The 72,089-nt window shown below is 37.4% G+C and overlaps 4 protein-coding genes across 6 annotated transcripts; 1 reads left to right on the top strand and 3 right to left on the bottom strand.

Annotated features, from left to right (window-relative positions):
* Positions 1 to 28,277: 28,277 nt before the first annotated feature.
* LOC108981455 (serine/threonine-protein kinase STY13-like) lies at positions 28,278 to 33,843 on the bottom strand. The gene is made up of 6 exons (XM_018952634.2): positions 32,881 to 33,843; positions 32,221 to 32,353; positions 31,949 to 32,144; positions 29,305 to 29,429; positions 29,039 to 29,197; positions 28,278 to 28,934 (listed from the first exon to the last, which is right to left on the bottom strand). The coding sequence occupies exons 1-6, from the start codon at positions 33,009 to 33,011 to the stop codon at positions 28,620 to 28,622; spliced, it is 1,059 nt and encodes a 352-aa protein (XP_018808179.1). The 5' UTR covers positions 33,012 to 33,843; the 3' UTR covers positions 28,278 to 28,619.
* An 11,206-nt stretch (positions 33,844 to 45,049) lies between these two features.
* LOC108981449 (BTB/POZ and TAZ domain-containing protein 1-like) lies at positions 45,050 to 47,937 on the top strand. 2 transcript variants are annotated; one of them, XM_018952629.2, is made up of 4 exons: positions 45,050 to 45,275; positions 46,281 to 46,849; positions 47,058 to 47,136; positions 47,493 to 47,582. In XM_018952629.2, the coding sequence occupies exons 1-3, from the start codon at positions 45,258 to 45,260 to the stop codon at positions 47,092 to 47,094; spliced, it is 624 nt and encodes a 207-aa protein (XP_018808174.1). In that variant the 5' UTR covers positions 45,050 to 45,257; the 3' UTR covers positions 47,095 to 47,136; positions 47,493 to 47,582. The 2 variants fall into 2 exon arrangements, with proteins under 2 accessions (XP_018808174.1, XP_018808173.1); XM_018952628.2 differs by lacking the exon at positions 47,058 to 47,136 and having other exon boundaries at positions 47,493 to 47,937.
* Positions 47,938 to 52,688: 4,751 nt separating this feature from the next.
* On the bottom strand, positions 52,689 to 55,917 carry LOC108981458 (plant intracellular Ras-group-related LRR protein 9-like). 2 transcript variants are annotated; one of them, XR_001994562.2, is made up of 4 exons: positions 54,926 to 55,917; positions 53,901 to 54,067; positions 52,944 to 53,800; positions 52,689 to 52,834 (listed from the first exon to the last, which is right to left on the bottom strand). XR_001994562.2 is itself a non-coding variant. In XM_018952638.2 (3 exons), exons 1-3 carry the CDS (start codon positions 55,694 to 55,696, stop codon positions 53,164 to 53,166), a joined length of 1,575 nt encoding a protein of 524 aa, XP_018808183.1. In that variant the 5' UTR covers positions 55,697 to 55,917; the 3' UTR covers positions 52,689 to 53,163. The 2 variants fall into 2 exon arrangements, 1 of the variants encoding a protein (XP_018808183.1); XM_018952638.2 differs by having other exon boundaries at positions 52,689 to 53,800.
* Positions 55,918 to 64,087: 8,170 nt separating this feature from the next.
* On the bottom strand, positions 64,088 to 65,052 carry LOC108981452. The gene is made up of 2 exons (XM_018952632.2): positions 64,807 to 65,052; positions 64,088 to 64,698 (listed from the first exon to the last, which is right to left on the bottom strand). The coding sequence occupies exons 1-2, from the start codon at positions 64,985 to 64,987 to the stop codon at positions 64,253 to 64,255; spliced, it is 627 nt and encodes a 208-aa protein (XP_018808177.1). The 5' UTR covers positions 64,988 to 65,052; the 3' UTR covers positions 64,088 to 64,252.
* Positions 65,053 to 72,089: the final 7,037 nt, after the last annotated feature.

Genomic DNA, 72,089 nt, shown 5'->3' with positions numbered 1-72,089 from the left:
TATCACTTTGTAGCACTCTAATGAATTCTGCAGCCTTCACTGCCTCGAGGACGAAATTTACTCAAAATTCTAGAACAGCCAACTTATATCGGAGGTCAAGGATCACAGTCACAAATAATAATCTATTTATCTTCTCAATATTCCCCCAATATTTATCATATTTGGTCTTAATCCCCGTAGCCATAGCAGATAATAATCCACTAGAGTCAAAACAACTATTTTTCAAGTGAAAGTGAAGCTCTGAGAGTTCGCTGAAGTACAAGTTCGCAGTCGTATATTTGGATCGAAATATCCGCATGGTTATATCATAAAAAATTCTTAAAAATTCAACAAAGTACCTCACACTAGTCCAATCATGTGTGTCCGGCGCACCGAGCCCCTATCCTGCTGGCTCCAACAAAGCATACCTCAGGCCTCCATCCTTGACCTCCATCCGCTCGAATGCTTTTTGGTACTTCTATGCCACATCCAACATCATGTATGTAGAGTTCCATCGAGTCGGAACTTCCAAGCACAACATACTAGAACATTCAATTTTAAGATCTTCTGCTATTGCCTTAAACTTGGCAAGCCTTCGAGGGAAACCCCTTACATATCGCACAATACTGCAGACTCAAGTAATGGAATCATCAACCTCTTTTAACCCATCAACAACTATGAGGTTGATGATATGAGCACAACATTAAACATGAATAAACTCGTGGGCCCGAATGACATCATCTTTCACCGTCATGTTTCGCTTAAACCAATCAATTGTTGTTTCATTGACACTGGCATTGTCAACTGTAATACACAGCACTTTTCAAATTCCCCAGTCCTTTAAACATTCATCCATTTTTGCCCCAATGGATGCACTTTTATAATCCACAATTTCTTTAAAGCCAATAATTATTTTATACAAAATTCACTCACTGTCAATGTAGTGTACTGTGATACACATGTAGCAAACGTTCTGTATGGACATCCATGTGTCAGTCATAAACGACACTCTCTGGCCAGTGGTAATAAATATCTTCCTCATCTCCACCTTGTCTTTCGCATGCGTCTTCATACAATCTCACAAAACTGTATACCGTGATGGAATGAGAAATCGTGGCTGAACAAAGTTTAGAAACTTTCGAAAGCCTCTTTTCTCGATTGTGATAAATGGCATCTCATCAGTAATTATCATCTCTGCCAGCATGTCCCTCAACATCTTCTCACTGTATTGAAGGTGACCAATTTCTTAGTCTGTGTACCATCAGTGGCTGTAGAAGTTTGGTAACTAAGGTTGGTCTGATTAGTGGCCGCCAATCCCTTGGCGATCTTATATCGTTGGCAACTATTTAGATGCTATTAACATATTGGTGCCTCGCTTCTTCGAATGACATCCACAAAATTGCCCACAGTGATGACATCTTGCTACCGGGTTTGCAATATCACCAGGAATTTTAATGAAATGCTCTCATGTCCACGACCTCTTTTTAGAAGGCCGTGGTAGTTGATCTTGCTCAATGGGCATCTCCTACTCTCTGCTGAACATATCCTCATCCTCTATATCTACTGGGAGTGAGAGTCGACTACTCGCACAAAATGTAGTTACTCTAGATGTAGCTGCCCTAGATGTGGCTCTAGGGGTGGAAATACCCATCGGTGTAGGAGTTGTAGCATATCTTGACTAGGTCTAGGATCCATATCACTGACAAAGAAGCTGAAAAAATAAATTAGAAGTAAAAAATTAGTTTAAAAAATAACTAGACTATATTAAACATTTAAATTAACGCAAAGATATATATGATCTTCCAACATAGACTCTACTGGAAAATTTATAAAAGAGTAATGCATAGCCCTAGTGCAATAAAAAATGGGCTACAAATTTACATCTCTTACACATAAAAAGAACAACAGAAAAAGAATTAAGAATAACAGAGCAAACTGGTGCACGACAATGCAGTTCCTCAAGCTAGATGTTTTAACGATGCACTTGGAAAGCAATTCATATAGGAAATGGTTAAGTTATTTTTTTTAACACATTAGGCTGGGGAAACTTCAAATGACAAAGATGGGAGCAAGCTGCAGCAAAACGATAGATCATCAGCTTAATTAAAACGCGTTTTATGATTGCAATTTATCATTCTGGGCATCCATGCCCTTCCATTATGAGCCAAAACAAATGTGTTGCATGCTCTCAAAAGTCATAACAGATCATCAACACAATACGCAAAATATATATATATATATATATATATAATATTTTTTTCACTTAAACTTCCAGACTACTTTAGTGATGCCAAGACACTTTCAACTTCTAAATTTATAATTTTTTTTGGAAGTTCAATTTTTGCTGTGTGACTTTGAAATTTGCATATGATCTTTTAGTATCAATATGATCTGTGCAGATTTTTCTTCAATGTGTAGCTACCTTTAAACTACCAATATCTCATCCTCAAATGTCGGTATATACGTACGTATATATATATATATATATATATATATATATATATATACATACATACCAGTACTAATCAGTCTATTGCTCACAAAAGTGCAAGTCTCAAATTAATTAAAGAGAGGGACAGACTAGAAGAACAAATTGGTCAAGAACTGCTTTGACAAGGACTGAGCAGAAAATTATTTTCATTGCATAAGGAAGTCTCTTATGTGATCCTTAAATGCACAGAGCTCATTTCTTGATTCAAATAGCCCATTTACAAATTTACACATTGATTTTTTAAGGAGTAACATCTCTTACACATTTTATCAAACACATTGCATGCATACAACACAACTTACAAACACATTACACATTTTATCAAACACATTTTCTTACTATAAATTTGCAAAACCAATTCACAAGAATCACAACAAAATACTTACACGTGCATGCTATGAGTAACGGAAGAGACGTGTACATAAAATTAAATTGCTTAATTTAATTTTAGGGCTCAAAACCCCTCACTCTCACCAAAGGTTGAAGATCGGATTGAAGTCGTTCACTACGGAGGAGCAAAGAGGAACGGCGGCAATAGAGAGGGAACGAGGAGGCGAGGTCAAGATTCACTGGTTCATACGTGAGACGCGAGAGAGAAGGGAGAATGAAGAAGGAAGAAGGGAAGGGGGGTCCTGCGTTTTGGACCCCCGTGTGATGAAACGACGCCGTTCCACATTAAGTGGAACGGTTGTTTTACATATGGGTTATTTTTTAAAAATTTAGAGTTGGAGTTCGGAGCTCCAAGAAGCTTCGAACTCCAACTCTGACTTCGACTCCCTATTCAGAGCTACTAAGAACTTCGACTCCGAATTTTGACCACTCAGACTCCGTCGAAGTCGGAATCGAAGCGGATGTCGGGCGGAGTCATAAATTTCAAAATTTTGCACAGTCTTATATATGGCACACGGGATCCCGCGTTGTCTGGTAGAGAAAATTATTGTTTTTGTTTTGTATAATGATATATTACAAGAAAATCTGGTTATAATTTAACTAATCCTCATGGAATATAAACTCAAGCGTGGCTTGAGTTTATCTTTAATGATTACTCATGGTATTCCAACAAAGATCGTCATGTCGGAACAAAATAGAAAATTATTCCAACAGCTAGCTAAATAACTAAAGTTAGATATTGAGATTGAGAAAAATCACAAATAGAGAGAAACTCTGAGATTAAGGTTTAAAATAACATAAATCATCAACCCATCTGAAGGCTACAAGCCGGGCTTAAATGGCTAATGAAAAATAGCAAATCAGTAATTAGGGTAAAACAACAAAATACGGAATAAGATAATTATGAGTCATGACTAAGATTTAGTCTAAGAATCCGGAATAAAATCGTTACTAAAGATAAACATTAGCATAAAAGAAAATTAACCAAAAATGAAAGAGTTGACGTTTCGGAGGGTAAAACGGCTGATTTTGGGGTTGAGAAAGGCCACACCAGGCAAAGTTTGGTAACCACGACGTGCGTGCCGAAAAGAGTTTTTTGACGCATAAGTCGCCACTTCTCCCAACCAAGGGATAAGTCTTCTTGCCCATCCGATAAGTCTCATCGTCCAAATCTTTATCTCTTCCTGCCCACTTTGTGCTGGGCTACTTTCTCTAAGTTCTCCAATGCTTTTAACGTCACATCTGTCAGTTGAGCTTCATCGATCTCGAATTCGAACTGGGATCCCCCTGCATGAGCCTCCTCGAGTGGGAAAGAACTCATCCTTGACTTCACGCCATCATCAACAAAGCGATGGCTGAGGTTTTGACGTTGAACACATATGAAGTTCTCATATGACTACGGGTAAAATAAAAATGGTGAACCGGTAAACCAGACCGCACCGAACCGGTTGGTTTGGTCCGGTGCTGATTCCATTTGTCTCAAAACCGTCAAAATTGGTTCGGTTCCGATTTTCTTTTTTCTAACACCGGACCAATTCATATATATATATATATATTAATTTTTTATATTGTATAAAATATTTTTAATATGATTTTTTATATTATATATAAATTTTATAAATAATTTTGTATTATATAATAAATTACTAATTAATATAATATTAAATTTTAAAATCCTATATAAATAACTATATATTATCCCTATAGTCTATAATACAATTATAATATACTACAATATATTATCACTATATTATTATATACTATATAATATATTGAAAAAATTGGACCGAACCGGACCGGAACATTTAAAACCGGAAGTACCTATTTAGGAGTGTAACCAGTGCGATATCGTTTTAGGGCCTAACAGCTTATGTCGTCTTAGTGTTGCATGCATATACTAAATCACAATTCATTTAGCTCATGATATTCAATCGTCTCTCATACTCATAGTGTTAAATGGTAGCATCAAATCCTAATGCATTACGAGCAATATAGTGTTGCGAAATTTGTTCATTTTTTATTTTGAAAGAGGACGGTGTCTCAATATTTGATGATCACCCTCACTTATATTGACAGAGTAATATTACGAGAAAGAAACATCAAAACTGTTGGGGTTGTCCCATATCGGTTGTGGAAGGGGCTGGTGGTCAGTTTATAAGTGTAACAGAAAGCCTCACCTCTTAAGCTAACATTTGGGGTTGAGAGAGGCCTAATAACTTTTGGGGTTGAGAGAGGCCCAAGACAACCCAATGCTAGTATCAGAGCCATGTTTACCAACAGTTTCAGGCCCAATAGTCTATGGGAGAAACAGGTTGTCACTGCTCCAATCCAGAGCCCGATGTGTGAGGGGGAGATTGTTGGGGTTGTCCTACATCGATTGTGGAAGGGGCTAATGGTCAGTTTATAAGTGTGAGGAAAAGCCTCACCCCTTAAGCCAGCTTTTAAGCTTGAGAGAGGTCCAAGACCACCCAACAAAAACCAAGGTGAAAAAACAAACAAAAACAGTATACCTATAGCACAAAACCAAACAAAAAAAAAGGCATAGCATTGATCGAATTATCTGCATGTAGCCAAGAGATGCCGCCCTACACGATGATCAATAACCTATACCTCTCTAGCTTGGAATAGATTGATGCAGAATGTATCTGTAATAGCCCACTTCATAAGCCCACTAGGTGCTCGACCGAGAGTAATGTGTCTCGCCTTGATACCTAGCCCGAGGGCCAAAACTTGCCCATGTAGTAAGTCGTCTACAAGAGAAGGTAAACAATGATGGTTGATGGGACGAACAGACCTGATGCCGCTCGACCGCACCCTGCTCATGGGTACTTGTATAGGGCAAAGTGAGAAAGATGGAGGACCTTTGATCTTCTGACACAGGAACATCGACGAACCATTAAAGATACCACTAGAGTAAGGTGAATCAAGGAACCAAGCTGCATTAATGACACCACTACCCGAGCTACACGCCACACTAATGATGTTGTCGCAAAGGTAAGCCGCATTAAAGGACTCTAACAAAAGGAATAGTAAAAAGGACATGGATTCTATGGGTGTATGCATGATCTATCCCAACCCCTAGACTCCCGATATAAGTAGCGACTTTCAGGTACGAAAAAGCTCTCTGATCTCTAGACTCTCTCCTTATTTATAAACTTCCAAAAGACTCTTCTAACTTTGGCATCGGAGACTCCATGGCCCAAGGCCACCTTCTCCTAGCTGCTTTCTACTTTGTGTTGTTGGACCCGTTTTTAAAATTTGAGTTATTGGAACTTGAACCAAAGGTGTATGAAACACGACGTTAACAATGATGCCATTTGTGGGATCCTTGTAGATCTTGTGTGTACTTCGTATGCTTGTGACAATCCATTCTAGTCGGAAGCTCACCAATGGCGCTGACGACCATGGAAGCTTACCAACGAGGAAGCAATACTCCTAGGATTGGAGGAGGGGACACCACGGAAGAGAGGCGAGAACATACCCAGGCAAGGGTGCCTCCGAGTGGCAGGGTGAATGTTGTATGCCTTATGGTGGATGACTGCATCTTGCCCCCGCTACCCGTTTGTACCCCAACTAAAGATGAAATCCAACATGAACAGAGACTTGGAAGGGTAGAAGCAAACGAGCCGTTGGAGTTTGTTCCCTTAAAATCGAATCGACTAGAAGCCATTCCAAGGATTGGTAGTGAAATGACGCCTGAGGTGCAGAGCACCATGCAGTAACTCCTCACCAGGCACCAAGACGTATTCATTTGGAACTACGAGGACATGCCCAGAATAGCCCTCTAAATCATACAACACAATCTTAACATAGACCCAAAGGCCAAAAGGGTGAGGTAGAAACACCAAAGTGTCAGTGCAGAAAAGAACATCGCCATAGCTGCGGCTTTCGCAACAGTTGAGCAATCTGAGTGAGGCTTTCGCAATACTGAGACAGTACCAGATGAAGTTGAACCTAGCGAACGTCTTTGGTGTCAGATTAGGGAAGTTTATGGGATTCATGGTATCAGAATGCAAAATCAAAACTAACCTCGAAAAGGTGAAGGCCATCTTCAACATGGCACCTCCCCGAAGCATAAACGAGGTGCAAAGACTAGCTAGGCGAGGGGCGGCTCTCAACAAGTTCATGTCAAGATCCACCGACAAGTTCCTACCTTTCTTCAAGGTTTCGCAAAAGGCACAGGTATGGGATGGCAAGTGCAACCTGGCATTCGAGGTGCTCAAGAAGTACCTTATGGGCCCACCGCTCCCCAGCCAACCCAAGTGTGGGTAAACACTAACCCTGTACTTGTCAGTCTCCCTACAAGCAATCTCTTTGGCATTAGTGCGTGAAGAGGATGGAGTCCAGAGGCTAATCTACTACACCAGCCGAGCCGAGCATATCGTAGGGTTGAAGCCAGGTACCCTCGCATAGAGCAGCTTGCCTTCGCGCTGGTGGTAACCACACGCAAGCTGCGCTGGTACTTCAAACTCACCCAGTAAGGGTCCTCACAGAAATCCCTCTGACAAAGAACCTGTAAAGGTCGGACGCTTCTAGCCAGCTCATGAATTGGGCAGTAGAGCTGAGCAAGTCTAACATCGACTATGTGTCGCGGAATACCATCAAGGGGCAAGTGCTGGCAAACTTCATAGCTGAATTTACTAGTTTTTCGGCGAAGAGCAAACATGCACCTCCTGTGAAGCCCTAGCAAGTTTTCGCGGATGGCTCATCTTGCCAACTTAGAGGGGGAGTAGGGGTGCATATCATTACATTTGAGGGATAGGAGTACAATTACCCCATCAAGTTGGCATTCAAAATCACAAACAACGAAGCAGAGTATCAAACACTACTTTCAGGACTGAAATAGCAATGCAAGCCGACTCGTAGGTGGTAGTCAACCAAGTTCGTAGGGAGTTCGCTGTGAAGAGCGAAAAATTGAAAAAATACTTGGCACTAGTAAAAGCCGAGCACTCCCACTTCAAGTACTTCCAAATTCAATAGGTGCCAAGGGCAAAAACCCAAAAAGCGGACAAACTGGCACGCGCAGCATTAGGGCAAGAAGACTCCCACCTTCCAGAGCAGACAGTGATTCGAACTGTCGAAGTACCCACCATAGGGATCGAGGTAATGGAGATATAGCCCAGAGCTCTGGATTGGGCAAGGGAAATCCTCAAATACTTAGATGACAACGAGGTGCCCGAGGTCAGGCAAAAAGCTAGAAATATTAGGAACCGAGCAACATGCTACACTCTGGTCGAAGGAATTCTGTACATATTGGTGGAAATACACGAAGGGATCTGCAGCAGTCACTCAAGATAAAAGGTACTAGTTGGAAAGGTAATGAGGGCAAGGTATTACTGGCCTCGTGCCTTGCAAGATGCTGAGGAGTACACGCGGAAATGCCGGAAGTGCTAAGAGTACGCCAAAGTGCCCCACTGCTCACCGGAAGAATTGACATCGATCATCTCACCTTGGCCCTTCGTCTAGTGGAGAATTGACCTGGACGGCCCACTCCCCCATGGCAAGGGAGGAGTAACATTTGTGGTAGTAGCTGTGAATTACTTCACCAAGTGGGTCGAGGCTGAGGCCTTAATAACCACTACGGTGAACAACATCACGTAGTTCCTATGGAAGGCGGTGATTTGCAAGTTCAACATCCCAGCACTATCATATCAAACAATGGGAGGCAGTTTGATTCCAATCATTATCGTAACTGGTGTCGGGGGTTGGAAATTGAGTTCCAGTACTCGTCTCTGGGCCACCTCTAGTCTGACGAGCAGGTGGAGGCGACCAACAATACGTTGATGGGAATTCTCAAGAAGCAACTTGACGACAGGAAGGGGTGGGCGGAGGAACTTCCTGGTGTCCTGTGGGCCTATCGGGTCACAGTAAAGACACCAACAAGGGAGACTCCTTTCACCCTCACTTACGGCCACAAGGTGATGCCGTCAGTAGAAATCGGGATCCCCACCAACTGAGTTCAACACTTTGAGCAAGACTCCAATGACAAGCGCTAGAAGAGCAATTTGATTTACTGGATAAAGTTAGACTGGAGGCAGAGATAAGAACCGCTGCCAACAAAAGTAGGGCTAAGCGTTGTTTCAACAAGCGGGTGCGTCCAAGAGCATTCAAAGTCAGAAACCTCATACTCAAAGAAACAGGAACAACAACACGAGGAGAGGGAAAGCTGGGCCCCAAATGAGAAGGCCCCAAGGAAACAAGTTGCCACACTCTGGGAACGCCAAACACCAAAGAAAATTTTATCGCTAAAGCTAGCTCATTTAATGTGAATTTATGTTTTCGTGTATATTCTACAAATCCTAATTAAAGACGTGTTGTGTTTTAATGTCAAGTTTCAGGGACATAACAGAATCCCCATCAGCGAAATCTCTATCAACATAATCTCCATCAATGTAATCTCCATTAATACAATCTCCATCAACAAAATCTTCATTGATTGTTTATCTCCTCGCAGGACACCAAAGGGACGGGTCATGCTAAAGGCTGCTCTGTCCCTCCTGTGGATAAAAACTTACCGTCCTCGTGAGTGTCAACAGAAGGGAGTGGCTCCAATTACAGACTGCCCGAACAGTGTACCTCCAGCAAGGTCCAAAAGGGCAGAGTGAGCCAAAAGCCACCTTATCCCTCCCAAGACGGACAGTGAGTCCAGCCCCGAGGCTACCCGAAAAACTTACCCCAACCTTCGCCACAATGAAGTGTGGGATCAACGTCAACTTGACCTAAATTTACTTTCTTGCAATGTCAAAGGGAGGGAGCGGGTCCAGTCTCAAACTGCTCGAACAGCCTACCTTGCCACAAATGATGATAGCTGAACAGGAGGCTCAACCTCCTTTTCCTGGAGAGCGGGACCAACCTCCTTTGCGGCCCGAAAAACTTACCTCGTCCCCTATCGTGGTGAAAGACTAGACCAGCCACATCGTTAGTCCCTCCCACGACGAAGTGTGGGTCAGTCCTCAGCTACTTGAAGGGAAAGACTTACATTCCTCATAAGCATCAATAGGTGGAAATGGGTCTAGTAGCAGACTACCCGAACAACCTACCTCCCCTTGGACCAAGGAGACGGGTCACGCTAAAGGCTGCCTTGTCTCCCCAAGGTGGAGAGTGGGATTAGCCCCACGGCTACCCGAATAACTTATCCCAACCTCCGCTACGATGAATTGTGAGATCAACACCAACCTGTCCCAAACTTATCCTTCCCTACAGTGTCAACGAACTCAAGCGGGTCCAGTAGTAGACTGCTCGAACAACTTACCTCCTGCGGGGAACAAATGGATGGGTTGAGCCAGAGGCCACCTTGCCCCTCCCATGATGGAGAGAGCTCCAATCCTGAGGCTACTCAAAAACTTACCCCGACCCCATCGTGACGAAAGAGCAAACCAACCACACTACTATCCGAATTACCCCCTCGGGGGGCAAAAGGGCGGTTTGGCGTGAGGCATTCGAACCCTTCCCCAACGGAGTGCGGGCCAAGTCTTTCAAGCACCGAAGGCTGCACTTAGGAACATTGACATCAACAACATGGTAAAAAGCGGCAAGCACATCGCGTCATAGGCCGAAGGGCCAAGTTTGCAAAGTTTAACTCTACAAAGCTAAGGATAAAGTTATGATGACTTGCTTATTTTTCAATCAGGAGTTGAATACGCAATGCCAATGGGAATGAGTGAGTCTAGTCCTAAACTACCTGGAAAACCTACCTCCCAACAGGCCAAGGAGATGGGTCTAGCTAGAGGCCGCCATGTCTCCAAGAGGCGGAGAGCGGGACTAGCCCCACGGCTACCCGAATAACCTACCCTGGCACCCATTGCAACAAAGAGCAACCCAGATTATCCATATTCAGCTCTATGGCCACAATGCTACTCAAAGGGGCATAAAGGCTTGTTAGCAAAATACTTCCCGGCCTCTCCCCCCGATGAGGCAACCAGAGTCTCCTTGGCATGGCTTAACTCTTATAGGAGATTTTCATCCCTTCCAAGCTGACGACAACGGACGAGGACCAACATATGCTGATGACACTTCTCTCTTTTTCAATTACATATAAAGAGAAAGCACAAGAACGCAAAATGGAGGAATTGAAAGAATAGTCAAGGTAAAGCGCATCCGAGAGACAAACGACAAAAAAGGAGAAATTGGCTTAAGGGAGAAATGGAGAGACATCGGTTGTCAAACAACACCGCTAAAAGCACTAAGAGGATAACTAACTAACGAAGGCAAACAAGGACAGTGTAAGCGGGAAGCCGTCGGTCGGCAGGGTCATCAGGGATGAGTCAAGCGCAGGCGGGGTAAACCGTAAAGCTCTGGATTAGGACAATCCCTCGCCCGATGTGAACTTCATAAGAAGGAAAGGGAAACCCCGAAAGTGAATGGCTATAGAAAATAAGCAGAAATAAAAAAGGACAAGTTACAACGTGAAGCCGCAAGCTTATAAAGAACAAGTTACAAAAGACGAGTTACAACGAGAAGCCGCAAGCTTACAAAGAACAAGTTACAAAATACAAGGTACAACGTGAAGCTACAAGCTTACAAAGAACAAGTTACAAAAGACAAGTTACAACGTGAAGCGGCAAATCACATGCCTACAACGACATACATCATAGATCAACTACTGGCGAACAAGGATCTCTATCATTATGTTGTACCGATAACACCAGAGGTTACCTCGAAGAGAATTCCAGTAGAAGTGGCAGACATGGATCTCTATCATTACGACGTGCCGATAACGCCAGAGGTTACCTCAAAGAAAATCGACAATGGATGTAATAAGGCAGCTAATTGGGTCGTATGGTGACTACAACTGCTAAGACGCCACTAGGAGTCACCCACCAACCATGGAGATGTGAGAGAAACAGTTGGATGAGGTGAAGAAAGGAGGGCAAGAAGACGATATGAGGGTAATCTTGGAGCTTGAAAAGAGGTGTTGCATGCTGGAGTGTGCAAAAATGAAGGCTGAAAGCAAGGTTGAGCTTAGGAAGAGGAAGTTTGGGACCGGAACCTCAAATAACAGAGAAGAGCAAGACTTGTCAGAGGAGTCAGTCGAATTGCAGCCAAGGAGAATCAACCATTAGGGGCGGGATTACGTCCGGCAAAGTTACCCTAAGGGCTTTTGGGATCAGATCCCTCCCGAGAAGAGCAGTCGGTTCCACAGATACTTCGTCCGGGGAAAGCTCCATACACATAGAGCCCTCAAATTGCATCGAGGATTCTAGAGGATATGAGTCTTCATCCTTTCCAAGCCATCAGTGTAACCGAAGTGCCAGGCATCATCACAGACACCATGGACGTACAACAGCTCCTCTCGTAGCCCCCAAATAGTAGCATCACGGGCCTCCAAAGCATGCCTAGCTTTGGCCTGATCGACCTCCAAATCCCTCCTCCGTTTCCTCTCATCTTCCAGGGCCTTCTTCTTGTCTGTCATAGACTTGGAAGCCTTCTCGAACTGCCCCAACAACCACTTGTACGTGATTGTCAGAGTCTTGCCACTTGTGTAGCTCCCAAGTTTTCAACCAGTTGCTGCTCAAGCTCCTGCTGACAATTGTAGCCCATCCCTTGCCTCAGAGGCAAGCGCCACCTCGAGAAGAAAAAGGCTAGCCTCATCCCAAGACTTCTAAAATTCAACAAGGGTCGCCTCAACCTCTTCCTTCTTCTTCTGCTCCTCTAATGCACATCGTAAAGCCAGCTGGGCAAGTGAGCGAAGTGCTCTATTCTCGCTCGCCACATCCTCTCGGCTGTCCACAATGAACGCCGCCACACGCTATAAGTCCTACCATAAAATTTTTGGTCAAAATCAAATAAGAAAACAATCAAGAGGCACCATGGAACTTACAAGCAAAGATCCTTACCCCAGTGAAAAGCCTCTTGAGTCTGTTGTCTGCCTTGCGGATATGGTTGGCACGACTCTTCATAGCCACCGACCGAAAGTCCACCAGGACCTCATCGACAACCTCCTCATCCGCGCAAAGGACCACAAACACCGTAGCTACCTCAGCAAGAGGAACGTTTGCCACCACCTTCTAGGCCCAAGCAAAGGCCCCTGCCACGTCATCACCAGCTAAGGTTACTTCGACCTCATGAGGGTGTAGTAGAAAGAACTCCGGGATGGAAACCCACTCAGGGGACCCCCGTCCACGGAAAAATGCTTCGCGGGCAAGGGTGAAGGAACCCTTTCAAAGGTAGTGCCGAGGGGCGAGGTGACTACTGAAGACCCTCTCACAACCAAAGGGCCCAGCGAGGTCATAGGAATTGTTTCTGTAGCATACCCGAGAACTGGTGGCTTGGGTTGAACATCCGCAACAACTCCTCCAGCCAGCAGCACAGCACGAGGAAGGTTCGTGATCGTCATCATTTTCCTCGACAACGACAGCTCTGGCCGAATGACGAGCACTTCCGTAGAAGGACCTCTGGGAGGAATGGGAAGATTGTCAAAGTCGGCTCTGGCGGGGGAAATCCTTAGAGAATTTTATCCCTTCCCCTCCACCGATGGGCTGGGAGATCGGCTGCAGGCCCGGGATGTGACCTCCCTTAGCAAGAAGGCTACGTCGGAGCTCAAATTGGCTTGTGGGCCAGATGCTGACGAAGGCTGCCTTTAGCTGGCAAAGCCTTCGAAAGAACGTCATCTGGATGGTCCTTCACCCAAGCACGGACAACCTTGATTCTGAGTGTCTTGACAGGGGTCGTAGTATGACGACAGTCCTTGTCATCAACAGGGAATGCACACTGATTAGCCTGGCTAACAGGGGACTCCCACACCTTGCCAAACAGAAAGAAGAACAGACGACTCCACCCCCTCTCGGCAGTTTACTACAACTCCAGCTGAACCAACGCCTGGACTAGTTTGAAGTTGCAAGTGTTACGACCTCATCTCAGAAGATTGTGGGTGAGGAAGAACTCACACGCTATCAGATCCGAGTAATCAGCTTCGACCTCTTCCAACGCTAAAGCCAAATGACGTAGCACAACACAAGAATCCTCCACGCGCTATGAGGGAGCTGAGCAAGCACCACCTTAAAAAAATCAGTACTTCTTATGCTGGAGAACATGGCGAAGCGCACTGCCACTTTGGAGGCAAAACCCTCAAAATCTATTGCCCCTTCGATAAGAGTAGGCACCTTAAATTCCACAGTCCGAGGAACCCTGTAGGTCTCCCTCAAAGATTCCAACTCAACGGAAGTCACCTTTAAACGCCACAAGAAGCCATCAAACTCTTCTAGAAAGGTGTCGCCCCGCCCGTCTACCGGACGAGCAGCGTAGCATGATCTAGCCAACTCGCAAGGATGCAAGGAGAAGTGCTTGAAAGAAGAAGGGGAACACGGGATATCCAGCAGAAGAGAGAATAGACAAAGTAACCCGTTGCTGAGAAAGAAGGGGACCTTATATAAGCAAGCTCAACGGTTGACATCCCGAGCCAGAAGGAACCCACACCCCACGAAGTACCAGAATCCCACAATCGTCGCGATTCCAGTAGAGCGTATCCAGTGATGCAACGTGGGAAATAAGTAACTGCCTAGCGCGAGTAATGACAAAGGGACTGAAGGGGTGCCATTTAATACAGAACAGAACCGTCAAAGTATAGTCAAACAAGTGGGAGGCAAACCGTTGCCAGATATTGTGTAAAGACGAAAAGGCCACTCGGATATAGCTGGCAAGCATAAATGTGACATGTGAGCACCGAGAAATCCACAACCCCCAATCTTGAGAAAGAAAAGGCCACATAGCCACAGTTGCAAAAGTTGATTAATCAAGGAAGAAAATGGAGAATTCTCATCAGCGGGATAACTGTAAAAGGATTTCCCCCACTTCATAAGCCATCTGGGCGCTCGGTCAAGAGTAATGGGTTCAGAAAGAAAAGACCACAGAGCCACAGTTACAAAAGTTGATTAATCAAGGAAGGAAAGGGAGAATTCCCATTGACGGGGTATCTGTAAGGGGGTTTCCCCCCACTTCATAAGCCCACTGGGCGCTTAGCCGAGAGTAATGGGTTTCGCGCCGATACCCAGCCCTAGGGCCCAAACTTGCTTACAAAGTAAATCGCCTGCAAGGGAAGGTAAACAATGATGGCTGATGGGATGGACAGACCTGATGTCGCTCGGCCACACCCCACTCATGGGGACTCGTGTAGGAAAAAACGAGAAAGACGAGGGACCTTTGATCTTCTAACATGAGAATATCGACAGACCACTAAAGATACCAGCAGAGTAAGGCAAATTAGGGAACCACGCCGCATTAATGACACCACTACCCGAGCTACACACCACATTAACGACGTTGTCATAGAGGCACACCGCATTAAAGGATTTCGCAAAAGGAACAATAAAAAGGACATGGACTCCAACGGGGCAGGCACGATTTATCGCCCCAGGCTTCCAGTATATGTAGCAACTTTGAGATACAAAAAAACTCTCTGATCTCTAGACTCTCTCCTTATTTACAAACTTCCAAAAGGCTTTACTAACTTTGACATCAGAGACTCCCCGGCCCAAAGGCCACCCTCTCCTAGCTGCTTTCTACTTCGTTTTCATAGGCTTAGTTCTGAAGACCTGAGTTGCTAGAACCTGGCCCAAAAATGTACGAAACACGATGTTAACAATATCCATACATGTAGGAAAAGTGCCATGATTGAAGCATATCTGTGCTTATTTTATCTGCATCCCTCTAGCCGCGGGGTCATGAACTTCTAATTTTTCGGCTCTCTTTTATTGCTACCTCAGTTTGTTTAATGAAAACGTATGTGTGTTTGTGTTTGTCCCACAGCTCTTGCAAAACAAGTTCTAAGTAGTATAATCAAGCTCATAAATACCACGAAAAATAGATAATATTTGTACTTTTTTTCTTTTAATTCGTTTATTATAAAGAGGCAACTAATCAGGCAACAACAGAAAAAAGTTTGGTGACATTAAAGACAGGCATATTATTTAAAAAGCATGCATGCCTGTTGGTTCGTAACACTATATACTTAGAGTAGTTTTTTTGCCTGCCAATCAACCACAGCCAACACATGACTTCCTTCCAACCCTAATAATAATCTTTGTAGGATTTCCACTTGCTAAGAAAGCCCTTGTGCTTCTTCTCCAGGTAGCCATCAGCATCCTGCTCAAGAGTGGTCTCTTCATGAACTTCAGAGTTCCTATTCTTACGGCCATCTTTGATCTCCTCATCACGATCTGTCACTTCAACATTTTCTATCACTTCAACCTTCTCTTCAAACCGTACTACTGGAGTAGTTTGGTTCTTGGGACGAGATCCAATATTATTGTCTTCATGTACCTGTTGTTCGTTGTTAGTAGTGGTAGGACTGATCACTTTGTTGCGAAAGAGCATGTACACATTTGGGTATCGGGAGATTTCAGGGAGAGCGCCAGTTGATCTCTCATCTTTCGGAACCTGAATATGGTAGCTCGAGCTCATTGTTTTAACTTGCTAGCTATGACTATGGGGACTGTGTTAATGTGCCCAGAAATTTATAGACAGAAAAAATTAAAACAAAAAAAAAAAAAAAAAAAACCGAATACCCTTTTGTTCTGAAATGATAAGGTGCATCTATTCTCCATGATCTTTTTGTAAATATCTAACTTTGGAACCAACCACACATTTTCTTGGACGGAAAGGAGTGCCTAAAAAGAGATCACTAGGAGGGTTGGCCCAGGGGATATTCCCACGTTGTCTGGTAGAGAAAATTATTGTTTTTGTTTAATTTGTATACTGATCTATTACAAGAAACTCCAATTATAATCATAACTAGTCCTTTTGGAATATAGACTCAAGTGTGGCTTGAGTTTATCTTTAATAATTTTACTCAAGGTATTCCAACAAATATCCTCATGAGTTCGATATCTAGCTAATATCATAGTTCACTCCGTTTCTTCTAAAACTCCACGTATTAGATCCAATGCCTAAGGAGTAGTCTGATTTGAACATATATAGTATTACAACAAAGATCCTAAGTTCAATACCTATTACGATATATAGTTCACTCCATTCATTCTAAAATCCCACGTATTAAATCTAATACTTAACAAGGCAGACCCACGGATAAGAAAGTTAGACTATAAATTAAATGTACACGTTTCCATTAGCTTAGATGTGATTTAATAAGGTATTAGAGTAAGGTTTATCACATATAAAAACTCAAGAAAAGTGTTAGTCACACCTACACTACAACTCTTAAAGGATTGTTGATCAATTTGAAATTTCTCTAAAATCACTAATAAAATATATAAATATTTATCTAGCTAGTAAGTAGTTGTAGGGGTGATCAATTCATATTCGCGGGTCGTGTTCGTGTTTTATCAAGTCATGGACATTCAACTATATGAGTCAACCCAAACAAGACCTGTTAAGTTAGACAGGTTAGACTTGCAAACCCTAATACGACCCATTTAAATAACGGCTCATGTCGTGTGACCCATTTAATAATTAATTAAAAATTGATCAACGCGATATGAATCATTTCAGCCTATTTCATGTAATGGGTTGAACTAACCCGTATAACTATTTTGGTCTGATTAACATAATTTCACATAAAATTTTAAACTATATTTATTAGTAACTACAATATCTCAAAAAAAAAAAATAATAAGACTTCCTACTAACAAAAAAATATCAATATTTTTCATATTTTAACCAATATTACAAACTTAACAATAACAAATATGAGCATAGATTGCTCAAAAAAAAAATATGAGCATAGGTCTTGAATTACAATCTCAATAATAAAAACATAAGTATATTGAGAAATACCAATATTACAACTCAACAATAATAAAATTATAACTTTGAAATAAAATTAATCGGATTATTACGATTTCGGGTTAAGCGGACTAACCTTTTATTGACCTATTTATTAATCATATGATCTTAACGTATCAACTCATTTTGACCTTATCCATTTATATCAAACACAAATCCGTTAATCTTTTATCGTGTTCGTGTTACATATATATTGTGGACTCACCTATTACCACCTTTATAACTTACCAACTCTACTATTAACTTGAGCTATTCATTTTCTCTAAAATAAAATAGAGGTAATATATATGGTCTAAATTGATTCCTTGAAATATATATATATATTATATTATATTATATAACATGATTGGGGCAGATTTAGATAACTAAAGGTCATGCCGATCGACCAAAAAGGCAGCCATTCAAATTGCATAACATGCGTCATCTTTCGTGCACCCACTGGCCGCTATCTTGTCCCAAAGATGCCCTCTTACTTTTTTTTTTTTTTTTTAAACAAAATTCTTCATCTTTATTGAAATTTTCCACTTTTGACGGAAGAAAATCGTGATAACAAACACTAATACCTAAGGGTTACATATATTCATAAACACCAAAACCCAGGCATAAAGGTTATAACCTCTAGACACTTTGCATAATACCAAGAAAACCATATGAAACTGAGTATGAAGCAAAACATAAACCAGAAATTAGACCATCATGAGCTTAAACCAAACGAATATTTAGAAGACCCACCTTTTCTATCTGCAAGATTCCTTTAAGTCAATAGGGAACATCCACAGGAGACCACTATTAACCACTACACCCTTCCGCTCCTACCCTCACCAAAAAATCTGCTGAAGCATTCCCTTCCCTATATATATGTGATACTTGAATCTATAAGTTCTTAGCCACCTCCAAGATTTCCTCCCAATAATCCTCAAGGTACCAATTTCCACAACTCTGCGCCATAAACCATTTAGCCGCCACCAAGGAGTCTAGTTCAATGATAAGTATTATTTTTATGTGATTTTTATCACTTTTTTATTTATGAAAAGTGTCATTTTCCCTTCAATACTATTGATTTTATTTTACTTCTACATATTTTTATTTATTTATTTTTTTGGACTTGAAGGAATGAGAAGCTTTAGTGCAAAATGAAAGCATTTTGGTACAAAAGAAGAGACTACGGATCCAGACCGATGAAAGGCAGCAGGATCTGAAGAGAGCCAATGAGATTTGGGTGAAGAGCCTTGTCCCATGGGCAGCAAAGAGATTTTTCTCGCTCAAATGCGAGAAGACTTACCTCTCGGTAGACGAGGAAACTCGCGACCAAAAAGCACAAAGATTTGGCGACAAGGCTCTAGGCGGTTAGATTGAGCGACTAGTCCAAACGACCAACTTAAAAGACCAACCTAAACAAAATCGTGGGCAACAACTAGAAAATGCAGGAGGAGCCTTTTATTCCGGTCGAGAGTATTTCCACTGGGTAGGCGAGAAGAGGGTTGTGTGGTCTTTGTGACCTCCACGCCCGTTCATTTGTGACCTCCAAGCCCATTCATTGTGACCTCCACGCCAATTATATAAAGCGCATACGGCATCTACTCGGTGGGACCCTTCCAAGTTCTGCAATCAATCTATTGGCGACCAAATCATCCCGAGTCCCGCAATTCAAGTTGCATATCATTGAATCTTCCATTTTAGATAATTTCGATATTTTTGGGATAATTTCTTTTTATGTTAAACACATCTATCTTTAGAAACTATTTTCCAGATCTTTAGGCCAGATTTTAGCCACAGTTATCTTATTTCTATATTTGAATTTCGACATCTATTTAATATCGTCTTGTGGGATGAATATGTAGAGTTGGTTTTTAATCTTAGTTTTAGTTTTAGTCTCGGTCTGAGTTAGAGAGTTCTGAATCAGAGTCGAGAGTTTTTATGTTTTAAAGTCTAAGTCTAAGTTTAGAGTTCCAGAATTTATTCTTTAAATGTTTTTTCGAGAAGGCGAAATTGGAGGCCAGAGGCGAGAGCCGCATGCATCATCAACCGACTTCAACGAAGAACACCAGTTTTATTCTTTTTCTTTTCAATTCCTTTATGAATTAATTCTATTTTCTAGAACTTTGATATAGCTTAGCATTGAACACACAGTTTATATTCCAAGCTATTTTATTTTCAATATTTCCATGATTGAGTGTTTATTCCTTATTCTTAATACTTATAATTTTCTAGCTAACTATTGTTCGGTCTTTTGGATTGTAATGAGACCGAGAGGTGATTTGTGATTAAAGCTCTAGAATTAAACACCATTAGTTGAGCGAAAGCATAGATGCTTTACCGCAACTAATGTGATTTTCAAGAAAAATCTAAAAAATTTAATGAGTCTCCAATTAGTTAAATTCATATAGAGATATAGAGATATTAGTTTGAGATATTTTTTGTATTATTTGAGAGAAAATATTGAATAGTTAAGGAATTTTTATCATTAACTTGAGATAATTGGGATTCTATAACAAGGAAGAATAAACTGTGTGGGATTTGTTAGATGAAGTTAAACGCTCTATATATATTCTTATTATCTTTAAAATCTTAATTTTAATGCTTTTGTCTTCAGTTTACTTTCGATAATCCATTTTTTAAATTTTAGTTTTCCAAATAGTAATTAATTTAGTCAATTTCAATACTCAATAACATAATTATTCATTGTGGGTTTGATAACCGTTTTCTTTAAAACACTTTACTACTTGTTACGATTATATGCACTTACAGATATATTTTTTCACGAACATTCAACATCAAGCTGTTCAACACCCATGCTTTTTGCCATACGAAGACCATGTAATAAACCCAACAATTCTGCATAATTATTAGTTCGTACCTAAGTGAACCGAGAAAGTCATAAGCAAATTTCCACCCGAATCTCTAAATACACTACCTGCCCCAGCCCTTCCAGGATTTCTTCTTGAGGCCCCATCTACATTCAATTTTAGTTTTCCTGGTTTCGGGTGTTGCCAATAGACAAGCTGAGAATTCCTTTGTTTTGGCAACTTAACTGGAATATTTAGTTCCTTTAGAATCTTTTCATCCTGCATGGTGATCAATTTCTTGGCTTTTAATTTCGCTCCAACTCGTGCCATCCATAGTTTAATTTGAACCCAAGCTGAATCCGCAGATTGTAAGGACCCTTCCATTCTTGCATGACACCTCCTGCTCCACAAAATCAAGGTAATAATAGAAAGCAAAAGTCCTAAGACCTGCCCCATTTGTGAGTTCCTCGACGGCTTAGTAAACCAGGAATTAATCAATTGATACCATGAGGATCCTTCAACATCACCTAAACCCACTTGAACTACCGCACGATGCCAGACTTTTCTTGCAAACTCGCCTGCTGCAAGCACATGGTTCAAATCCTCACACCCACCCTGCAAGCAACAATCACATTTTGACACTATCGGGATCCTAATATATTTCAATTTATCACCAACACTTAGTGTGTTGTTTATCGCCCTCCACATGGTGACTGAGATATTTTTTGGAATACAAGAGTGCCAAATCCATTCAGCCCATCGGAGTTTTGGGGCTCGGACTCTAATGCATTGCCATGCACTGTTAGCAGTAAATTCCTCATCCGTTTTTTCCTTCCACACCAGGACATCCACCCCCATTTCTTGCCTTACTTAAAGTTTTCAAAATCTCTTCAACTTTTTCTACCCCAAGTAGATTAATTAAAAAATTTACATCCCATCCATCATCGACCTTGCACTCCTTAACTTGTAAATTCTGGTTCCCCACAATTGGGTAAACATCTCCAAGAGGGCCATCATCCGCCCAACTATCCAACCAAAAAGCTACGTTTACATCCCTTATTTTCCACTTTGTCAAATTTAGAACATACGGGATACATGCATGGACCGGACCTTCCTCCAAAACCGAGTGCCCTTACCTTTTTCCAAGAGCGAAATATGATGATTTTTAACATATTTTGCTCAGAAAAATCTGGACCATAAAGAATTTTCCGTAACAATCTTCCAAGCAAATTTGATAAATAAGGACTTTTAAATATCAAGAAAACTTCTGAAACCCAAACCCCCTTCCTCAGTTGGCAAACAAAGTTTCTCCCAAGATTTCCAATACTTCTTAGGTCTCCCATCTTTAATACTCCAAAAAATTACTAAAACATCTACTAATACTTTTCATAACCGATAAATGGACATGCACAATAGATAGCAAGTGAATGGGAAGGTTCATGAGGACATGTTTGAGCAATAGCACCCAAGCACCATTGGATAGTAATTTCTTTTTCCACCCATCAATCTTAGTTTTTATTTTACCCAAAATCTCATCTAAATGCACAGCTTTCAAACGACCCGAGACAATTGGCATTCCCAAGTATTTAAAAGGCAAAGTTCCTTCCGCAAAGCCCAACATATCTAGCAAAGCTCTACGTCTAGCCATCCCAATATGCTTAGAAAAAGTAATAGTAGACTTAACCTTACTCACTTGTTGTCCTGACCACCTCTCATACATACTAAAAATACCAACAATAGCTCGAATCGAGGCTTTACTACTATTAGCAAAGATTATTATATCATCAGCATATAGCAAATGTGAAATAATAGGTGTAGAACAAGGATGAGAGAACGCACCAATTTTCTTTTGCCGAAACTGCCTCCGAAACAACCTTGAAAGGATTTCTTCAATAATGATAAAGAGGTAAGGTGAGATAGGATCATCTTACCTCAACCCTCGTCCACTTTGAAAGAAACCTTTTGGTACCCCATTCATAACCACAAAAAATAAAGTTGAAGAGATACATTTTTTTTATCAAATCGCAAAACTGCATTGAAACGCCAGAGGACTCCAGGACATGCAAAATAAAGCTTTAATTCACACTATCATAGCCTTTCGCCATATCAATCTTAAGCATAATATTCCCTCTACGAACCGGATTATTAATGCTATGTACTAACTCTTGGGTTAGACTGATGTTCTCAAAAATGGAACGTCCTGGAATAAAAACACATTGTTCTGGGGACACCAAACGAGAGAGTAGGGGCGCTAAACGACTCACCAATATTTTTGAGCAAATCTTGTAAAACATGGAGCATAAACTGATGGGACTAAATTTATCAAAACTAGTAGAAAACTCCACTTTTGGAATGAGAACCAAGAAGGAAGCCGAAAAATACATGGGCAGATCAGCACCCGAGAAGAAATCATGCACTGCCTTGGCTACATCCTCACCAACTATGTTCCAACATGACTGATAAAAACCCGACCCAAACTCGTCAGGACCTGGACTACTATCTACTGGGATGGAGAAGATAGCCTCCTAAACCATTTGGATTGAAGGGAGTTGGACCAAACTGACATTTTCATCATCTAGAATAATTTTCATCACCAAACTAGATAGCTCCAGCTTCTCGTCCACATGCTTTTGGGCCAAAAATTGATTAAAAAAATCCACTACCCCATTTTGAATCTTTTGTGGGCTTTTTAACCAACTCCCATCTTGTAGTTTCATCTCCCTCACCTTTGTATTTTTCTTAGAATTGAAATCCTGAAAAAATTGAGTCGAGGCTTCACCTTTATTAAGCCAAGACTGTTTAGCTTACTGTTGCAGCCTCATTTCTTCTCATTCCCGCCACACATTCAATTCTGATTTTGCCACTAAATAATCTTGTTCATCCTCTTCATCTTCACCTTCCTGCACTCTTACCTCCAAATGCGAGAATCGCTCTTCTAAATACTGAATATTTTGACCCGCATATTCGAAGAACTTGTTTGAGTTTCTTTAACTTCCTGGCCAACCTAGTCATGCCATGGTCCTCAATCCCATCCTCCCAAGCCTTAGCAACATAATCAAGAAACGACTCATGCGTGACCCACATTTGGTGAAATTTAAAGACAGGGTAGCCATACAACACAACTTCAGGTTCCAAATTGATTAAAACTAGTGAGTGGTCTAAGGTAGTGCGTGCTAAATACTGCACATAGGCTTAAGGGAACATTGCAATACACTCTGCATTGATCAAAGTCCTATCTAATCGTGCTCATCTCCTCGCTCTTCCCTCCTATCCATTACACTATGAAAATTGATTCCCCTCAAACCGTCACTCCAACAACCCCGATGCATCTATAAATCTGTTAAAATCTTCCATTGTTGAAAAAGGCATCAACCGTCCTCTTCTCTCATAGTCATTCCTTATAATATTAAAGTCCCCTACAACTAGCTATGGTCTAGAGTCAATAACTCCAGACGACAAAGAATTCCAAAGCTCCCTACGTTCCATCTGCAGGCATTTTGCATAAACAAAAGAAATGCAAATACATCTATTATTGACTGTCATATTGACAATAATAAATTGATTAGTGGACTGTACCTTATAATACCCTCCATCACCGTTTTTTTTTCTTTTTAACAAGTTTTGTTGTAGAAAAATTCTCTAAATTGGTATATTAATTAAATAGACTAAAGAGAATCTAGTTTTGCACGAAAACTGTTTGGGGAGATGGGATCAAAGAGATGTTATGGCACTGAATGTTACGATTTCTGCATTGAATGTTACGATTTCTGGTTACATAGCAAAGCAAATCATGGAGAGAGGCTCTTTATCGTCTATTTTCAATGAAAAATAACGATACTCTTTCTTATTACTTATTGTTTTTTATTTTTAATAATTAAGGAAGTGAATATTAATAAAATTTTATATTTTTTAAATTTTTTTTAATGATTAAAGATATTAAAAAAATACTTAAAAAAATAAAAATTTTAAATATACTCTAGAACAGTAAAAAATTGATAAGAGGCAAAAGGACCATGTGGAGGAGCCCAATGAGGCCGTCACCATGGCCAGTGTACTTTATGTATTTCCTGTCATCAGAGCTTTGGAAACTGGAAAATGGGGATTATTTCTGTACAAGAGTGGTCTAGTTATTTTTTAATTAATTTATTTATTTTATTTAACTAATCATTTTTTAATAATATTAAATAATAAATTCTCTAAATCTATCGTTATTTCGTTAAAATATCTATTTTGATTTTTTTATTTATTTTAATTCAATTGATAATTGGAATATTTATTTCTTATTAAAAAAATATACATTAATTTTTTAACATTTATATTATTTTAATAGATATAATTTTTTAACGGTCTTATTTTTCAACGGTCATGTTATTCCAATGAAAATCTTTTTTAACGATTATATTTCTCTTACGATTTTACTATTTTACTATAGTATATTAGGCCAGCTAAGAATATAAAAAAATCTATATTGAGCCTTTCTTAGCATATTCATTGGCTTAACCAAAAGAGGAAATTAGTTAAAATTTAGACAATTTGTACCAAAAGCACTCTACATTGAATTGGTCATTTCTAAAATAATTTGAATTTCTACTACAGTAATTAGTCAAATATAGAGAACCACAATTGATTCACTAAACATTAAAATAATAATTTCTCACTCCAATTAAGTTTAATCTCAATTTTTTTATTAGCATTAAATGACATTTGAAAATATGATTTTTTTAATATTAATTTAATTAGAATATAATTATTATTAATATTAAATTGGTAGAATTATAAAATGTGATACAAATAAATTAAATAAAAAAATTATTAATTTAATAATATTTTATTATTATATAGAGAGTGGATGGTTAATCCAATATGGAGATTGAATTTAAATAGAATAGGTAAATATAAAAAAGTGTGATATTGGTTAAATTTTAAAGATAAATTTGATCAATCCAATAAAAATGCTTAGTCATTTACATAAACACTTGGCAAGCAATAATAACAAAAAGAAAACGAAAAGAATAATACAGCATTTGTGATTTCAGGTACAACTCAAACAAAAAATCAACCTGAACAGTAACAAGTTACAGCTGATTTTTTTTAATGTTATCTAAGAAAACCAATTGAATAAAAGCTGATGGTTTGCAAGTAATTAATGAGAAAATGCAGTATGATGAAGCTGGTGGTTATCGATGGGAAAGTCAAAAATATTTAATGTGAAAAAAATATATGACCAACAATTTTGGCCAGTCAAAAATCCCAATATTAAATTTATTGTAAATTTAGAGTGTTTCATATAGATGTATTTTCAGCTAAGTAGCCAAACTTTGACTAAATTTTAACTCTACCTGATTCATTACAAGTGCTCTATTCGGTTGTGTTTGGATGTTGAAGTGAGTTGAGTTGAGTTGAGATGATAAAATATTGTTAGAATATTATTTTTTAATATTATTATTATTTTAGAATTTGAAAAAGTTGAATTGTTTATTATATTTTGTATTGGAATTTGAAAAAATTGTAATGATAAGTTGAAATAAATTGAGATGAGTTTGACAACCAAACTCACCTGAGTTTACTTTGGAACTGCACTGACAGATTTCTATGCAAAATGTGGGTCTGTAATCTGTATGGTTGTAAGTAATAGGTCCGGTCCGATCGGTCTTTGAAGGAGAATTTTGGATCGGATCAGCCAATTTTGGTTCAGTCTAATTGGTTTTATCGAGGCGTTTCAGTCCGGGTCCTTTTTTACTATTTTTTTTTTCAAGTTTTTTTATAGAAAAAGTTATATAAAATTTAAAAAAAAATTAAGTGAATTATTTAGTCTAAGTTGTCTAACTAGCTATATACTTAACTATTTAACTTAAGCAAAAAAATAATAATAATGTTAATAGTTTGTGTATTATCAATACTAATAGTTAGTACCCTATCTTAAAATTCTTAACCTTTAATATTTTTGAATAATCTAAGCATAACTAATTAGGTAGAAGAAAATTACATAATTACTTATAATTAGTTAGAAGAAACTTACATAATTATTTGTTTTCAATTTATATAATTACTTTAAAAAATTATAAAATATCATTTAAAAACTTATTTAAAATTTTAAATAAATAATCCAGTCAGTTTGGTCTGGTCTGGAATGAAAAAACTCCACTTGACCAAAAAATGAATTTTCCTGCTTTCTTGTACTGAGACCGACCGATTCTTTAATCGGTCCGATCCAAACAAATCAACAAACTGGTCAGTCCAATCGATTTTTTGGTTCGGACTAAATTCTTACACCCCTAATACTCTGTAGACAGTATTCGATGCGGGAGTATAATCAAGAATGATGTTTTGTGATGTGGCAATTTGATGACATGGCGTGCTAATGTGGCATTCATTCGGCTAGCATCAGTACTTATGTCAAAGTGTAAAAAGAAATGATTTATAAATAATTTGTATGAGATTTATCTATTTAAAATTTGTATCTAGCATTACTAGTTTATAAAATGGCTTAAAAAAAATATCTATACTTGAAAATAACTTATTCGAAGTCTTACCATTAATGGACGGGGAAATGATCTTGGCTTCTTCTGTTTAATGTGGGAGATGATCATTGAACCAGATGATGTGACTTTCATTGCTACTCTTGCTGCTTGTAGCCATGCATGCAGGTCTACTTGGCGAGGGTCACGGTATTTTGGTCAACCCCAGAAGTGAGGGAAATGGTTTTAATGGTTGATGTTCTTGATCCAGTGAATAGGGTCGACAGAAGAGGCGTATCTGTCTACAAAGAACATGCCTATCCAAACGCAGTTGCCTTCATGCGAGGTTCATAAAAAAGTTGAAATTAGGAAAGAATTATTTAGACCCAACCCAGCACACGGGAGACTGGACACTCAGATTATATCAAAGACATGTTACAGAGAAATTGTTGTTGTCAGGGATTGGAATCACTTTAAACCCTAGTTTTAGCTAATATGAGATGAATTTAATTTTGGTTATTCAATTCACATCAAATGTTCACATTGGATTATTTATTTATTCATTATATAATAATAAAATAATATGAGATGAATTTGACTTTAATTATTCCATTCACATCAGATCTCTACATTAGATTATCTATTTATTTATTATATAATAATAAAATAATATTTTTTTTATTTTTTTAATTATTAATTTATTTAATTTTATTGTATTTTACCATTCTACCTTTTTATTTAATTTTAATTACCTAATTTATTTAATTTTATTTATACCCTTTTTTTTCTTCATAGATTTAAGTAGAAAGAGAAAAAAAAAATCAGAGGAGAGAGATAAAATAATAGTAAACAATTGATTTGATAGTGCTACAATGCACATCCAAATATGACCAAAAGTTTTGATTAACTGTAGCTGAAGTCTATTTTTTTGAAATTTGCCTAATCCAATGCCATCAGTTTTTATGTCCTAATAGCTATTTGAAGTAGTCTTTTAGAATTTAGTTTTTTAGGTAACCCATATTATTTACTCAATACTCCTAATGTAATAATATCCATTGATTACAGGAAGGTGGTGAACGAAGATCTCGTATTATTTGAGAAAAAGATACAGCAAGAGTCCAAACCTATAGGCTGTATAAGCAAATCTTTTGGGTAGACCTGATCTTGAACAAATCCTTTCTTTTTTATTATTTGCATTCTGCATTATACCTTATTTTTCATTACAAAAAAAGTATAGCTTTACGAAAAGAAAATTAAAAGAACACAAAGATGGCTGAATGCGTTTGGAAGTGTAAATTACCATAACCCGGGAATAGCATCTATCCGGTTGGATTGGGGACTAGGACTTGAACATAGAGAAAATAGCATCCTAAGGCAAGAAGAAAGGAAATGATGAAGAACTAAACTCCTGGATCTGCATGAACAATGTGCAAGGAAGGAATAGAATTGGAGTTGGATTTCAGTTATCCTATATTATAACCCCCCCCAACTCCAAGGTCCAAACAGTTATGGTTGCAGCTAGATAATAGAACCATGTACTCGAAGCTAGGACCCTGTATATCTAGTAAGCTCAACAGCAGCATCAGATGCATACAAGGTAATCTGACAACAGAATTGAACTTCAAGGAAATGTAAATTGATCAACTTAAACATGTGGCATGTCATAATTGTATTTGTGAGACTAAAACCTAGTATCTACTAGATTACTAAGCTTCCCTAGAGCCACATTTGAGGGGAAGGACAGAGTTTCTGATCGTCTCATTTACTATTCGGCGGTTAATAACACTGGCTGAAGCAGAAGAAGAAACCCTTTGGCTTGTCTTCCATTTTTCCTTTAGGTGTGTCCCCTGTGTCATCGTGCACCGCCATCAAAGAACTTGTGCCAGGAGACTCAGGTGGCAAAACAGTGTTTTCAGACATGAAAATCCGAGGAGGAATTGAGGGTTCCGGAGGAGAAATGGTGTAAAGATAGTTAAGTAGCATTTGAATTATTTGGCTGAAATTGGGCCGAGCATTTGGGTCCTCCTGCCAGCATGAAGTTAGAATCCTAGCCAGTTCCTCTGGGAGGTCATCAGCACTAGGCCTCGTGTTCTGAAATGGCAAAGTACCCCTTAATATTTTCAGTTAGATTAAGCTGATGTCAATCTAACAACATAATAATATAAAACATAGATGGGGGGAAATATATCTTTTACCTTAAAAGCAGCTGCATATGCTGCCTGGAGATTTGACATTCCCTCGAAAGGCAATTTGTTGTGTAAGAGCTCCCACAACACAATTGCAAAGCTATAGGCATCCACTTTATGGTTATAATGCTTTTTCTCTCCTTGCCTTAATGTAACAGTACTGTACAACTGACACCAATAAATGCATTTAAGAAATATTTATGTTGTCAATCATAAAATTAGAACTGGGGAAGGGAGAGGGGAAAACACAAGTATCTTTTTTCTTAATGAACCACCTCTGGAGCCATCCAACGATATGTTCCAGTTTCAGCAGTCATCATCTCTGTTAATGTCTCTTCTCTTGCTAAACCAAAGTCTGCTAGTTTAACTGTTTTATGGTCTGCAGTCAGGAGTAAATTTTCTGCACACAAAAGCAATAGTCCATCTTCAATAAATAAATATACTGTTTACGAAGTCAAATTTTGAGGTGACATGCATAGACAGCTATATCTCGGAAACATAAGAAATTTTGTCCAGGATTCTCCCTACAATACATCAAGCCATATGTGATAGACAAATCTTCTAAGAGAACCTCACGAACAGCAACATCATTTGCAATGCAGGGAATGAAAGAAAACAACTGCATGAATGCACTAATTAGAGCAATTGTGTGTACAATGGTGCTCGTTTGTATGTGGGGCCTGTCGAAAACAAATGATTTAGGCCACTGACTTAATGATTTGTGTGGGGGCAAGTGTAATACATATTTTTTATTCGGTAAAGGATGTTCTTAACTAGACCAGAACATCTCTTTCTGTTTTTGTGTTCAGTCTAGGTAAAGTACTTGTAATATTATACTGGTTGATATAACCAAGTTGCATATCAAGAAATTAAGCAAATAAAACTAAAAAAAAATTGCTATCATATAAGAGGATACATGAGTCAACCTTAATTTCATTTAAGCCAATGCACATTGAACTAGCATCTGAGCTTACATAAGAACGAAATAATCAATTTTCTTATCATGTCCCATTAATCACACATAATACTGGTCAAAAGTCAAGAAAAGTCTGCTCCCTTAGCTGAAATCCTTCAAAGACTAATTTGGATAAACCTCCTTCTTGAGACAGTTCATTTATGTATAATGAAGGCCAATTGATGCACTGATGAAAAGGAACAGTAGCATGGAAGGGCTGAGGACAGGAGAGAAATGAATATATTACGTGTATTAAAGTTGTATTTTGTTTGTTTTCATTGGTTTAAGTTAGTAATGTAAGTATTCTTTCTGTTTAGGACTGGGTTTGGGTAGGGCCATTCACAGTGTTGTTGGAGCATTCTGTTGACATGTAAAGGTTATGGGAAGAACATGGCCGCTGAATGATATAATGCACAACCTCCTGTAAAAATAAGATTAAATGGTAAAAAAAATCATATAGATGACTTCAATAAATTGGATTCAAATGTATTTGAGTTGAGTTTGATTTTTTATTCCTATCAGACCTGTGAAAATATATCCCACGTCTAAAATCTATCTGGGTTTGACAACAGTAAAACATACAACAATTCCCTTCCAAATTCTATATTGAATGGCATAACTCCTCCTTTTTTTCCCTTCACAAGCAAGAGACTACTAATTCGAAGGGAAGGGAAAAACTATAAAGAGAAAAAAGAGGCCTTACCAACAAGATAAATAATTCAGGAAACAGAAACAACAAGGCTCACATACCAAAACACATGAACAAGGCTAAGGGAGCCTATCAGCCCCCATCACCACAAGGGGTTTCACACACCTGTATGGGACAATATCTATTACCCTATCCTTCACCCTTTGTTTGAGGGAGAACTACCTGGCGTCATAGCATGCAAACCTAATCATCTTAGCAAATTAACTACATTAACTTCAAACTTTCTTCATAGAAGATTCAAACTCAAGCTTTTTATGCTATATAATCTGTAGAATGAATGCATATGAATGGCATTGACTGAGATCAAGAAGATGCAAGATATTTTTTTCAAGAAGTTTCTTCCACAAAACCTGCTTTACATCTATAAATTTAGTTGCTGAGTGTCTGTTGCTAAGGGGGAAGTCTCGTACTTTTACTTTTTCACCCCCGAGTTTTTGCCCTCGTCATGTACTTTCCACAACTATTTCTCTAAAAAGGTTACAGCTAAAGGTTAGCCACTTAGCCAAACTTGATAGTAGTAAAAATAAACAATCATATGATTGTAGTTTGTACCAAAACACATCCAGCAAAGCGTATCAGACTTTTCTACTGCCAGTAACCAACATTGCAATCTCAAATCCTGACTCCAACTCGTAAAATTGATATTAGAGAAAATTACATATATACAGAGTAAAAGGCCCAAGGAATATCCCAGTCTGGCCCACAGTTACTCCAAGATGAAACAGTCAAACATATTATTGATAAAGGAAAAAACTACTGCTTACTAATCTCAAATTCTTAAAGGGCTACATTAAAAATAATAACATCAAATATAACTTAACAATTCATATGACTACCTACTCTTTAACAGTAGAGAAGTACATTTCAAAATGAAGATTACAATTGAAGCTATTAGCTTGTGTTAAATGAACTTGTGAATGATAATAAATTGGCACTAAAAGGCCAGCATAGCATATTAGCTCCAAAAAAGACTTCAATGATATGGTAGTAGTTGCAGGCAAGAATAAAAAGATACTGACTACTCGAAAGCTAAACTAGGATGTTGCCTTTCGAATAACTTGTTTATCTTATCTTGTAAAATAGGTTGACATTGTAGGGGGTTCATATTCATGTAAGAGATGATTCCACTCTTAAGATTCTTCTATCACTTCCTGAGTGGATTTATTCTTAGAAGATATATTCAATTGAACTAGATCTAATATAAACCCAATGAGACCGACATCAAAAGAATAAAATGCAGAAATGAAAAGATTACCAGGTTTCAAATCACGGTGTATGATCCCATGAGAGTGCAAGCATTCCATTGCACGAGCAATATCAAGGGCAAATCCAACAGCAACACGTCTGTCCAAGCACCTAGGCCGTATGTTCAGCAAGTATTTACGTAATGTCCCTCCCAATAAAAGCTCGGTAACTATCACCATTACAGGCTCCTTGCAAGCACCAGTAAACTGTTGGCACACGGTTTCAATATCTATTAGCAAATTGATAAAACAAGACACTAAGAGCCTCGAAATCAAATCCAACCTTCACTAGGTTTTTATGCTGAACTCTGGACAACATTGCAACTTCTCTTGCAAACCGTGCTTCTCTCTTGGAAATCTCTTCTGGAGTCTCTCCTTTGTGAACAATTTTAATGGCAACAGTCTGGTTTTTGTATCTGAAGAGAGCCCAATAACCAAAAAGTAGAGTGAGAAACTTGCTGCATAACCAGACATCAACTTGCAATATATTACTTGAGTGACTTATATCAGTTTAGGAGCACAAACCAGAGTTCTGAGTGACTATTAAAGCGCAATTCAATGCCAGCGTAACCATTCGCTTTAAAATCAGGAATTACAAACGTGAAAATCGATTCAATTGCTGACAGAACCTAAAGAACATAACCTAGACAGTAGGAATCTGTAAAATAATTGCTTGACAAATCCACCGAATATACACAAGATTGGCTAATTACCAGAGGAGCCATGTACAGAAAACATATAATAAAAAACAAACCAGGGATAACTGAATCTGACAAATACTACGAAAGTATTTTGCAGATCTAAATTATATTCTCATAAACAAGAAGAAAATTGCCACGCCTGATTAAGGGCTTTGCCCCGAGGTCAAAGCAAAGAAATTTTCAGTTCGACAGATCAAATAACTAAGGAACGAAATCAAATTCAAGAAAAGCTCGAAACTTACTTTCCCTCGTACACTTTGGCATGAGCTCCCTCTCCAATTCTAGGCCCAACAAATAAATGTTTGGGATCAATAAGCCATTTTGCATCCAATTTGAACTCGTCAGCTGTATAGAACCTACTTCCAGATTCCATCTCTTTAGAATAAAAGAAACGAACTTAACACATACATCTACCAGTGAACTCTAGCACCCATCATTTACTTTACAGGAAAGATCACGCATCAGAACCCAACAAGGAAGTGTTGAACTCATTAGAATTTAGAACAGAGTGTGAATGGATAGTCTGACACTATTAAGACATGCTCTGTGGTGTTTTCTACTGGTTCATAACCACATCTCAAGAATTCACAGCCAGAGATCAAAACTCAGCAGTTTGATGCATTACATGTCCTTAAGGAGGCAAAAGCTATGAATATCACGTGTGAAACGGAAAGAGAGAGAGAGAGAGAGCTGAACGATTTCTTGAAAAATCATGGGAGAGAGAGGAATCAGCAGAAAGGGGAACAGGGAAGATAACTAATCAACATTCAACATACCCTCAGGAAGAGTAAAAACATCGAAATTCTATGACCCACTGTAGAGGTTTATTAAATGGGAAAATTTGATTTTTCAGCCATACGTGGGTTCAGAGTTTCACTCTTGATCTGCAGACAAAATCATGAAAAAGATTGAGTCTTGGTCCAGTAAAAGAATTAAGGGAGAGAGAGAGAAGTTGCGACTATTGTAATAAAGACTGTGGGAGCCATAAATTAATCAAAAGCACATGGAAATCGATCTAATCAACATGGGCCATGGGCAACCCAGTCAATAACAAATCATGCCCGGAGTCCGGACTATCTCTTCTCTTCCCTTCTTCTTCCTTTATATTTCACTTCACTTCACTTCATCGCTTCAATAACAAGATATAGACGGCCAAGAAAGAAAACAAGACATAGACTAGGTGTCTACTGAAAATCATGTAGCCTCCACCGAATGATACTGTTTGATGTTAGGAAAATATAAATCAATATTTCATTATTTATTTTCAATCACACTTTTAACTCTAAAAGTAATTATTAAATATTTTTAAAGTATGAATATATAATATTTTATTTTATCGTAAACTATCATCTCAATTAAAATGGATATTTAAATAAATAATTTTTATTATATAATATGTTAGGATAAGATGAAAATATCCCAGTCATAATTTCTACTACTTGGCTAAATTTCTTGCCTAATTTTGGCAAAGGAATTTCATGCAAGATTTTCCTCTTGAAATCAAAGTTTGTTAGGTCGGATTTTCTGGTATTCCAACCATCAAATTGTTCTTGTATCTTCTCAAAGTCTGAAATGGACGAAACCCCCCATATGCAAAGTCATTTCTTTCTTCTTCTTTTTTAACTTTTTGATTTCTTGCAGCTTCGGCATCACAGTCAAGTTGAAAACACCAGAAACGTAACACGTGAGGGACATCAAAGCTCTGTGTTGCTTGTTTATCTGCCACGTTTGTGGCTTACATTTCACAGCGCCGTTGAGGCCATTCACAAGCATTCAGCATAATAATTGTTTGTCCACGTAACAGACAAAAAAACGCATAAATCTAAAATATGGGGGGCCCCCAAAGTGATGTATTAGCTAGGATTACAAAAGTTTCATCTATTTAAAACAACATCTTAGAAAAATTGCAAAAGAATTTCTTGTCTGTCATTCTTTTTTATGAAGATGCTAAAAACAAATCATGCCACCCAACATACCATTGGTGTACCTTATGATAACCATAACTCATTTACTTGTACTAGTATAATAATGTCAACAACTATTGGTATTAGCCTAGAGTAATGTTAGATACTATGAAAGGACATATCCACAGGGGCCAGGCCCACGATGAGATTCTGGCTTGAGCTCACATGCATGATCTGGAGTGGGTCGGGTCGACCTAGGAGGTCTAGAAAGAGGGACACAAGATAGAGTGACCTGACAAGAGACGACCTAAGCACTGCAGGGCGTCTTGACACCATAACTGGCCGACCGTCAAAAACATCCTCGTCCCTGACACAACTGTTCGGACGGCACTGGAAGACAAACGAACTTGTCCAAGACCACTCCGCATTTAATGGAGCAGGGGCGAGCACGCCATGCGAGTTGCCACGGCCACGCTACATTTAATGCGCCCCGGGGGTCGACACGTTGCGACATATGTCAGCAACAACCCTGATCAGACATGGCAGGTCTACAAGGAGGCAGGAACTTCCGATTCCAGTACAGAGCCACACACCGGCCACCATCACCTCGGGGCTAATCCCGACCAGGTATAAATACCCCTCCCTCCACTGGGAAAGGGTGACTGACTCACTCTCGAATATTTCTCTGCTTATTCTCTCTAGCTCTCACTTTCTCTCTACATCTCCAACCTTGATCTAACTTGAGCGTCGGAGATACCACCACCCCCGAGCTCCCCCACTCTTCACTTTACAAGAAAGAGACCGAACCCCAATAGTATGGAGTTGCCTAGGCCCGCAAAATACAACATCAACATTGGCGTCGTCTATGGGATCTTTGTTTTCCTATAAGTAGCGTGTCCTTCGTATGCCGGCAACAACGCGCTCTCAAGCCTCGCGACATGGAGAAGAACTACATAAAGCAATGGAAGGAAGAATCAATGAGCAAGCTGCAACAATACTGAAGTTCATGGAAGAAATGACGGCCTTTTGCTAGGAAAATATAGTCTTGCGAAGGGCCGGTAGAGAACCGGAGGGAGACCAAAAGAGCCACAACTCTGAGACCCATCATCCCCCTAAGGCGACAGCGGCTGAAGAAGAACGGCGCAAGGTGGACCTCAAGTTCTGGAAACTCGAGGACAAGTATGAAGAGGTACTCAAACGAGTAGATCTGCCATCCACAGTAGACCAGCTGCTGACCAGCGTCAAGCTGTCGTATAGCGCCGAGGTCATGGCAGTCCCGTTCCCACCAAGATTTAAAGTTTCACAGATAAAAGCGTATGAAGGGTCAAAGGACCCCATGGAACATCTAGAAAACTTCAAAGCCCATATGACCCTACATGGGTTCCCGAGCGAGGTTGCATGCAAGGTGTTCCCATTCACATTGAGAGGGGCGACGAGAGCATGGTTCAGGTCCCTGCTACCCAGGACCATTACTAGCTTCATCGAGTTGGCCCGACTCTTCTTGACACAATTCATGGCGAGCTTGAAAAAGAGGCAACTTGCTGCCTATCTCCTGACCGTGAAGCAAATAGACGACGAGAGCCTGAAATCTTACCTATCTCACTTAAATAAAGAGCGCATGACGATGGATGACCAAGATGAAAAGATCACCCTAGCAGCCTTTGGGGATTTGGCCTCGCAACCCATTCATGGCAGAGATCGCACGAAGGACCCAGCTTCATTAAAAGAGTTCATGGACCGCGCCGACGACTTCATCAACGTTGAAGACATGCTTCCCCACGGCGAACGGAGTTGGATAGGGCAGATAAGAAAGCAACTGGCCAGAACAACGAGTCGAGTTAGGAAGGTAGTAAAAAGAAGGCACAAGAAACAAAGCGCAAAGAGAAGTAGCCCAAGCAGAAGGGCCAGGCAGCACATCCACACCAACTTGGTCGTAGAAACCGAAAGAGATCCGAGCCCGCAAGGCAAGCGACAGTGAGACTTGGCCTGCCCCAAGTACTGCACCTACCACAAAACTTGCAACCATCGGATGGAGGATTGTGTCACCAGGAAGTGGATGATGGAAGAAATGGAAGCCTTGATAGACTAGCGGGGTGACAAGAGGCACGGTTAGCGACACAACAATCATGCACAGCCATGAAGAAGTGAAAGCTCCACCAAAAGAAGGGGCGGTGGGCGTAACGGAGCAGGTCCACGACGAAGAAACCCAGCCAGAGAGGAAGGCCCAATGGGTGAAATACACAAGATAGTAGGTGGATACGCCCGGGGAGGGACCACCTCGTCGACAAGAATGGCCCATACCAGAAGGGCCAGATACGAGGAAGTATTCACCACCTACAGGGCAACCCCGAGCGCCAGGTGCCACTTGAGGGAACCAGTCATAACCTTCAGCGAGAAGGACGAAGAAGGATTTTTGCACCCTAATGATGACGCTCTGGTCGTGACAGTGCAAATTGCCAACTACGTGACGAGGAGGGTCCTAATCGACAACGGCAGCTCAACCGATCCTATTCTAGGAGGCATTCATTCGGATGGGGATCACGCCCGATCGTCTGCACCTGACCCCGACTCCCTTCAAAGGCTTCACGGGGATATGATTCAGCCAGTTGGAGCAGTCACCTTGTCCATCCTAGCGAGAACGGCCTCAAGAACGGCGGTTACCATGGTGGATTTTCTTGTAGTAAAAGCCCCCTCCTTCTACAACACTATCATGGGGCGTCTGACCTTGAACCACTAGAGGGCAGTGACATCCACCTATCACTTGAAGATGAAGTTTCCAACCCCCATGGGAGTGAGGGAAATACGCGGTGAACAAAAATTGGCAAGAAAGTACTACGCTTGGGAGGTGAAGCCCGAGGCCATTAAGGTTCAAGCCCTCAAAGGAGTGCAAGAAGAAGCAGGCCACCTCCGACTCCGACCCTGACGAAGTTGGACGGGGAGGTAAGAGATGATGAGGCACTACGATAGGCAGAGCCCAACGAGCCACTAGAGTTAGTGATGGTGGATCCACAGAGACCCTAGCGCACAGTTGGGGTAGGAACCAAGATGGCTCTCAATCTGAGCCAATCCATGAAGCACCTCCACACTGAGCATTGAGATGTGTTGGCCTGGAGCCACGAAGAAATGCCTGGGATCAACAAATCTATCATCAAGCGTCACCTTAGCATGGGCCCCAAGGCGAAGAATGTCAAGCAAAAACACCGAAGCTTCAGTGCAGAGAAGTATGTAGCGATCGTCGAGGAGGTGGACTGGCTCATGGCCTTGGAGTTCATCCAGGAAGTTCACTAGCCCGAGTGGCTGTCCAACGTAGTGTTGGTAAAGAAGTCAAGTGGAAAGTGGAGAATGTGCGTTGACTTCACCAATCTGAACAAGACTTGCTCCAAAGACAGTTTCTCGCTCCTACCCATAGATCTAATAGTAGATTCAATGGCCGGACACCCCCTACTCAGCTTCATGCATGCATATTTCAGGTACAACTAGATCAAGATGAACGCAGAGGATGAGGAGAAGACAGCCTTCATCACCGACCGGGGACTCTATGGCTACAAGGCCATGTCGTTCGGTCTCAAGAATGCAGTTGCAACTTATCAGCGGATGGTCAACTCAAATTTCAAAAAGCAGATCGGGCGAAACATGGAAGTCTACGTAGATGACCTCTTGGTCAAAAGCAAAAAGGCCGAGCAACATCTCGATGACCTTCGACAAGCCTTTTTAGTGTTGAGAAAGTACAAGATGAAGCTCAACTCGCTCAAGTGTGTGTTTGGTGTTGAGTCGGGGAAATTCTTGGGATTCATGGTCTCGGAACGCGACATCGAGGCCAACCCCGAGAAGGTCAAGGCAGTTCTGGATATGCCACCGCCATGGACGATCAACAATGTCCAGAGGTTGGCAGGAAGAGTCGCTGCATTAAGCCACTTTATCGCGAGGTCAACCAATCGTTGTCTCCCTTTCTTCAAAGTCCTCAGGAAGGCACGAGAATGGGATGATGAGTGCAACCAGGCCTTCGACGAACTCAAGAAGTATTTGGCGCACCCACCACTCCTCAGCCAGACTAGCCCAGGGGAAGACTTGACGGTGTATCTGGCCGTGACCCTAAACGTCGAGTCCTCCGTCCTGGCCCGCACCTAGGCTGGAGATCAACTACCCGTCTACTACATGAGTCGGGCTTTTAGAGGAGATGAGGCCAGGTATCCCCGGATGGAAATGTTGGCCTTCACATTGGTCATCACCGCGAGGCGGCCATATTTCCAGGCTCACTCGATAAAGGTACTCATCGATGTCCCCCTCAGGAAGATACTGCAAAAGCCCGACGTGTCCAGCAGGATGACAAACTGGGCAATCGAGTTGAGTGAGTTCAACATTGTGTACCTTCCCCGGATGGCGATCAAAGGGCAGGTCCTGGCCGATTTTGTGGCCGAGTTCTCAGATTTCCCTGAAAAGATAACTGTGGCACCCTAAGGCAAGCCTTGGCAGGTCTACGTCAATGGCTCATCCTGCCAGGCTGGGGGGAGTAAGGGTGCACATAATCACTGAATTCGGAGAAGAACTTAACTATGTGATCAAACTTGGTGTCAAAACTACCAATAACGAGGCTGAGTATGAAACGCTGCTGGCAGGGATGACGGTAGCCAGGTCGTTAGGAGCAACCAAAGTGGAAGTGAGAGCTGACTCCCAGGTGGTGGTTGGTCAGGTCACGAGACAAATCGCCACCAAAGGTGAAAAATTGAAGAAGTACCTCCAGCAGATAGGTGAGGAGCTCGACCTTTTCAGATATTTCCACATCCAGCAAATCCCGAGGGGAGAAAACCACAAGGCAGATTGCTTAGCAAAGGCCGCCACGGGTCAGGAGGAGGCACCCCTCCCGGATCACACCATAGCCCGAACAGTAGACACACCGACCATTGGAATCGGTATGTCCACAGTCCAGCTTTTGCGGATGCCGGAATGGGCCGTGGACATCAGAAAATTCCTCAAATGAGGACTGGTCCCGAACGATAGGGAGGAAGCATGGAAGATCAAGAATAGAGCAATGCGCTTCACGTTGGTGGAAGGGGTCCTGTACATGAGGGGGTTTTCCAAGCCCCTTCTGAGATGCATCTTGCCGAAAGAAGCCCAGTACGTGCTGGCTGAGATACATGAAAGAATATATGGGAACCACTCGGGAGGGAGAGCAATTGTCGTGCGGGTGATGCGCGCGGGGTACTTCTGGCCCAATTCCCTCCGGGACGCTGAGGACTTCACGAAGAGATACTCCAAGTGCCAAGAGCATGCGTCAATCCCCTACTGTCTGCAAGAAGAGTTGACCTCCATCGTCTCTCCCTAGTCCTTTGCACAATGGAGACTCAACCTCATCGGCCGGTTTTCCGGGGGCAAATCATGGGTGAAGTGGTGGTAGTCGACTACTTCATGAAATGGATGGAAGCAGAAGCACTGGCAAAGATCACAACCCGAGCCATCACAAGGTTCTTGTGGAAATCTATAATTTGTTGGTTTGGGATCCCTCAAGGCCTCAGATCAGATAACGGCAGGCAGTTCGAATGCTCTAATTATCGGGAATGGTGCGCAGAGTTCAAAATTAGGACCAAGTACTCATCTCGTAGACACCCGTAGGCAAACAGACAAGTAAAAGCCACCAACAAGACACTACTGAATATTCTAAAGAAAAGGCTGGGAGATCAAAAGGGGAGATGGGCCGAAGAGCTCTCCAACTTGCTATTGGCCTATCGAACGTCTGTCAGAACCCCCATGGGAGAGACGCCCTTCGTCCTCATGTACGAGACAGAAGCTATGATCCCAGTAGAAGTAGGATTGCCCACGTATTGGATACAACACTTCAACTCAGACCGCAACAACAAAGGACTAAAAGAGAACCTAGACCTCCTAGAAAAGAGGAGGGAAGGGGCAACAAGTCGGACAGTGAGCAACAAGTGGAAGATTGAGTGGTACTTCAACAAGCGGGTTTGACCCCAGGGATTCAAGTTAGGAGACATAGTCTTAAAGTAGACGGGCGTCACCACCCAGGAAGAATGAAAGCTCGGGCCTTGGTGGGAAGGGACCTTTTATGGTAATGACTAGTAGAGGATCCGACTCATACAAACTAACGGACCACGAAGGTCGCGGCATGGAATGCTGAACACTTGAAGAAATATTTTGCTTCAAAACCATGGGCTCGCCCAATTATGTAATCAGCAAACTTATGAATAAAAGCATGATTTCGCCTCCATTCACCTTTGTCTAAAAAGTACAAGTCACACAAGCCCAGTCTCTTGACTGGCCGCAATGCATTTGCTAAGGGCACCCCTTCACAACCAGTCAAACACAAGTCACTTGACTTGCCGACCTTTGTGTCATACTGGCAGCGATGCAATGACTAAGGGCTAGAGTCTCTCGAGCTCTACCCCTTCACAAGCAATCTGACACGAGTCCCTTGGCTTGCCGACCTTGGTGCCAAAAGCCCAATCCCTTGACTGGCCGCGATGCATTGGCTATGGGCCAAAGCCTCCTAAGCTCTGTCTTTTCATAGATAATTGGACACAAGTCACTTGACTTACCGACCTTCGTGCCATATTGGACGCGATGCATTAGCTAAGGACCAAAGTCTCCCGAGCTCTGCCCCTTCACAGCCAATCGGACACGAGTCCTTTGGCTCACCGACCTTCATATGCAACAAACTCAATCTTTTGACTGGCCGCGATGCATTGGCTAAAGGTCAGAGCTCTACCCCTTCACAGCCAGTCGGACACAAGTCACTTGACTTGCCGACCTTCGTGCAATACTGGCAGCAATGCATTGGCTAAGGGCGGTCGAAGACAAGTCCCTTGGCTCCCCGACCTTCATGCCATAAGCCCAGTCCCTTGACTGGCCGCAATGCATTGATTAAGGGCCAGAGCCTCTCGAGCTTGGCTCCTTCACAGCCAATAGGACACAAGTCACTTGACTTGCCAACCTTCATGCCATACTGGCCGCGATGCATTAGCTAAGGGCCAGAGTCTCCCGACCTCTAACCCTTCACAGCCAGTCGGACATGAGTCTCTTGGCTCGCTGACCTTTGTGCACAAGCCCAGTCCCTTGACTGGCTGCAATGCATTGGCTAAAGGTCAGAGCCTCCCAAGCTCTGCCCCTTCACACCAACTCGGACACAAGTCACTTGACTTGCCAACTTTTATGCTATATTGGCAGCGATGCATTGGCTAAGGGCCAGAGTCTCTCTAACTCTGCCCCTTCACAGACAGTCAGACACAAGTCCCTGGGCTCGCCGACCTTCATGCCACAAACCCAGTCCCTTGACTGGACGTGATGCATTGGCTAAGGGCCAGAGCCTCCTAAGCTTTGCCCTTTCACAGCCAATTGGACACAAGTCATTTGACTTGCCGACCTTTGTGTCATACTGGCCGCGATGCATTAACTAAGGGCCAGAGCCTCCTAAGCTCTGCCCCTTCATAGCCAGTCGAACACGAGTCTCTTGACTCGTCAACCTTTCTTCCACAAGCCCAGTCCCTTGACTGGGCATGAGGTCGAGCCCGCCACGCAAAAACAAAGGTTCCGAGCGAAACGAAAATGAAGGAAAATAAACAAAAGTTACAAACACAAGAACACAAAGACAAAAAGAAGTTACAAACACAAGACGTACCTTGCACAATGCAACAGTCGAAGGCAAAGGAGCCTTGGGAATCGAAGCAACGCCAACTTTAAATGGTCTGGACAGGTGGCCTCAGAAGGAGGGTACGAAGGAGGATCGCGTCAGACGTGTGAAGGATACAGGCCAATGAAGGGCCCAGAGCGAGGATAACCATGCTCTAGCCTTCTTAACAGTCAAAGGCATAACGACACGGGAATTGAGGGGACGCCAACATTGATTGACAGGTAGGTTGCCTTGGGAGGCTCAGGCAACACTGAACAGGCGAGTGACGGGAACCAATCGAGGGGAGCTCCCTTCGGAGCCAATGGTTGGGAGCCGAAAGGGCAACAGATATATCCCATGTACCAATTGCAAGAAGGAAAAGATCTTTTGAAAATTCTCACCACGCATGTGCACTAGGAATTTGCAGGATACTGTAAAGGAACAAATCCCCATGGGCCAAGCCGTGATAAGATCCTGGCCCGAACCCACATGCATGATCTGGAATGGGTCAGGTCGTCCTGGGAGGCCCAGAATGAGGGACACAAGATAGAGTGACCTGACAAGAGGACGACTCGGGCACCGGGTGCCCTGACACCATAATTGGCCAACTGTCAGAGACATCCTCGCCCCTGACACAACTATTCGAACGGCGCTGGAAGACAAACTTACTTGTCCAGTACCACGCCGCATTTATGGAGCAGGGGCAAGCACGCCATGCTAGGTGCCACGACCACACTGCATTTAAGGCACCCCAAAGGTCGACACGTTACGGCGTATGTCAGCAACAACCCTAGTCAGACCTGGCAGGTCTATAGGGAGGTAGGGACATTCGATCCCAGTACGGAGCCGTACACCGGTCACCATCGCCTCGGGACTAACCCCGACCAGCTATAAATACCCCTCCCTCCGCTGAAAAGGGGTTACTGACTCACAGCTTTGAATATTTCTCTGCTTATTCTCTCCAGTTCTCACTTTTTCTCTTCATCTCCAACCTTAATCTAATTTGAGCATCAGAAGTACCACAGCCCTCGAGCTCCCCCACTCTTCACTTTACAAGAAAGAAACCAAGCCCCAATAACGTAGAGTTGCCCAGACTCGCGAAACACAACATCAATAGGTACAATCATTGAGTCCGCAAGCGCTATACAATCATTTTAAGAAAGAGTGAGAGTCCACTATTAAAAAATTAATTTTTTTTATGTGAATCTTGTATTTACTCACTTTTTTTAAAGGAATTATGCAGTGCTTACACAGTCCACGACTGCAAATATCATTTCTCCTTAGCCTAATAGTGGGGCTAGTGCAATCCTTTATAGTTAGTCTTTTTACTATCAAGGTTGTTGACTTAATGATTTTTAAGTTATTCTTAACTAATTTGGCATATAATTGGTTTTTAAAAAAATTAAATATGGATTTACTTTAGATTATTAGTGTTAATAACATATGGATTCATAGATTTTCATAATAGGATTTCCTCTCATATCGGATTCTTTGCAAATATGATACTATTATAGTAACGCCTAGATAGAGAAGTCACGCAAGCAACCTCATCCTTAGCCTTTTACACTTAGCAAATAATAATAATAATAATATCAACTTGGAGCAGAACCTTTAGCTTTAAGGCTTCGTTTGGATCATAAACTCATCTCAACTCATCATTACAACTTTTTCAAATTCCAATACAAAATATAATAAATAATTCAACTTTTTCAAATCTCAAAATAATAATAATATTAAAAAATAATATTCTAACAACTCAACTCAACTCAACTCAACTCAACTCAACTCAACTCAACTCACTTCAACATCCAAACACAATCTTAATGTTTCCTTTCCCAACTAATGAAGATCGACAATGACATGCTTTGATACTTCCACTTTTCTTCATCATCAAACTCTTGTTCATTTCAGTATTACGAAATTCCCACCGCCACATTACAAAGTTATTTTAGAAGAGAAATAACTAGACGGGTGAGTTTGGTTACCAAACTCATCTCAACTCATCTCAATTCATTATTACAATTTTTTCAAATCCCAATACAAAATATAATAAACAATTCAACTTTTTCAAATCTCAAAATAATAATAATATTAAAAAATAATATTCTAACAATATTTTATCATCTCAACTCAACTCAACTCAACTCACTTCAACATCCAAACACAACCTTAAATAAATTAGATATATCTCAATTAGATATATTTCGTGCAAGTTTTTATAAATAAATTTTAAAAAAAATAGATCTTACTTTAAAAAAATGTCAAAAAAAAAAAATTATTTTTTATTAATAAAATCCTTTTTTTTTTTTAATAAAAAACTTGTATGAAACTTAAAAAATTCATCATGATTTGCAAAGATGACAGACCATTTTTGACTTGATAAGGGAAATGATTAAACTACCCAATATTATTCTTAATAAAATAATATTGATATAATTTATTTAATTTTTAAAAATATATATCTACAATTTTTTCACAATTATATTGTTATATCATCTTATAAAAAAAATTTTAATTTAAATCTTTTGAGTTTACTTAATTATCTCAAGTTAGAAAAGATTTTTTGAAAAAATATAAATTGTTCATCCATAAATAAATTTTATAAAAATAAATTTATAAAATTTGACACTTTAATTATAAATAATTTTTTTATTATAAATCAAATATATGGTACCATATTAAATTATGGTCCATTTATTTTTGTGAGATTTTAAATTTTATTAGAAAAAAAGAAATAATATTTGTAATTATATAGTGTATAAATATTACATAATTATTTAAAAAAAAAATGAGTAAATACAAATTTAATCTTACTCGTGTGAAAGATACCTAATCATCCTACTTCGAATTCCCTGCAACTGGTAGTTACCCGAAACAAAAAAAAAAAGGGGGTCACTGTTGCCGTTAGATGGCCCTAGAATGGTAGATTATTCAGATCTGACAACATCCGACGGTTGAAAGAAGTTTCAGTATTTGAAACCGTTTAAATTTTAAACTTCTCAATCAGATTTTTGGTTCACGATGTGTTCCATTTAGGTTAGGGTCTCGTGGATTGCGATGTATCTGTTGATCACCTGGACTCTGTTTCTGAGTTATGGAGCAGTTTATCAAGGTGCCATTCTTTGCATTCCTTTTTATTTGTTTGTAGTCCAATTTGATGTTTAATTAGTGCAAGGTGGTTGGGAGAAGGGGAGGGTTTTTGTTTAGGGGTCGTTCGTTTTATATTTTATGCTATGTTTGGTTGCCAAGAAAATGTAGGAAATAAATTGAATTTGAAGGTGCGTCATGAAACAGATACTGTGTTTGACTTCAGGAACATTCGGGGTTTTCTGTTGCAAGTAGCAATTTTTTTTTTTTGGTTGCTGACAATTCGAGAAGACTATAAAAAGCTGAATATATAATCAAATGTGGATATTATACTCTTATGGTTGTGGAAATTGCTTTGCTTTAAAGAAAGATTTTGGTTTTCTTCTAAATAGTTCGACTTCCGATTTAGAACTCGGTATATGGTTATACGCACAGGCATGTGTGAGCTCTATAGGCATTCTGGCTTTTACGAATGTGTTCTTCAATAGTGTATCTGGCTGTAACTGTAAGAAGAAGACAACTTGTTTGCATGATCCAGTGCTTAATTTAAGAACGTGGATGCTTTTGTAAATATTAATGCTTAATGAGCTGCAGATCTGATTTATTCGCTTTTGGTGATGGTACATAATTGGAGTGGTTCATTTCAGTAGAATTTGTAGAATTTATGCCTCATTGAATAGAGGCTCATGCTTCAAACCTAGATAGTGATTACAGGTTCGAAGAAGTTAGAGGTTAAACATAATGAGGGATGAAGGATCTGCCACTTTGGATACCTCTTTAATTTTGTTTGCACTGACCATGGAAATGCATGTAGAGACTGCTTCTGCAATTTTCTTCAACCATTTTTTAGTTTTCTTGTTTTTTTTTTTTTTTGTCATTAATAGGATCAAAAGTTGTGAATATGTCATTATTCGTGTTCTTTTTAATTGTGTATATTCTGGGCTAAAGCTACTGAATCTAATATAATGATAGATGAGAATGTATGCTTCATAAAGAAATAGTGATCAGTTGTGTACCTGTGGCTGTACAGGTGAGATTTGGAGATGCTCCTTGCGACTCGTTTAGTGTCGATGTTGATGAAAATGGAAAATTGGGGCTTGACGTATTGGGTTTAAGGACAAAGATCCTCAGTCGCCTAAAATTACCTCCTGATGCTGATCTTGTCCTGACATATTATGATCTAGAAGGTGATGTGGTAGCACTTCATGAAGATGGTGATCTGCATGCAGTGATGGAAAGGCGTCCAGAATTTTTGAGCATTTGCGTACAAATGAGGCTTAAAAAAAAGAAGAGAAGAAGAAGGCAGGAGGAGGATCAGACAACATATTTAAAACTCAGTGAGGCAATGGAGTGTTTAGAACACATATGCACGAGAGGGTGCACAATTGTTGGGCCGTATGACATGGAGCCAACTAAAATGAAGGGGCCCTGTAGCAAGTTCTCCACATGTAAAGGTGTCCAGCTCTTAATTCATCATTTTGCCACGTGTAAGAAGAGGGTAAATCACGGGTGCTTAAGATGCAAGCGGTTGTGGCAGCTTCTAAGATTGCACTCTTCAATCTGTGACCGGCCTGATTCTTGCAGAGTTCCTCTTTGCAGGTAATTAATCATTTGCTGTACATAATGCTAATAATTCATTTTATTAATCTGTATAATAATATTAAAAAATATGAAATATAAAATTTTAAAGAATCTTGATCCATCTGTCTAGAGATCTTAAGATTTCTAAAGAAACCTAATCTCCTATAAATGTTATTAGGTTTTACTAGCCTCTGATCAAAACCGGGGTCCTGTATGGGCTTTGCAGGAAAAAAAGGGACGACATAATCCGAATATTACAATAGACCACAGACAGTTCATTGTCGACACGAGTTTGGCACTATCTGGTTTGGATATACTAGGCTTATTCTCTTTTTTTCTGCTTGGGACCTCAAGTGTTTTATAACCTTCATTAGTAGGTACAACTCCATTTTATGAACTAGAGGTGACTTTAGTGGGTTTGGAGAGTCAGACCTGTACATTTAAAGAGTCTCATCATACTTGTAATGCATTGTACCTATGCTTTAAAAAATACACGATTTTGGGTCTCAGAAGTCCACCTACAAGTCTTTTTCTAGTGAACTATGTCCCATTGATTGTCGTTGACATGGTGTTCTTTTAATCTGCAATGGCAATCACATGGAATGCGGCATTATTTTCATCATTGATTGTCATTGATGTTGATGTTCTGGGAATGTGACAGGCAGTTTAAGTTGAGAATGCAGCAGGAGGAAAAGAAGGATGATGCAAGGTGGAAGTTGCTGACCCGGAAAGTTTTGAAGGCCAAAATCATATTATCCCTTATCTCTGCCCCATTGGAAAATTGAGGAGCTTCAAGAAACCCAGAATTATCGGGTATTAGAAGTTTCAGATTATATAATTGATCATTACAGTAGAACAAGATTTACTGCTAACTAGTAATATTGAATCATCAAGTACCCCAAGAGAATGCATTTGGGTTGTGCTTTCCTGTTTGAAATCTCTGCAGAAAATGTAAATTCCTTACAGCTGGGAGATTGGAGATTTGTGTTGCACGAATAATAAATCACTGGCAAGCTTTGTACACTAAAATAATTAGTCGTTACATTAATTTGCCTTTGTTTGAGTCCATCATTTAAATGTTTGTATCCCAACCTATTTCGAACCAGTTACATTTTAAGGAACTTGTCTTAAGCCTGTCTCACAGTTTTGGGTTCGTCACAAATCTCTCTATTTTATAATGTTTGAATGGCTAAGGAAATTCTAAGTGTGAGACGATGTTGTAAATGGTTATGTTTTACAAATATGATGTTCACAAAAAGTTTGAGAAAATCTAAACAATTATGTGCCGGATTATAACTAGTAAAGTTATAGTTTTAGCTAGGGGTGTAAACTCAAACCGGAAGACCGGACTGGACCGGACCGGTTTTACCGGTTTTGAACCGGTCCAGTCCAGAACCGATTTTTAAAACGTAAAAATCGGCCGGTTCCAGTCCATTTCCGATTCCGGAATTTTTTTGGACCGGACCGAACCGAACCGGACCGGTTGATTAAAAAAAATAAAAAAATAATATTTTTATATATAAGTTTTATACAAAATATTATATATATTAAATATTAATATATATAAGTTTTATATATAATGTATAATTATAAATTTTTATGTGAAATTTTATATATAACATATATATTCATATATGAAATAATTTCTTATTATAATTTATAAATTATTACATAAAATGTTAATACTAAATCACTAAAAGTTTATAACTAATACTAATATATAACTTATAACTATACCAATAATCTAATATTAATACTATTATATAGTCTAATATATTAATAAAAGTGTGAAACAATTTTTTTTAAATCAAATTTTTTTTTTTATAAACAAATTTTTAATGACAAATTGTGAAATTTGCATTTTAAAAAAATCGAAAAATCGGACCGGACCAGACCGGAAACCGGTAAAATCGGAAGTACCGGTTTAGGAGGGTAACCGGTGCATAATCGGTTTTGAAAAATACAAAACCGGTACATACCGATTTGGTCCTATATTTTATCCAAAACCGGACCGGACCGGACCGGACTGGACCGATTACACCCCTAGTTTTAGCAGAGGCAAGGCAAGCGTTTGATTTCACATCTAATAGCTTGGCCATGCCAACTATGGTGTAGAAATTAGCAAACACGCCATAACATATACTTGTTTATAGGCTTGAGACCCGCCCCCCACTAGGGGCAGGTGCCCACCCATGCACAAAGACAAGGGGTGGGTGTCGAGCTGGGCCTTGGCTCCATCTTGGTTTTACCTGTCCGTCCGGTCCACACGCACACACATATTATATTAATAAAGTTAGAATGAAATGACGTTGTTTTAGAAAGTTATAGACTCAAATCGACGTTGTTTCCTTTTAGGGTAAATTATCTCCTCCCCGCATTTCTCTCTCCCTCACAGGGGTGTATAAGGGAAGAAAAAATCCTAGTTGACTCCCCCATCTCTTTCTTTCCCTCTCTCTTCCCTGGCCCGGCCCAACCCTACAGCACTCATTTTTCTCTTCTCCTCCACTTTTTCTTCTCAGGTTCTCCAAGAGATACCCACAGGTCATATCGTGGCCTGTGGGTATCTCAGGTTTGATTTGTGTATTTTTTTTGTTTTTATTTTTGTTAGATTTGTGTAGTTGAGGTTTGATGTATGGATTTGGCAGAAGAATCTTTAGGTTTGATGATAGATTTGTGGATTTGGGGCGTTTGGCAGATTCCTGACGGGTTGGCAAGGACATCTGTTTGCCCGATAGTTGAGAGGGTGACAGGGCCGGATGCTGGGGTCCATATGCAAGCCCCCTACCCATGCAAGTGCAAGGGGAAAGGTGGCCGACTACCCGCCCATGGTAGTAGGCCTACTTGTTTAAATTTCATTCACGCCAGGCTTCCCATTTTGCGCTAGTTCACAAAATATGTGTACTTGTAAGGTTAAAGCGATGAATGCTAGCAAGAAAATAAAAAAGACTAAAAAAAATCAATAAAAATATCTATTTACAAGGTTAACGAATAAACAACGAATTTGAGCTAGGTCACTTACCTTTTTTAGTATTGCAACAGTCATAAAGAAATTACACAAAAATAATTCACAAATTGATGTAAATTCATATAATTCGTTAAATCTACTTTATAATAAAAATAACTTTATAATTTAAAGAATCACATCATGTCATATTAGTTTGTGAGATTACTTTTATGTAATCTATTTGTGGCTAGAGCATTTTCCAAGAGGAAATATAAACTCAATCAAGCATATTACTTAACAAAGCAAAAAATACTCGTTTAAGACTAACATGAAGATAAAATGTTGCCTTAATTACTATTTAAAGTTTTCAACGCCCTCTTTAGAGCATTCGCATTGGATTCATCAAAGTCATCTTCAAGATTTGATGAAAAAGACATATTTTTCATTAAATCCAAAACTTCCCTAGTCATAACCCCACATTGGATTAGTCTAAATAATAATATAATATTATTTTTCAATAATAATATTTTTAATTTATTTTTTCATATTTTACAATTATACTAAGCATATATTAATTAATAATTTAATTTGATACTTAAATTATTATTTCTCAACTAATATTTTCTTCAACCTAATTAATCCTGATTAATACTTAAACCGTGATGGCATTAATCTGAAAGTTGGAGGAAGTGAATTTGTAATAAAATAATGGGATTAGACCAAGAACAGTTTGTCTTCAAATATGGAGATGAAAGTAAATATACCGTAGCTCAAAGTTGGAGTTTTGATTGTTTACCAAATCCAATGTAATGTTTTTAATAACAAACCATTCAAATTTTGAAGATTCCTCCATTTTAAAGAGACCGATGCCAATGCTCTTAGTCACCCTAAATCAAGTAGCTAAGTTCATCAAAATTCAAAGGGGGTGCCGTAGTGGTCTTTGGGGTGAGCGAATGAATCAGATGTCCTAGATTCAAAATTCCGCATTCACACTCTTAGGAATTTATATCATCAGATCGGGAGAATTTTGCATTAAATTACTCATTGTGTTATGTGGACTTGCAAGAAATTCTTTGTCAAGGGCCTATGCCCCTCCAATATTAATCGGGACACCCGATGCCAATAACAAAAAATAATAATTAACGGAGTTCATCAAGGCAAATAGTTATTGGCCAGTGTCCAACAAAGCAAAATCAAGCTACTCTTGCATAGAGTTAGGCAGAGATGGAGAGCATGGAATTGCCTCTGCTGCCTCTTCCCAATCTTAAAGGCTATCATCTTTTTCTGAGTAAAATCAGCATCATATGAGAGAGTATTGGTTAAGACAGAGAGTGACGGGTCAGAATCAGTGGGAGGGCTCTCCCAGTATTCCTCCCACACCTCTGGTCACATTTCTAGTGTCCACTCATCATATCATGACTGTTTGTGGACAAACAATAGTCATAAACTACAGTTTTTTTTTTTTTTTTTCAATTTTCTAATATTTTTTCCCATTTATTGTATTTCAATTTATGAATATGAAACTCTTGAAGAATATTCCTAAAGAGAGCTTAAATGAGAAGATGAGTTTTGTTAAGCATTTTGCTTGGAATAAGTTAATTTTTGTGTAATCATTTTATGGCTAAAGTATTTCTATAAATTATTATTTGTTGGGATAAATAGTTTCCGATATTCTTTTTAATAATAATGTGTTTTAAAACAAATCCTAAATTATGCTACTCTCAGAGCATTTGGAGCTCTCCTATCAAACTACACTGTGCTGATGTGAAGCTTCTAGTTTACTAATGGAACTCTAACAAAGGACCAATTTGATCGATTTTAAAATATTTAATTAAAAAAAAAAGAAGAAATTAATTTATTTTTTGTGTGTGTATATATATATTTAAAAATTGAGCCACATATATTAAATTTGTATTATTTGTTTTAATAGCTCACACTAGATATTTATCCAATTTAAATTTACTTATATTTTTCTTTCATTCCAATTTACTCACTAATCGTTTAGGGAAGAAGGGACAGAGGAATTATATCTGCTCCTGTCAACCGAAATGCTTCGAAATATGAAAAGAAAAAACACTAGTTTTTTCCAAAAATGAATGAAGACATTTATGACTTGTTCAATAATTTTTTTTTTTTTTTTAATACATGAGAGAAGGGAGATTCGATCCTTGGTTCTCTTAGTGAGAAATCAAAGTTTGCCAATTGATTCATAGGATCTTGAAGACATTTAGGACATGATTACCAACACACTTCCAAGAAATTATCGAGAATAACACGCTGCCCGTGCACAAAAAACTCTGCTTAGTTTGGCATTGAGTAATGTTAAATTCAATCCTAGAGTGTGCAAATATCATGCATTCTTTAAAAAATAATTTTTTTATATAGATTCTAAATTTATTCACTTTTTTCAAAAGAAGTGTACAGGACTTGACAAATATGATTTCTCTTTTTTTTTTTTCGGTAAATAAGATTTTATTGATCAAGAGAATAGACAAAAGCCCAAGTATACAGGACATATACAAGAGCAATGCCTATAGCATCTATTCAATGTAAAACATATGATATTTTGACAAGTGAAAAGATTAAAAAAAAAAAAAAAAAAATCTCATGGTGTACATTAAAATAAATACTATCCAACAAACCGAAGCCCCCTAGGCATCACTCAACACCCCCACAGACTCTCCCCCACCTCCACAGATAATGCCACACGTAAAAAAATGGTAGTGCTTCTAGGTTGGTTTGGAATTGTATAATAAATCTCTGCATATCATCTTCCTATGAGAAGGATGGAATATCCAGAACCGAATGCTTTCATCCATATAAATAGAATTGATTGCATGATTTTATTGAAACTGTTACCATGCAGTTCAATCAATATAATATAATATCTTTGGACATCTGTTAGCCAACATGTGCATAAAAGTAAAATAAATAAAAAATAAAAAGCACTGACAGTTTATCTTCTGCTGTGGCATGACATTGCAGGTCAACATGGCTGCCTTATAGCATGATGTTCCCTAAGGCAAGGAGCTGGACAATTTTGTTTGAAGTGGTGAAAGCTGCAAAAAGATGGGTGCAAAAATTCTGATAATCCAGATTATACTGGATGTACAACCATAAGCAAAATCAACTACTGTCATCAAAAATAAAAGTCACAGCAGGCCATACCTATTAGATTTCCTACAAAACTCTTTATACCCAAACAACTGAACTGGAAAGAGAACAAAATCTGAAGATGCTCAGTCACCCTGGAGGTTGACTGGATGTAGTGAAAAATAAGAAGTGAGAAGATTGAGCAGATCATGGCCATCTCTTTGACCTTAAGGCGTAACATCAGCTTCACATTCGGGCAAAAGAAAGTGAGACATCAAAATCAAATTTATCAGCATCATAGCTGCTGATCAAGATAAGGGTCCCTAGGAGATCCCCTGGGAGACCCCATATAATCTGAAACACTTGAAACATAATTTTTCACCCATGAGGTACTGCGAGTCAACCATCCGGTCTGGGCATTTTCTTGCATTTCAAGCACGCTCTTCCTTTCTTCCTCTGCCAGTATCTCAAGCCACCATTTAGCCATAAAAACTTTGACAGCTTCAACTCCTTCACTCACAACCTCAGCTGGCGGAATTACAAGAGGATTTTGTTCCAAGTTGAGTTTGGTCAAATTGTCAAGCCGACCAAATGTATCAGGAAGAGCATGGATTTGATTGTTGCTGAGATCAAGTTCCTTGAGGTTTGTCAAATCACCAAATGTGTCAGGGAGTTCCTTTAGGTCACTAAAATTACTGCCAAGATTGAGAATTTCAAGATTAGTCAATCTTCCAATCGCAAGAGGAAGGCCATGGAGCTCATTGAAGTGAGCATCCAACCAGCGCAAAGACTTCATCTCACACACAGAACTGGGAAGGGAACGAATCTTGTTCAAATGTATTGAAAGCTTCTTTAGATTTACTAATTCATAACCAATATTTGTTGGCAAATATGTCAGGTTGTTGAAGCTCACATCCATCTCCACCAATGACCTGAATATATATTGAAAGACAACTACATATCATAAAAGAAAGGAAAAGGGGAAAAGAATATGGCACTATTTTTTTCTTTAGTTTTTGCTTTGATAATTACCTGCAATGACAAATACTGTCAGGGAGGGAACCCAGCTTGTTTCCTGAGACGTTCAGAATTTTCAGTTTTTGTAACAAGCCAATTGAGTCAGGCAGAGACCCCAAAAAATTAGATGAGGCGTTAAGCTCCTCAAGATTTTCTAGTCCCGCTATCGAGTCAGGGATGACCTGTTACTTTCACCCAGAATTCAATTGAATGCAAGGGAAAATACGACAATCAGAAGATAAAATTTAATGGAAATTTTAACAACACACCAGAAGGCAGAAATGGACATGAAATAATCAAACTTCGGATATTTGCAAACCAAGACACTGAATTATGCCAGAAATGGAACTTTAAAAATGAGAAATTACACCAGAAAAGCAGCTAAATATAACAAAACGAATTGCCATTGATTTAACCCGGGAACAAAACATGAACAGAGCACTTAATTTTATATTTAAGCGCTCTTGACGAAAGCCTCACCATATTTAAAGCCTTTGAACAAGGTAAGATTATATATTTTATTTTTAATGAGTCTGAACAACTGCGATTTTGTGTTCTTTGTTTAAATAGTTTCTTGTATGGATTTTGTGGAACAAGAGGCTATTTTTGGCTTCCCTTACAAGATTATCATTCTGCAGCTGCTTCTAGAATAATGCTTTAAGCTTAGAAAGGCTTAAAAATATGTTTGCAGCCTAGAAAGGAATTCAATGATGCGGCCACATCCAGCGTGTACCATCTAAATTGTCCCCACATGAGCCCCACGCCTTGACCCAAGAATAATTGTAAGTCCATTTGGTGGACACAACCGCGTTCCACTACTAGGGGCTATGATTTTTCAGAAGGATTAATGCATTTTGATTCACCCATTACATATTCCAGTCAAAAACTTTTGTTAAAAATAAAACAAAAAATAAAAGTATACATTCAGTCCGTCTAATAAAGTCAGTCCTTCTGAATGAAGCATACAACTACCAGAATTTGCATAGTCCAAGCCCGTACATCTACACAAAATTATGCTAACAAGAAAATAGTAAATTTACCTCAAGTTGATTACTCGAAATGTCAAGCGCAACCAGGCTCCGAATCCGACCGAAAGCCTCCGGCAAGAACCTCAACCTACGACCCGACAAATCGACCTGCTTCAATCCTTCCCCAGACGCCGCCTGCAAAATCCCAATCACTTCCTCGTTCGGCTCCTCAGTCTTCGGCGGGAACTCATCCTCCGGAGAATACTCCCCCGCCGTGGTCTGTGCCGTCTCATAAATCTTCTCCAGCCTCTCCTCCGCCTCCTTCAGAAGCTTCTCGTAAGCGTCGTGCATCTCGTCCACCGCGAGCACCGCCTTAAAGGCTAGTTTCTCCTTATCGGCCGACCTCCTGTAGTCGTCCTCACGCTCCGCGAGGTGCGATCGCCACTGGAGGCGGTCGACGTCGGCCGGGCGGGGGGAGAGCACAATTTCCTCAAGCTGTTTAGCCAGGTTGGCTTCGATTTCAGCGAGCTTGGACCTGGCATTGTCGACAGCCTCGTGGTCGGGGCGGGGACCCAGGGTATAAAGCACAGATCGGGTCTGGGCGACGTCGGAGATAGCGCGGGTCATAGAGGCCAGGACCCCCGGGTGGGTCAAGTGAGGCATGTCGTCCTCAATTCGGACCTGACACGAAGAAGAAGAAGGATCTGAGGGTGGCTTGGAGTGCGGCGTCGGTTGCTGTTCAAGGTCAAATTCGGAGTTGGGAGCATCAGGTCTGGGTCCGAGAGAAGGTAGTCGGGCCATGACGTAGGAGAGAATCGGGAAGCTTTTCGGATTGGGATCCATCGCTCTCTGAGATTAGGGTTTGGCTAGTGTGATGAAGATCGAAGAAGACGACGATAGGAACTTAAGATTGTTTGTCTGTTTATAGTTTTGAAGAGTTCTAAGCCTGAGAGCGAGAGAGAGAGAGAGAGGGAGAGGGAGAGGGAGAGAGAAGGGGTCCACCATACATCCACGCGTCGCAACAGAGCGTTGGGGTTTTCTTTCTTTCTTTAGTATATTTCCGATTTTTTTTCTTTATCCAACGAATTACGTTTAATTTAAAATTATTATTATTATTATTATTATTATTATTATTATTATTATTTACAGAAACAGAATCATATATGATTAGATTTTGTCATGCATCACCTATTATTCATATCCACATCTCATAACAGACAAATTTTTTTTTTATTTTTTCATATGATATGAGGTGTGTTCAATAAATAGTGTAAGAATTATTCTATATAGATAACCTGATTTCCTCCATAATATGCCTAAATTTAGGGCTAGTTTATTTTTAGATATGAGATGAGTTGAGATTAAAGTTAAGAAGTTGAATAAAATATTGTTAGAATATATATTTTAATATTATTTTTATTTTATAATTTGAAAAAGTTGAATTGTTTATTTTATTTTGTATGGAGATTTGGAAAAGTTGTAATGATGAAGTGAGATGAGATGAGATGTTTCCTGAAAACAAACGAAGCCTTAGTGAAATTCTCCAGAAGCCTATTTACTGCATCAACCACTAACTTCGCATCTCCTTCTAATATCACTTTCTCAAAACCTAGATCATGATAGAACATACAAGCAATCAATGCTGCTCTAGCTTCTTCTAAAGTAGAGTCTGCACAAAAAATAGCTGGTTCTCTTATAGCTACCAAAACCTCCCTATGAAAATCTCTTACTATAACCCCAATATCTTTGAGAGTGTTCTTTGTCAACTACTACATCCCAGATTGCCTTAACCCATGACCTCTCAGGTGGTGACCACTCTTGTTGTTCAAATTGTCTAAAACTACATTGTTGCACTCTCTCTATTTTGGCATTCTGAAAATCCTGCAATTGATCATTGGCTTGACCAACAAGGACTATAGGGTGAAGGAAAAAATTATCATATAGAATAGAATTTCTTCTAAGCCATATCCCTCATAATAATTGTCACTTCAGCAAATTCTTATTGATCAAGGGTACCATTCATGTGCTCCATAAGAGATAGAAAGTCCAACCCTCAACCATTCATTTTTTGAATTTCTTGACAACTAATACTACAAACATTCCTTGTTGTAGCACAATTCCAAAGGGTTTGAATCACATCTTCTTAAAACAAACCACAAATGGGACATAGATTAGATTCAATCACCATCTTTCTCACTAAATTTGCTCTTGTTGGTAAATCATTATGATATGATTTCCAAATAAAAACCTTAACCACCATTAGAGTAGGCAGATTTCGTAGTTGTTTTCAAAACATGTCTCGAGTTGACTTCTTGGAAGGCTCACCAAAACTTCTGTCAAGCAATATCTTTTGTAAGTGAAAGTACTTTTCACAGAAAAAGTGCTAGAATGAGTATACTATCATATCTGCTTATCTTCACTACTCATCATATCAAGAGGGATTTGTAGTATATTTCAACATCAATATCGTTAAAGTTAACCCTCACAATATCTGCATTCCACCCCCAATTAACAGTATCAATCAATTCATGAACTTTAGTTGAGATGGGCAGTTAGTAGGAGGAGCCTAAACTGTATAAGTCCAAGGTTGAGGAATCTATATGTCCTTCCATATAGAAATTGACCTCCCATTACCAATTATTCCAATCATATCTTTTTGTAATAAATTCTTAGCACCCTAAATTAATCTCCATGCATACGAAGGTTTATATCCAAATCTCGAATTCAAAAGTCTCAATTTCTATAATATTTCATCTGCATAACTTTTGCTACAAGAGAAATAGGGTTATGATATAATCTCCACCCTTGTTTAGCAATGAGAGCCTTATTAAAACACTCTAAATCCCGAAAATTCAATTAAATTTGAAATTATTATGTATTGACGTGTAAGTTATTAAAATAAATACTAGTAATCTATATGCTTCGTAAAAAGATTTAGCATATAAAAAATAATAACTTCAAAATAGACATTAAAAAATAAAGATTTTAGATATAAGCTAACTGTGGTATATATGATAAAATTTATTTAAAAATAATTGAAAATTTAAATCTTACAAATTAAATATTATCTCTTAAAAAAAATTACCATACGGCCTAACTTTGCAGACTCCGTTTGTAATTGAGGTAAAAATATTTTGATAAAAATTATTTTTGAAATTGTGTTGGTGTATATTATATATATGAGAACTGTCACAAAAATAAAAAGATTACATAAAAATAAATTTATAAACTGATGTGATTTTACATGATCCATATGTGTGTATATATATGTTTGGATTGAAAATAAAAAATTTTAAGAAAGTTTTCAACAACAGATTGTTATTGAAACATCACCTCATATCACATTGGCAGCATCCTATTTGACAATCAATTTTCAAAACTATCAACAAAATTTTTTTAATTTTTTTTTTCCAATCATATTTGACAAGGATCAATAGAAAATTATTTTCATTCGAAGAAAATCTAAATTTGTTCGAGAGAAATTAAAAATATTGATGATTGTACAAAAGGGCATTAAATGGGATACTAAGTATATTTTTAAAATTATAAATTCAAACTAATGCCCGTTTGGATATATAAATAGTTTTATTTCATTTCATCTTATTATTATAATTTTTTTAAATTTATACACAAAATATAATAAATAATTTAATTTTTTTAAAATTTAAAATAATTATAATTTTTAATTTAATTTTTAACTTTCATCTAAAATAATTTAATCTCATTTCATTATCTAAACCGACCTAAATTGATAAAATTAAAAATTCTGAAGAGATAAGTGTGTACTAATCCACGTATTTGTCGCTGTAAATTGTTGTCGTTTCTTCCTTGCCGTCTATGCAGTGAGAGTAAAGGAGCTCGTTTGCACACCAAGCGAGGCGAACTCAGGGGCTAGCTAGGCAAAGGCAAACAAATAACAAACAACAAAAAAGAAGATATGTTACAGTTCCCGGCGTTCATGACTCAGTACGCGTGGTCGACGAGGACGATTCCAACGTCGTATCTGCTTCCCCCTCGATGCCAACCTCACAGAGAGGAGCTTCTCCTCGCGATGGATGAATCCGATTTTGATGAAAATGCAACTTTAAACCAACCCCTTTCTTTCTTAGATTCTATCTGAAGCTTGGTTTTATTGTTTTTTGGAGGTTGTGATAAAGCTAAACCATTTGGGTTTTGTCATATTTACCAGATATCGCAGACCCACTTGACCAGTTTGTAATATATATATGTGATCATTCTGATACTGTATGATTATAGCATTAAAGTTAAACGCAATTAGACCACAGGCGTGAGACAATGCTTGACATAATTTTGCATTAAAAAGGTTGTCTTTTAATATAAACCACAATTAATGTGTATGTTATGAACCTCTTTTAATATAAATCACAATTAATGTTAATGTTATGAACCCACTAAGTAGAATTTACCTTTAAAAATTACTAACTTATAATGGAAGGGTGCCTAGGGGTTTATAAACCATCAACCAATCTCATATTTAGTCGATGTGAGATCGTAACAATCACCACGCTCCATAGCCAACGTTCACGGCGGTCCTGGCGCTCACACGTGCTGGTTGTCCGCTAGGTTTTTTTCCTAACTCTGGGCGAATACTGACATGCCGACATCATCCATTGTGCTGCACGATTGCAACCATCGTAATATGGTCTTAGACGTGGGGTGACTCTGATACCATTTGTTATGAACTCACTAAGTAGAACTCACCCTTGAAAATTAGCTTACAAGGAAAGGGTGTTTAGAGGCTCATAAACTATCAACCAATTTCATATTTAATCAATGTGGAATCGTAACAATGTACACAATTATAGTGTAAAAAGGCTTTGTTTTAAACATCTGACTAGCAAGAGGTTTCGCAAACTTATAATTAGTGGGCTTTTCTATAGGAGTGTAGAAGTGTTAGATTGATAAATTTGATTTCTAATGTTAAATTACACCCTTATGCGATTTATACGATGGCAGAAGTTGGCAAGAGAAGTGGAACAAACTAGAAGAGTAGATGGGCAGCTTTTATGAAATAGTTTCCCTCCATTTTTTTTTTTTTTTTTTTTTTTGGTGGGTGGTAACAATAGCATAATCATTTTATTGTCACATAAACGATTATATATCCCACTTTTTGCTCTTTATAGATGATAAATTGTACACATAACATGTATCTGCCGAATTAAAATGGGAACATTATGAACTGCCGAATTAAAATGGGAACATTATGAACTATCATGTTGAAGATGATGCATAGAAATCCAGATTAAAGGCCCCGTTTGTTTTCATAATTCTTCTTAACTCATCTTATCTCATCATCTCATCTAATCATTAAAATTTTCTCAAATTTTTACACAAAATAAAATAAACAATTCAATTTTTTCAAATCTCAAAAATAAAAATAATATTAAACAATATATTCTAATAATATTTTATTCAACTTTTAATTTTATTCTCAACTCATTTCATCTCATCTATAAAAAAAACGAGGCCTAAATATTACTGTAGATCAATAAAAGAGGAAGAGCTCTGGTTGCTGGGGTTTCTATTTGTTCGAGTTCAAAGTTATCTTACCAAAGTGCATATAAAGAGTTATTTGATTTACTGATCTTGGAATATCTGGGGTTATGTTTTGTCTGCGCTATAGAAGTCTAGGTAGTTCTATGGATTTATATCGTATGAGTAGAAGTCTGAAGTTGAAAAGGTAGGGAAAATTACTTTTTTCTACCTGTGATTTTGGGTCGAATTTGAGTTGCCAGTTCGTGGTTTTAAAAGTTTCAATTTACGCGAGGTTTAATTGTTTTTGTTTTTATTTGAGTTTAATGCATGTAATGGGATTTTTATTATGTTTTCTACGTTTACTTTGAACCGATGGTAATTGCCAATGATATATAAAAAAAAAAAAAAAAGGGAAATGATGTTTGGATTCAAAGATGACTTGAGATGAGTTGAGATGAATTGTGAATAGTAATGAGATGAGTTGTGAATAGTAGTGAGATTTGTGAGTTAAAGTTGCTGAATAGTAATGAATAGTAGTGAGATGAGTTGAGATGAGCTGAGATGAGCTGAGATGTCCAGCGAATCCAAAAAATGTAAACTGAAGTGTATTATACAAAAAATGTAAATAATTTGAAGAATTGTTCAAAAAAGAAGCTTCATCCAAATATGTAAAATGAAGTGTAAAATACATTTAGCTACGGTACCCCTCTACATGTAGCGGGTACTGTTCATCCTGTAAAAATTTTTTTATTGTTGATATTTCTTTTACTCCCTCATTTTTATTTACTTTGATTTTTATCATAGAAGCAAATTCTTTTTATTGTTCATCATTTAAAACACATACATTTCATTTTCTTCTAAAAAATTTCTTGGAATTATTTTTAAACCAATTTTTTCATATTTGATTTTATTTTTAATTTTTATTTGGCTTATATATTTTTATTTTACGTGTATAGGACTGAATTATTTTACATTGTATATAAAAATAAATTGCAAATATAAAAAAAATATGGATATTGTAAATTTATTGGTAGAAATGAAATATTTAAAAAGAATATTTAAATGATATAGAAAAAAAATAGATAAGCTGATAGATGATATATTGTAAAAGTTAGTATATAAAATAGAAAAAGTAAGTTTTAGTGATATATTTTAAAAAATAAGATAAAGAATCTATTGAAAGTGCTCTAATAGCAACTTGGTTGTGATCGGAAAAACCACTGCTCTACTAGCAACATTGTCGGGAGCTCCAAATAATACCACTCGAGGCCCAAGTCGCCTCAGTGGGCCGTGAATGACTCTTTATCTCCCTTTGGTCTGTTGAGCGATTTTTTTAGCACCAACAAGATCATATAAAAGTAAACTCATAAATTGATATGATTTCAATGTACCATATCGAACCATATTAGTTTGTAGATTTACTTTTATAAAATTTGAGTAGAAAAAGCATTTATCCTCAATCTATTGTTGTCAAAAGCATAACTTTTGATGATCTTGTCATTGACTTTGTCAAGAAACATAAACTCGGATCTTGTTCAAGACACTTCATTCTGTCTTTTTATACCTTTGAAATCTCTTATATGGTTTCTATTTAAGATAAAAGGAACAAAATCATTTGATTCATGTCTTTGACAACATTTGAATTCCTTGGATGTATGAGAACATGATTGTTAATAATGAGGTTGGCATCAGTTAATCAACAAATTCTTTGTCTTGATTCGAGAAGTGGGCAGAAAGTTCTGATCTCTATGATATTTCTTTTGTCTTTTGGTCGATCCAACTATTCGCAGTACTAAAGCATATATCCCATGCATGCAGCCATTATTCTCAAGAATATAATTAAGTCGAAGAAAGCTCAAACTTTGGAGCACTCGATCCATGCGTCACTCGCTCCTCTGTCTCGACCGAAAGGTCTCAAACCTATCATCTCTCCACAATTGGAGTCAAGCTAGAGGCACTACGGACTCCATTTCAAACACAGTCATTACGTGTCATGTTAATTAGCATGGTCAACTTTCATCAATTGGTTGCATTAATGATGCGACAGTACTGTGCATTACCATATTTATATCTTATCGCTTTTCCATCTGATCTTTCAAAGTACTATATACTAATTTTCTCATTAATCCTTAATTTTCTTCTCACCTAGCTAGCTAGCTAGTACGTTTCATGTTTCTGTCCTGATCATTCTCACTTCATTTAGACCGCATGCATGCATAGACACGCCACATGCATTATCGCTTTGTGCTTGTGGATCTCGTGCGCTACCAAATTGCCTTTGTCGAATACAATATTTATATTTGAGTACGTAGTTTGTATATATTTTCTTTTTCATTTTTTTCTGTTTTTGTTCCGTTCTTGATAATTCAATTTTCCTTAATTCGACTTTTTTTGTAGAGCAAGTTGGTCATGCTCTCTTTTGTTCAGAAGTGATTTTTATCTACACCTTTAGATCAGCGGTGGTGATCATCTTAATGGGCAAGATTTAATTCACTAGTTTTTTTTTTTTTTAATAAGAATTCCAAAATATTTTATTACATACATGAATGAACAGTATATAAATAGTAAAAAATTTCAACATGTGAATTCCTACTCGTAATTAACGTTTCATTAATTTTCTTTGTATCTTAATTTAGTGAAGAATGCAAGTGTATTTAGAGATCAACCACAACCATTATATATATATATATATATATATATAAATATATATATATTTTTTTTGTATCATTTCCCAAATTTGTACTTATTTTTCGTCCTATATAATAAACCTCCATTACCTCCAAATCAGTTTTCTTTCCATTAATAAGGTAATTTATTAGGGAAAAAAAAGCTTAGCAACTAGGTGGAATCCGATGCCTCCTAATTTGCTGACCTCCCAATCTGAAAAAGCAAGCCCAACGTTAAAGCATATGCACCCCACCAAACCAAACCAATTCAAAAAGCTGAGAAAATTATTCAGACCCCACACAACAAAGGACTTACAAGCGTGTTAGCCACAAAGCCGACTGAAATATTAAAATGGAGGGTAATTTTGTAATATTAAATTTTATTTTTAATACAATTGCCTGATTTTATTGATTATTTAAACATAAGTTATAAAATGATTTTAAAAAAATTGTAGGTGTATCATTATTTTAATTGATATACCAATATATATAAATTTTTGTGTATATATATATATATATATATTTTTCAAAATTAGTGAGATGACTCTAATCACTTATGAGACAGTAGTAGAGGTTTGCATTTAGGTCTTGACAGACTGAATAAAATGCAGAATCTAAATAAGTCTCAAATTTCTGAAATAATTCAATATTGCGACTTCGTAATTGAAAAGTAATTTTATAAATTAACTTATAAAAAATAATTATTTTTATTAAAACATATATATATTTCTCATTTTTTCCATTCAAATATATTTATCTCAAGATAATATGTTAATACATAAAAGAAGAAAAATTTTATTTACAATCCTAAATAGAGGACTGCACGTGTAGTTTTATTGATAATTTATAATAAAAGAAAAAAAATTATTTTAAAAATAATATTATTATAATTTTAAATTTTTGTTAAATATAACTATATAAATTTATATAAATATTTTTTATTTAGAAATTATATACAGACTAGCTCATAAATTAAAAGAAACTCGTTATAACTTTAAAAAAATTAAAACATCAATAATATGTACATAACTTTGAACAAAATTCAAATACACAGATTCATTGATCATCGCCATCTTGTAAGAACTCATTGAAAAAATCCTTCAAAATCCGATCAAAATCACGACATTTAATTCAGGTATATACACTCACCTCTTCTTATTTTTTTAATGTATTGTACTAATTTTTCTGACACCCCTCAATTTATCTTTGCTTTGTGTGTAATTTCCTTGATATGTGTCTATATTTTGGGGCCCCGGCGCAAGTGATTGCAGCGAGGAACACCCCAGGAATACGGATACAGAACTCTAGGGTTTTCCTGGATATGGCAATTATAGAGATAAGCATTTTCGGAGCAATTCCGAGTACGCGGGACGGGGTGATATGCCACCGAGTTCTTCAACAAACCGGCCGATACGAACGGAGATCCGTACGCATAGGAATCGACGTCGCTGGGAGTAGACGATGGAGGAGGGGAGATTTTCTTGAGAGATTTCGGCGGCGAAAGAATAGCTCTGATTTTCGGAGGATGGGACATCGACGACGAAGCTCGATCGTATTCTTCAATAATATTGGCCAAATCTTCATCGGAGGTGATTGAAACTAGGGTTTCCAAATCTCCGCTCGGTAACTGACACCTCAGAGTAACGGAATAGCCACAGAACTCACCGATCTTAACCATTAACTCTGTAAAATTCCAAACCAAAAAGCCTCAACAAATAGATTCAAGGAAAACAGAACGATTTCCGTGCAATCGAATCAAAACACGAGTTGCAAGAATCCAAAGACACGAACCTGCATGGGAAATAGAGCGATCGACGGCGAGGACACGGGTGAGACCGCCGACATAGCGAAGGTTGCCGTCGGTAGAGCGAGGGAGGATCTTTCCGCCATAGCTACAGAGAAACTTGATAGTCTCCGAGTCCGTAGCTCGGTTAGACTCCATGGCAGTTGATCTGTACACAATCTGGCTCATTTCGAAACAAAGGAGAAAGATAAAGCTCTAGAGAGGGAGAAAGGACTGGTGAGTCCTGATCAAACAAGTGGGAAGAGGTTTTGGCGGGGTATTTATAGAAAGAGAAAACGGAGGGTTTACGTCGGAGAGTGGACCCCACATTAGTAAAACTTGTTCGAAACGAAAAAGAAAAGCAAACAACTGAACCCAACTGCAACTCCGAGTGAAATTCGGTTTGGTATTCGGATATTCGAAGTGGTGGGGCTCACACCGGGTCCGGTTCCATGGACCAAAGGCAAAGGTAGTTTAAAGAACGGTTCACTCTGTCAATTCATTCACCTCCTTACACCTGTGACTTTTTCTTGGTCTGGGTTCCCCCAAAAGATCTAAGAGCTTATTTTAAATTGTTTTTTATTCAATTGATTCTAAAATTGAAATGACAAAAAATGATTTTTTTTCCTAACATTTTAATAGAAATACTATATACTATATTTTATTTTTTCATGAGAGAGTTAGGTCTCGTTTAGAAAGTGAGATGATATAAAAATTTTATGAATAGTAATAAGATAATTTATAAATAGTAGTGAAATAATTTGAATTAAATATTTTTTGAGTTTTGATAAATGAGAGAGAAAAAATTAAATAAAAAATATTATAAAGTTAAAATATTATAAGAATATAATTTTATAATATTATTTTTATTTTAGATTTGAAAAGGTTGAAATTGTTTTATGTTTTTTATTTAAATATTTGAAATAATTATAATAATTAATTTTAAAAAGTTATAATGATTAGTTTGAAAATTTTATATTTAAATTATATTTCGAAATAAGATGTGATGAGATGAAATAAAATCAAATAAGAATTTTATGACTCTTCTAAAGCCTCACTCTCTTTCTTATTATAAAAGAAAAACATAAAGACAAATTCCTTTTGATCACCACAAATCCAATATTAATCAAGGTCAAATCTAAGGGTTATTGAGTAAGAGAAAGTTTTGGACTACAAATGATTTTATAAAAATAAACTCATAAATTGACGTTATTTTTTATAATTTATTAGATTTATTTTATAATAAAATATAATTTTATAATTTAATATATTATGTCAATTTATAAAATTATAATAATTTTATAAATTAAAATATTATATTAAATCACGTGAATTTATAAATTTATTTTTATATTAAATAATTTTTCTTTAAGAAAAAATGATCATTCCACGTGGATGCTAAAATGTCCTTTTATCAAAAGTATAAGGAAAGAAAAACCCAAAAAATACAAGATAAAAATGGAAAGAACAGAGAAAAAAGGACCAGAAAAACTGACTTGTAACTTGTTTTCAAAGCGAGGTGCCAAATTTCAATTAAAAATTTGATGTGTAATCATTTTTACTTATTTTTTATACATTTTATTAATATAATTAACTGCATATTTTTTATACACTATTAATATGTCAAATTAAAAATGTATATATTCTTTACACACTCTATTATATAACTTTTTTTTACTATTTTGATCAATTTAAAGTGCTTAAACAATATCTAAAAAGGATTGTACGTGCATAACTCAATTTTGATGGGGGAGAGAGCGAATAGGTGTCATGTAGGGTGTGCAACGGCTGATGACAACAGCGGGCTGATGAAAACATGGCAGGATATAATGGCAACGGCGAGTTGTTGTATACGTGGCAGGATATAATGGCATCATGGTTGGCGCCACTGACATTCCACATAAATTAAGGGTACGTTTGGGTGTTGAAAAGTATTGAGAAGTGTTGAGAATGTTTGTGAATAGTTATGAGTAGAGATTGGAGTGAGTTTGTGGGTCCCATTGAGAGGATTTTGAGTTGTTTAGATGTGTGAAGTATGTTGAGTTGTTGACTTTTGAGTAAGTAGTTGATAAATATGTGGGTCCCATAAATATTATAGTGATTTTATTTTTAGTAATAAATATTATAATGATTTTATTATAGTGATTTTTTAATATTAATAAATATTGTAGTAATTTTATTTTACTTTTATATATAATAATGATAAATAGTATAATGATTTTATTTTTAATTTATATATAATTGTGATAAATATTATAATGATTTTATTTAGATATATAATAGTTATAAATATTATAGTAATGTTATTTTTTATTTATATATTATAGTGATTTTATTTTTAATTTATATATAATAGTGATAAATATTATAGTAGTTTATTTTTTATTTATATATAATAGTGATTTTATTTTTTATTTATATATTATAGTGATTTTATTTTTTATTTATATATTATAATGATTTTATTTTTTATTTATATATAATAGTGATAAATATTTTTTATTTATATATTATAGTGATTTTATTTATTATTTATATATTATAGTGATTTTATTTATTATTTATATATTATAATGATTTTATTTTTTTATTTATATTTAATAGTGATAAATATTATAGTGATTTTATTTTTTATTTATATATTATAGTGATTTTATTTTTTATTTATATATTATAGCGATTTTATTTTTTATTTATATATAATAGTTATAAATATTTTTTATTTATATATTATAGTGATTTTATTTTTTATTTATATATTATAGTGATTTTATTTTTTATTTATATATTATAGTGATTTTATTTTTTATTTATATATAATAGTGATAAATATTTTTTATTTATATATTATAGTGATTTTATTTTTTATTTATATATTATAGTGATTTTATTTTTTATTTATATATTATAGAGATTTTATTTTTTATTTATATATAATAGTGATAAATATTTTTTTGTTTATATATTATAGTGATTTTTTATTATTTATATATTATAATGATTTTTTTATTTATATTTAATAGTGATAAATATTATAGTGATTTTATTTTTTATTTATATATAATAGTGATAAATATTTTTTATTTATATATTATAGTGATTTTATTTTTTATTTATATATTATAGTGATTTTATTTATTTATATATTATAACGATTTTTTTATTTATATTTAATAGTTATAAATATTATAGTGATTTTATTTTTTATTTATATATAATAGTGATAAGTATTATAGAATGTTTGTGAATAGTTATGAGTAGAGATTGAAGTGAGTTTGTGGGTCTCATTGAGAGTATTTTAAATTGTTTGATATGTGAAATATTTTCAAAAGTACGAGAATACTTGAAAAGTGTTGAGGACACTTGGTCACCCAAACACAGCCTAAGTTTGGGTACAGGTGCATGTGGAGCTATAACGGCATATTAATTCTGGCATTTTCTCGCCGCAAAAATGGCAAAATGACAGAAAATTAAAAATCCCCACCGTCCACAATCCGATGGTGACGAAAAGGTTACTATTTTAATATTATATTAATTTCAGATTCCAATTTACCTTTCTCTTTTTTTTTTTTCTTTTCTCATTAAGCATGCATTATATAAATTAATAAAAAAAGATATTGCATTATTCAGGGAAGATAATTTCCACTATCTATATATAGAAAACAATTAGAAATATTAATAAGAGGTATTCGACCAAAATTCATTTCAGTCGCTATCCATTGTGCCACAGAGTGTGCACACTGATTCTAAAATCAGTTTATTTTCCAGATCTTCTAATTTATCAAGGAATAGAGAATTTTGTTGATATCGTAATCGGTGCTAGTTGCCATTAAGGTGAAGGTGATTCCTTTGTTATGGCATCTATTACCATTTGCACTTCTCCTTCCAAAATTGATCGACTTTTTTGTAAATGATTTGTCATTTGTGTTGCCAGAAGAGCTGCTGAGGCCTCTGCAAAAGTGGGATTGATGCTTCGGATTTTAGAGGTCCATACCTCTATAATACTTTCTTCTGAATCCCTACATATGGCTAACATGGTTGAAAAAGATTCCCGAATTGCTACATCAAAAGAGAAGCTCTAATGGTGAGGCTGAGGTTTGATCCAGCTTTTTTTGAGAATATTCTTTGTCTTCTGTTTCCATGCTTGCTTGTAAGCTTGATATATAGTGTTTAGCTAGAGATAATCCTTTTCTAATGTTGAGGATGCTCATTGTGAATGATATCATTCCTCTTTCTCAAAATGAAATCCATAGCAATTTCTGCAAAAAGTTGAAAATGATGAACTTCTACTTCAATTAATCCAAGTTTGGGAGCTGAATTTAGTGTACGTTTGGATAGTGAGAATACTTGAGAAGTGTTGAAAATATTTGTGAATAGTTATGAGTAGAGATTGGAGTGAGCTTGTGGGTCCCATTGAGAATATTTTGAGTTGTTTGAAAGTGTAAAGTATGTTGAGTTGTTGACTTTTGGATAGGTAGTTGAAAAAGGTGTGGGTCCCATAAATATTATAGTGATTTTATTTTTAATAATAAATATTGTAGTGATTTTTTTATGTTAATAAATATTGTAGTGATTTTATTTTATTTTTATATATAATAATGATAAATATTATAATGATTTTATTTTTAATTTATATATAATAGTGATAAATATTATAATAATTTTATTTTCATATATATAATAGTGATAAATATTATAGTAAAGTTATTTTTTATTTATATATTATAGTGATTTTATTTTTTAATTATATATAATAGTGATAAATATTATAGTGATTTTATTTTTTATTATATATTATAGTGATTTTATTTTTTATTTATATATTATATTGATTTTATTTTATTTTATATTTATATACTATAGTGATTTTATTTTTTATTTATATATAATAGTGATAAATATTATAGTGATTTTATTTTTTATTTATATATAATAGTGATAAATATTATAGTGATTTCATTTTTTATTTATATATAATAGTGATAAATATTATAGTGATTTTTATTTTTATTTATATTTAATAGTGATAAATATTATAGTGATTTTATTTTTTATTTATATATAGTGGCGATAAATATTATTGATTTTATTTTTTATTTTTATTTAATAGTGATAAATATTATTGATTTTATTTTTTATTTATATATAATAGTGATAAATATTATAGTGATTTTATTTTTATTTATATATAATAATAATAAATATTATAGAATGTTTGTGAATAGTTATGAGTAGAGATTGAAGTGTGTTTGTGGGTCCTATTGAGAGTATTTTAAGTTGTTTGGCATGTGAAATATTTCTAATAGTACGAGAATACTTGGAAAGTGCTGAGGTATTTTCGTTACCCAAACGCTAGTGTCAACTTTATCCATTCTCGCATTGTTGTGATGAGGAGTGATGCCAGATTTATAGGCCAGCTGCTAAATTTCCACAAGATTCTAACAACAAGGCATTCCACAAAGAGATGAAGCAATGTTTCTTTTACTTGATTGCATATTGGGCAGTTTTCCTCTTCTAGATTCAGAATTATTCTGAGTAGCTGAGCCTTGGTAGAGAGGATATCCCATACAGCTTTCCAAAGTAAGAGCTAGTGACGATCATGTATTTTTAATCTCCATAGTTTTTTGAAGCTAGAATCTGGGAAGTCTTGAGGCACTATAATCTCTGCATCTTTTGCCGCCATGTGATATGCTGTATTGATTGAGAATTTCCCATTGTGATTTGGGATCCATATCAACTTGTCACTTCTTTGGTTGTTTTGGGCAAGATGAACTTTTTTTATGTGTTCAATACTTTCTTGATCAAACAATGTAACCATTTTCTCAACATCCCAACCCCAAGGATTATTTGCAATGATTCCAGCCTTCTAGTTTGATATTGATTTTTACCATGAGTTCTTTGAACCCCTCAATTTTTCCTCTAGAGAAGGAGGTATGAAGACCTAGATATTTCATGCATGTTGAGGATGTCTATATGGCAGTATTTGAGTGATCAATGTCTTTGTTGCCAAAGTCGTATTCCTTGTTATGAAGATGGAAGATTTATTGAGGTTGATTCGTTGTCCTGACCATGTCATGTATTTGCCAATGTTTTCAAATAATGATTTAGCATTTCACTCATTTGCTTTCCCAAAGACTATGAGATCATCTGCAAATAATAAATGAGAAATCAGGGGGTAGCTTCTGCTTATTCAAATACCATCGAAGTTACCTGGTACTTCTGATTTAGAAATCAATCTAGATAAAAACTTCAGTGCATAGTGTGAATAAAAAAAGTGAAATTGGATTCCCTGGTCTGAGTCCTCTCTATGCTTTAAAGAAACCCCTAGGACTTCCATTTATGATTATAGAGAAGGACGATGTCATTATACATTACTTTATGAGATTAATCCATGTAGCACTGTATCTGAGTACTTCCATTACTTTGAACAAGAAATCTCATTCGACATAATCAAAAGCATTTTCCATATGCTATCAGTGTATTTTCTTTAATGTTTCTACCAGGAACAAAAGCCTTTTGTAGTGCGGAAATTTTGCTTGGAAGAGTAGATTTGAGTCTGACAGCCAAAAATTTTGTAATGATTTTGTAGCTCACATTAGTTAAACTAATTGGCCTATAGTGCTGAGGTTGGCTTGGATTTGAGATTTTTGGGATTAGTGCAATATTGGTGTGATTCATTTGCTTCAGTAGTTTACCACTTTGAAAGAAATTTTGCTCCATTCTGACAACCTCTTCTTTAATAATATCCCAATAGTGCCTATAAAAGAGTGTCATCATTCCATCCGGTCCATGAGCTTTTTGGCATGGTATTTGTTTCAGTGCTATGAGTATTTCTACTTCATTTGGAATTGCACTAAGAAATTCATTTTCTAAGTCTGATATCTATCATTCAAATAGATTTTCTAGATTTCCCAGACATATTGGATTTGAAGAAGCATTATATTCCGGAAATAATCAAGAAATTTTGATTCAATTAAAGATTGGTCCATTGACCAATTACCTAGACCAAGTTTGATGGAGTCGATTGCATTCCTTCTTTTGTGAATGGTTGTTGAGAGATGGTAGAATTCAGTGTTGAGATCTATTGTTGTCAACCAAGAAATTCGAGATTTTTGCCTCCACAATGATTCTTCATTTTTCAACTACTTTTGTAGATCATATTGAAGTTGTTGTTCTCTCATTTTATTTAGTGGAGATGGAGATAAGCACTGCACTTCAAGGAGCTCTCTTTCAATGTTATGAATGTGGAACTGAATTTTTCCGAAATGGACTCTATTCTAGTTTTTTAGAG

The sequence above is a fragment of the Juglans regia genome, chromosome 9, assembly GCF_001411555.2.
Source record: "Juglans regia cultivar Chandler chromosome 9, Walnut 2.0, whole genome shotgun sequence".
NCBI classification, from domain to species: Eukaryota; Viridiplantae; Streptophyta; class Magnoliopsida; order Fagales; family Juglandaceae; genus Juglans; species Juglans regia.
This window is presented reverse-complemented; position numbering and strand designations above follow the sequence as displayed.

Coding starts and splice junctions, on each gene's coding strand:
- LOC108981458 (XM_018952638.2), bottom strand. CDS start 55,696: ATGGATCCCAATCCGAAAAGCTTCCCGATTCTCTCCTACGTCATGGCC. Junction 54,068..54,925: donor TTTCGAGTAATCAACTTGAG/GTAAATTTACTA, acceptor TGAAAGTAACAG/GTCATCCCTGACTCGATAGC. Junction 53,801..53,900: donor GACAGTATTTGTCATTGCAG/GTAATTATCAAA, acceptor ATATATATTCAG/GTCATTGGTGGAGATGGATG.
- LOC108981455 (XM_018952634.2), bottom strand. CDS start 33,011: ATGGAATCTGGAAGTAGGTTCTATACAGCTGACGAGTTCAAATTGGAT. Junction 32,354..32,880: donor GCCAAAGTGTACGAGGGAAA/GTAAGTTTCGAG, acceptor GGCTCTCTTCAG/ATACAAAAACCAGACTGTTG. Junction 32,145..32,220: donor AGCATAAAAACCTAGTGAAG/GTTGGATTTGAT, acceptor GTGTGCCAACAG/TTTACTGGTGCTTGCAAGGA.
- LOC108981452 (XM_018952632.2), bottom strand. CDS start 64,987: ATGAGCCAGATTGTGTACAGATCAACTGCCATGGAGTCTAACCGAGCT. Junction 64,699..64,806: donor TCGCTCTATTTCCCATGCAG/GTTCGTGTCTTT, acceptor GGAATTTTACAG/AGTTAATGGTTAAGATCGGT.
- LOC108981449 (XM_018952628.2), top strand. Junction 46,850..47,492: donor TGCAGAGTTCCTCTTTGCAG/GTAATTAATCAT, acceptor GGAATGTGACAG/GCAGTTTAAGTTGAGAATGC.